This window comes from Hemiscyllium ocellatum, chromosome 6 (genome assembly GCF_020745735.1).
Source record: "Hemiscyllium ocellatum isolate sHemOce1 chromosome 6, sHemOce1.pat.X.cur, whole genome shotgun sequence".
Taxonomy (NCBI): Eukaryota; Metazoa; Chordata; class Chondrichthyes; order Orectolobiformes; family Hemiscylliidae; genus Hemiscyllium; species Hemiscyllium ocellatum.
Window position 1 is genome coordinate 44,154,565 of NC_083406.1, and position 72,089 is coordinate 44,226,653.

Below are 72,089 nucleotides of genomic sequence, written 5' to 3' on the forward strand. Positions count from 1 at the left end.
AGGTGACTTAAAGGTCAGGGTCATGTTTATGCATAGACTGAAGGTGTTCCACAAAGCATGTTAAAATGAGGACTCCAGATGCTGGAAACCAGAGTCTAGATTCTAATGGTACTGGAAAAGCACAACAAGTCAGGCAGCATTCGAGGAGCAGGAAAATCAACGTTTCATTCCTGAGGGCTTTTGCCCAAAACGTCGATTTTCCTGCTCCTCAGACACTTCTTGACCTGCTGTGCTTTTCCAGCATTACTCTAATCTGTTCCACAAAACAGTCCACCTAGTCTTCCCTTGATCTCACTTTTAATGAGGAGCAGCAAATAAACTAGATTGCATTTTTCTGATGAGCGTTTGCAGGCTGAGAACAGTGAGGAGTGTGGAAATGAAAAGAGAAACTGTTATACCAACTGCATGGCATGGTCTGCTGGGAGGCAGCTCAAGTTTTGGGATGACAGAGGAGTGGGACGAGGCTATCAGAGAAAGAATAGCCCCTTGCAAATGCTTATAAGTGAGGGAAAGATATATTTGGTAGTGGAATTATACTGGAGGGACCTGTAGGCTGGAAGATAATGCTGGAAATGGTTGAAATGACAAAGAATGTCAGAAACGTCGTGAAGTATTTGAAAACAGACTAGACAAGGGAAGGAAAATAAAGACAAGAAAGGATGAAATAAATTCAATAGGGCAGAACAGCTGAAGTGTGCTGTTGGGGGGATTCTGAGGTAGGAAACTGCAGAGGTGAGATCCACAGATAAGATGAGGTCAGTTTCAGTTTTGGACCCAAAGGCTTTACTAGGTAGAGTTATGGCTTTACAGAAGATAAGGGGATGTGCCAGAAAGTCGCACGTGCAAACAATTTTGACTCTCGCAGGAGAATACATTGAACTTTGAGACAAGAAATTGTAAATTTTTGAGACGTTTGCTGGACTCCAAGGATTAAAACATGGAGAGGCAATACACAAACGAGATCTTCTTTCCCTGGAACTTTACAAAAATGTTAATATTTAAAATCTGATGAAATATTCAAATATAAACAAGGGAGCACATATGTCAGCTGTAAACAATCAATTTCTGCTGGATGAAAAGTCTGGGGCTAGGAGACAGAGTCAATGAAAACTGAAGTCAGACTTTCTGGAGTAAAATTAGGAACTACTTCCAGGAACAAAGGGCAGTTAACATTTGAAGCTGTCCTCTGCAAATGATGTTTAACCACTTGTCAATTTTAATTCTGAGATTCATGGAGTTTGTTCACCAAGGTAATATGATGTAATATGATCTTCCCTCAATCATAAGTTTTAAAATGAGGATGTTCACTGATGATTGCACAATATTCAACAACATTTACTACTCCTCAGATACTGAAGTAACCCATGTTCAAATGCAACACAATCTGGACAAGAAACAGGCTTGGGCAGACAACTGGCATTTAATTGCACCACACAAATGCCAGGTAATGACCATCACTCTTGACATTCATTGGTGTTACCATCACTGAATCTCTCACTACTATTGATTAGAAACTCAACTGGACTTGCCACATAAACACAATGTCTACAAGAGCAGGTCAGAGGCAAGGAATACTATGGTGAGTAATTCATTTGTCTCCCCAAAGGCTATCCACCGTTGATGAGGCACAAGTCATGGATGTAATGGAATACTTCCCACTTGCCTGTATGGGTGCAATTCCACCAACACTCAGGATTCTTGACACCATCCAAGACAAAGCAGTCCTCTTGATTGGCACCATATCTACAAGCATCCCCTCCTTCCACCACCAATGCACAATAGCAGCAGTGTGATCTATGTACAAGATGCACTGCAGAAATCCTCAGACAGCACCTTCCCAATTCACAATCACTTACAAGGGCAGCAGATGCATAGCAACACTACTACCAGGAAATTACCTTCCAAGCCACTCACCATCCTGAGTTGGTAATATATTGTCATTTCTTATTGTCACTGGGTCAATATACTGGAATTCCCTCTCGATGGACATTGTTGGTCAGCCTGCAATCTGTGGACTGCAGTGGTTCAAGAAAGCTGTTCACAACTCCTTTGGCAACTATGGATGGATAATAAATGTTGGTCAACCAGCAGTGCCCAAATCCCAAGCTTCAATAATAATTTCAAAAATTGATAGCATATAGTAAAGCGCAATGGTTGGTGTGTGCTTCTGAGAAAGTTAATGTTGACTTGTTATTATTATCCCTATCCAATTTGATGATATTGCACTGTTATTTTGGACAGAGTGAATTGAGTTCAGCACAAGTATCCAAAAGGAGCAGGTGTATTCTGTATTGTTCCTGATACTCCTTAATGATGATACCTAGCAAGTTATTGTAAACAGTTTATTTGGTATCATGCAATAAACCGTTTTGCTAATGAGGCCATTTAGCCCATTGACTCTGTAGGGACCCTCCAAAAAGCATCCCTTCCCCCGACCCACCTCATCTTTGCACCCCACATTTCCCATGGCTAACTCATCTATCCTACACATCCCTGGACACAATGGACAATTCAGAATGGTCAATCCAACTAACCTGCTTATCTTTGAATTGTTGGAGGAGATCAGAGCACCACAGAGGAAACCCACACAGATTTGGGTAGAATGTGCAAACTCCACACAGACAGTTGCCTGAGGGTTGAATCAAACACAGATCCCTGGCACTGTGAGGTAGTAGTACTAATCATTGAGCCACTGTGCTGCCCCATCATTAGCAAAATTCCCCAACCATGGGTCAAGATTGAGATGCCAGTCCAACATAGCTTCCCTCAATTCTAGTAGCCTCACTGCCTCCGTTTCTGTCTCCCAGATGCCAGTAACTTTCAGACCACTATATTTTTTAATCTCTCCACCGATCTTCCCAGACCTATTAAATATTTTTGACTCTTTTTGTTTGTTTGAGGTTTTCAATGTCCATCATATTTTGCTTTATGATAAAAAAAGCTGAATTATCCAAAATCAACTGCAGTGATTGTTCAGATATTTGCTGTTCTTGTGCATCAGACCCGTCTGAATTCCTGAGCCATGTACATGCACAGACATTGCCATGAAGTTTAAGCTTCCAATAGGTAGATCTGCATTGTCCAGATGTCTCCCAAAATGTACCCAAGTCTGACATCTATGTTTGATATTTGGAGCGTTCATGCAATTGTTATCTTAGCTAACCAAGCAAAATTTAAAACTTAAACAACACCTGACTCCTTTTGATAAAGCATATATTATTTTCATATGCCCTTCATGGAAATAAAAGCCTGCCATCTTCACCCAGCCCTGCATGATGTGATTCCAGGCATGCAGCGATATATTTGATACTTAACTGCCCTTTGAAATGGCCCAGCTTGTCACTTAGTTCAGGGGAAATTGAGGAAAATAAACAGACAAATGTACAAAATAGAAGCTGAAGTGGACATTCAGCCTCTTGAGCCTGGTCTGTCATTCAATACAATCATAGCTGGTCTTTTTGTGCTTCTAATTCGACATTTCCTTCTACTGTCAAGACTTTTGATATCATTGTCTAACTAGAATATATTTAAAAGGAAAATCAAATGCCTTAAAAAAATGTTCAATGATTCTTATTTCCTCAGTCCTAAAAGGACAACCTTTTAACAGTGCCCCCTAATTCTGGATCCACCCTCAAGCTGAAACATTCTTTCCATATCTGCCTTGTCGAGACCATTCAGGATCTCACGCAATCAACTTTTGTAAACTCCACTCATAACATGTTCAACCTTTCCTCATTAGACAAACCATTTGATCTCGGTATCTATTCAAACCTACTTTGAAACATCTCCAGTGAATTTTACATTTTTCCTTCACTAAGGAGACCAAAACTGCATAATGAATTTCATTTATGGTCTCATCAGTGTTTTATGACATATCTCACTGGGAACTCAGCTGAAAATCAAACCTCTATCTATTCCTGGAATGGTTACAGAAGTTAGATATGTTATAAAAATATGCAAAGTCCCCAGTTTATCAGTTGGATATACTCAGGTTAACAGAAAGCAGACCAGGTTTTTGTAAGAAAAGCTTTGCTGGAAAAGCTCAGCAGGTCTGGCAGCATCTGTGAAGAGAAACTAGAGTTAACATTTCAGGTCTGATGACCATTCCTCAGAACTTCTGTACTCAACAAGAATTACTATTCTATAGATAGTGTCTAACTACTGGTAATTAACTAGGAACTGTTAACTTATGTCTCTAGCAGGAGAAAGTGAGGACTGCAGATGCTGGAGATTTGAGTCGAGTGTGTGCTGCGGGAAAAACACAGCAGGTCAGGCAGCATCTGATGACCAGGCGAATTGACATTTCGGGCATAACCCCTTCATCACCGTCAATTCTCCTGTTCCTCGGATGCTGCCTGACCTATTGTGCTTTTCTAGCACCACATATATCTCTAGTAGTTAAAGTGCGAGCCCCCTTCTAAACCTATACCCTCTATACAGTCAGATAACAAAACATTGGTGTTATCGGTGAAGGTGAAAACTACTGGGGCAATATTTCAATGGCCTTAATCCATAAAGCTTGCTGAGATGATTATTTTGCTTGTCATGACTTTCTGTTCTTTAAGCTTTATTTCATTTTTCACTCTATTGCAGGTGATTCTTCAGCACCTGTTAAAGTTCATAGTGTGAAAGAAGTGAAAGCGAGTGGAAGAAAACAAGCTGATGTCCTTCAAGATTGGAAACTTTACTGGAGGGAGAGACCTACTATCTGTCCTTTCAGCATTTGGAAGGCTTCTGCTAGTATTGTTCACACCCACAAGCTATTCAGCTGCCTAGGAGCTAATCAGGTAGTTATTGTCCTTTGTCAACCGCAGCTAGTCACAATTCAATAAACCAATCAGCAACTTGTTGCTGGCCAAATCGCATATTGTAGACAAACTTTGGAGATGGGTTGTCTCCTCTTAAAGCTTTCCCTTCTACTTGCAAAACAACAGTGTAAACAAAGTTTGCAAGGAATTTCAGTAACTTCCTTTTTAAAAGTCCTGCAATGCCTCAGTCTTATAATATAAAAAAGATAATTTTCCCAATGCAGTTCACAATAAAGAATAAAGTAAATCAAAAAGATATGGTCCTTGCACCGATAACTGAAACATAACATCGTTACTTTTCTCTTCAATGCCTTTATTAATAAAGGCTACTATTGGATTAGCCTTCTAGCTGTCTGCTATACATGCACTCTTGTAGTTGAATACCTGTAGCTCAGTTTTACTCAGAAAGCTTTCATTAAGAGAATATGTTTCTTTATTTCTCTCAACAAAGTGTACAAATTCACACTTTCTCACATAGTTGTTCATCTGCTCGATTTTTGCCCATTCACTCAACCTGTCTGCATGTAACTCCTGAATCTTTGTAATAGAGGAAAATGTAATAGTGGAAAATGTTAATAATAGAAGAATTATGCTGAATTCAAAATGTTAACCCTTTTTCTTTCTCCACAGAAGCTGCCAAATTTGTTGAATTTCTTTAGCATTGGCTGTGTTTCCAACATACTTATATCTTTTTCATATCATACTTCCATTTGTTAATTTAACAACACACCTTTGGCTCCTGTCAGCTATGTCATTGCAAGTTATGTCAAACTGTTGAGACCCGAGCGAAGACCCTTATGGAATACCATCCTTCCCATCAGCTAAATACCTGTTTATGGTAGAAATGGCTGTATTGCAGCATTGCTATTTACAAGAATAGGAGAGGGTGGCATAGTGGCTCAGTAGTTAGCACTATTGCCTCACAGCACCAGGGGCACAGGTTCAATTTCCAATCTCAGGTGACTCTGTGTGGAGTTTGCAAATTCTCCCTGCGTCTATGTGGGTTTCCTTTGGGTGCTCTAGTTTCCTTCCATAGTCTAAAGATGTGCAGGTTAGGTGGATCGACCATTTTAAAATAACCCATAGTGTCCAGGGATGTGAAGGCTAGATGGATTAGCCATGGGAAATATGAGGTTGCAAGGATGGCTGCGTCTGGATAGAATGCTCTTCAAAGGGTTGGTGTAGACTTGATGACCTGCTTTCAGACTGTAGGAATTCTATGAAGGCGGGCTAGTGGGCAGGAAATGGAAAAGTTCAAATTTCCCCAACATCCAACAACTTTTAAAATGGATTACTAAGTTTACCACTAAGGATTGATCAGAAGGTGGCCTTAATCAGACTATTAATAATTTAATTGAAAGGGAAATAGACTTAAAGAGCTGAATGGCCCATTCTTGTTTCTAAGATACAAGTTCATATTCAAGTCTAGTGCTATTTAACAATATAATTATTTCTGGCAGATAAGTAGTTTACCATCTGTCAGTGTGGAAAAGTCAGCAAGCAGAAATATGTTTCCATGCTAGATCTGGCCACTTGGGATTTGGTCATGCATGATCTTATATTAATTTTAATTAGCCAGGGAACACAAACTGTCATGCAACCAAAAGCTCTGTAGTACATAGAAGTTAATTCTCTCAGCCGGGCTGTTGATTTTCCTCAGAGAATTCAACTTATAAGACAAATACTTTTAAGAGAGGAGGATATTAAGTTGCAAATATATTTGAATGGAACATATGGTGACAAAAATCCTTTATAATATGGTAAACTGCTTTTATTTGAGTTGCTATAAATGACAGTTCAATTTCAATTTTTAGATTCTCCTTTCTTGCTATTAACTGAAGACACTCATATCAAAGCTAAAACATGTTGAACTGTGGAATCAGAGTCTTCAAACTGTGGGCAGAAAGATAGGGTCGAGATAGCATTTTGCAAACTGTGAGTTTTATTATCTACTTTCCACTTTTCGCCATATTTCTGATGTACCACCATAATATGGTCTCTTGTCTCCAGCAGGGTACATCTATTTGATGTGTCAATACTTATTTTAACTCCTTTAACATAATAACCAGACATGAATAACATGCTACAAAATAGGTATCTATTCCAGCTTTTGGTATCTTATTGATCTATGAATATACAAATGTTAGTGCATTTATGTTAACATGTCATCCTTCATGTGGCCCCCATTAAGAAAGAGTCGAAAGCCTTTCCACCATCGCATTACATGCTATGATTAAATGATAATATTATGACTATAGTCCTTGATGTGTACAGCACTACGAGGCAGAACACAACAGTTTGGCCCAGTGAAACTAAGCACAAATATATGTAGGCTTTCTTAACATGAGTATCCAGAATTTCAAATTGTGGAATTGTCTTAAGTAAACTCTGCTGAACCATTTGACAGTTTGATTGGTGTGTACCAGGCAGTTTCTGAGTAAATTGCATACTCTCCATTTTGAAAACCGTTTCAAGCATGCTTATTAGTTTCTGTACACATAGGAAATGAGTTCAATTTGGAGAGAATTCCTTAATCAGCATAATCAATCATAATGTTAGTCTGGGCTGATTTTGTGGATGGTGCCTGACTTCACAAAATTTAAAAATTGAACCAGAAAAAAATGGTTACGGGGAAGCAGGCATGCAAGTAGCTTTGAGTGTTCCTCTGACCTGCAACTCCCCTGTTTCTGTGCCGATTCAATGAACTGAACTAACAGAAGCAGGATGAAATGCTGTCACACTGCATGAGCTGTGCAGATCTAGCAATGCGAATTCCCATTGTTTTTGGGATAAGTTGGGAGAGAGTTACTCTGGGAATTGTCAACATTAACTCCAGACTGTAATAGGTCTCATGACATCAGATTAAAGATGGGCAAAGAAACCTCCTGCTGGTTATTGCATACAAATCAGTAGTGATCCATGTTGAACAACACTTGGAGGAAGCGCTGACAGTAGTAACGATGGAAAATGCACTCTGGGGGATTTCAATGCCCACCATCTGGAGTGGCTTGGCAGCAGCACTACTGATCTGGCTGGTAAGTGCTGAATGTCATTGCTTTTAAACTGGGTCTGATGCTGGTGGTGAGGGAACCAACAAGATGGAAAAATATTAATCTTATCCTTACCAATCTGCTGCCTGAAATTGCATCAGTCCATGACAATATTGGTAAGAGTGACCAACTCACAGTTCTTGTGGAGACAAAGCCATGCCTTAATGTGTTCAAGAATATCCAAGGTTTTGTATGGCACTATCACTGTGCTGAATGGTACAGAATTTCAACAGATCAGGCAACTCAAAACTGACCATAAAGGAGGCACTATGGGCCGATAACAGCAGCAGAATTGCATATCAACACAATCTGCAATCTCTTGGCCTATTTTATTCCTGACTAAACTGCCATCAAGCCAGGGGATAAACTCTGGTTCAAACGAGAGCATGGGGTGGGGATTGGGGTGGGGGGAAGGTGGGGGTTGGGGGGGAGACGGGAGCATGCCTGGAGCAGCACCAGATGTTCAATGGTCCCCAGCATTACAGATACCAGTCTTCAGCCAATTCAATTCACTTCATGTGATATCAAGACCCAGCTGGAGGCACTGGATAATGCAAAGGATATGGGCCCTGACAGCATTCCAGCAATAACGCTGATGATCTGGGGACCTGAAATTGCTGATCTCCTCGCCAAGCTCTGTCAGTACAGTTAATACTGGTGTCTATCCAATAGTGTGGAAAATTGCCCATGTATTTCCTGTATTCAAAAAGCTAGGCAACTCCAGCATGACCAATTACTGCCCCATCAATCTACTCTCAACCATCAATAAAGTATTGGAAGATATTATCAACAGCTACTCTGCAATAACCTGCTCAGTTCAGATTCCCTTGAGCCACTCAACTCCTGACCTCATTACAGCATTGGTTCGAACACGGATAAAAGAACTGAATTCTATAGATGAGTTGACAGAAACAACTAATCTTTGAGACATTACTTGATCAAATGTGGCATCAAGGAACCCTGGCAATACCAAAATCAATGGGTATCAGAGACAAACTCTTTGGAGTCATCACTGGTACATAGGAAAATGATTAATGCTATTAGAGGCCAATCATTTCAGCTCCAGAACATCTCTGTAGGAGTTCCTCAGAGTAGTGTCCTTAGCTCAACCATCTTCAGTTGCTTCATCAATAACCTTCAGATCGTCCTAAAAATACAGAAGTGAAGATATTTGCCGATGATTGCATAATGTTCACAACTCCTCAGATACTGAAGCAGCCCATCTGCAAATGCAACAAAATCTGGACAATACCCAGGCTGGGGCTGATAAGTGGTAAGTAATAATTGCACCACACAAATGTCAGACAATTGCCATCTCCTGGTTAGGGACAAACTGACCACCACCCGATTACAGTTCATATTGTTACCATGACCAAATCCCCCACTATCAACATCCTTGAGGTTACTTTTGACCAGAAACTTAACTGGACTTGCCACATAAACACAGTGGCTAGAGGAGCAGGTCAGAGTCTAGAAATATTTTTGGCAAATAATTCACCTCCTAACTTCTCACAACCTGTCTACCATCTACAAGACATAAGTCAGGAGTGTGATGGAAGACTCCCCATTTGCATGGATGGGTACAGCTCCAAAAATACTCAAGAAACTTACCTCAATGGCATCACATCAAGAGCATCCACTCCCTCCACCACTGATGCTCAATTGCAGCTGTGTATTCCATCTCCAAGATGCAGTGTAGAAAGTCACCAAAGATTCTTAGACAGTACCTTTCAAACCCACAACTTCCATCTTGAAGAACAAGTAGATGCATGGCAATATCACCATCTGCAAGATCACCTCCAATCTACTCATCATCCTGATTTGGAAATATATCAACATTCTTCCACTGTTGTTAAGTAAAAATCCTGGAATTCCTTCCCTCGGGCCATTGTGGTCAACCCTACAGTGAATGGACTGCAGTGGTTAAAAAAGACATGTTATTACCACTTTCTCACGTGCAGGACAGGCAATGAATGCTGGCTGACCAGTGATGCCCCAATGGCCCATGGTGAATTTTTTAAAATCCCCTGAATATTAGGAAATATTAGGCACTGAGTTGTTATTCCTGTGTTATTTTCTGCTGGTTAAGTTATACACTGTATTTTAGAGACAATGCTTCCCCCAAATGTGGAAAGTCTGTGGGAAGTAAGTCAGGGTCAAAGTCTCAGGTCAGAGCAACAGACTTGAACCACTTTCTTTCCTAAATTGCAACAAACTAATACTGAAGGAAATCCCTGCACTATAATTTACCTTCTCAATCATCATGTTATAGCAAGTAAAGAAGTTGAAAACAATGCTTAAAATGAGGAGCATTTTGTATCTATCGGGAGCACAATCACACTTATAACCACCTTAACAGGAAGTCACTACTCTGCAAGGCTCACCTTTATCACTTCCTGAGAAGACTTTGAAGTTAATAGTTATCATTCTTGCCAAAAATTGGTGAGACCCACATGTGAGGTGCTAAATGATAATCTTTTGGTGCTTCAGTGGTCCCATTATGTGCACTGTAGAAAAACATCACAGAGTGTATGTGTCACAAAAAGAGGGCATTTGACCCATAGTGTCTGCACTTGTTTAACAGGACCAAGACTTTCTAGCCCCTGAAGTGACCATCATAGGACACACCAAGATGCCTGCTGAAAAAGCTGCACTGCTGATCTTTGTGAAGACATTTAGACTCCCAATTCCATTTTCTGAGTACAGCCCACTCTCCTGCTGCCAGAAATGGCTGAATCTCTGTCTTCTAAATTTGTATGACTGCTTTGAGTCCACAAAGAAAACCACATTCCCCATGCCACATGACTTGCATCTCAAACTCGTGTTGAGGCCCAACCTCAAAGTAATCACTCTGCTTATTGTGTGCCCAGTACATAGATAAAGTGTCAAGTGACCTTGCATTTTTGAAATGCAAAAGATGTGCCAATTTTCAAACAGAAAGTAGCCAAATGCATTGATCTTTCTTGCTGCCATTTTACTCGATATCTTTTGTCAAAGGAGAGGTAATGCGATTATAAATGGAGTGTGCTCAATAATGTGAAAGAAAAATGATGGTTACAGACAACCTATTACTTTTCCACTGAACTATTATAACAGAGTGGGAGGGTTGTGTAAGTATTTCTCAGACAAACCCATTACTTTTATCTGCTGCTGACAGGGTAGTCATTACCATTAATGACTACAGCTATTTCGGGCTAACCGCAATATTCAGTGTTTTGACAGGGAAAGTAAGTCAAGTTGATGGCATTGCCATATAGGCATACACATCTAATATTGTACACATAAAAATATTTGTCATTATTTACATTATTTAAAATGCTCACCATCCTCCTTCAAAAATAAACTTTTTTTTGTTGAAGAAATTAAAATGAAGCAGGATGAGCATTGTTGTGAAGTGCAGTACTCTGCATATTTAATTTGAGTGGCTGTAAAACTGCACTATGAATCAATATTTATTTTTTCAAGATTGTCAGTGGACTGTTAGTTGGCTATAGATAGTTGTTTGCTTAATTAATCATTTATTCATCTTCCACTGTGATAAGAAGGGAGTGAAAGTTTTTTTTTGTGGGATTATGACAAGATTATGACAGGCTTCAGGCACAAAGTAGGCAGAATAAAAGAAATAAGATTATGATGTTCCCATCTATGGCAAGCATGTACCCCAACTTCAGAACAATGGTGAGCAGATAAAATGATAGAAGCACTATTGATGCAGCAATGAAACAATTCCCAATGGGCAGAGTTGGTAAAATTCCCCCTGCAATTTAGATAAAAAGCCCATATTATTAATGCTACTATATTTTGTTTAAGGAGCTAAGAGTGTAATTAAGAGGCACAGGGGTGGCACAGTGGCTCAGTGGTTAGCACTGCTGCCTCACAGCTTCCAGGTTCGATTCCAGCCTTGGGCAACCGTCTGTTTGGAGTTTGCACATTCTCCCCGTCTATGCGTGGGTTTCCTCTGGGTGCTCCAGTTTCCTCCCACAGTCACAAAGATGTGCAGGTCAGGTGAATTGGCCATGCTAAATCGCTCAAAGTGTTAGGTGCATTAGTCAGAGGGAAGTGGGTCTGGGTGGGTTACTCTTCAGAGAGTTGGTGTGGACTGGTTGGGCTGAAGGGCCTGTTTCCACACTGTAGGGAATCTAATCAGGAATAGATCAATCAGCCCCTTAAGCCTAGTCTATCATTCAATACAATCATGGCTGATCTTCAATCTTAACTCCACTCTCCTGCCCATTCCCATTCTAACTCCACACATTTGCATCCCCCCCCCCCACCACATTGAACTTCAGTCCAACTGTCCTCTCTGCCCCTAAGCCACAACACCACATTTCGAGGATAATCACTCTGCTCCTTTTTGCTCCATCTGTGGAAGTCAAGATGGTGGTTATTGTCAATGACCTCTCCTTTCTGGAGTCTACATTGCCTTGCAATGCTTTTGTGCATAGTCCCCACATACTCTGAATTTCCCTTGTCACTATCCTTACTTCCCACTGCCTGGTAATTTCTACATTTTACTTCACACCCCAGTTTCTTATTTGTTCTGTCAACTTGAGTTTGTCTCCAATTCATAGTATATTTAAAATTCGCCCAGGTTTACATCCTCCACTCTTAGGGCTTCACAAAGAGCTCTTAATGTTGAACGATGGTTGACCCTTAATTTGGCACTGTGGCATGACCTAACTCTGCTCCAGTTGGTGTGGTCACGTGACAAGATTGCGCAAGTTTAGATAATCTGGAGTTCTCAGTTTGGTACTTCACATTACCGACAATATCTGGCTCTTGAATTTTCTGTTCTTCCAGAGGGAATGAGTAACAGATTCAACATGACAAGAATTTTGTGTTATCCAATTTTGACTCATCACCATTTTAGTGTATTCAGTTAGTGAGATGTTTGAATGATTAAAAAGATACAGGAAATTGGGAAGAAAATGAGCTTGCTTTAGTTGTTCTTTGATTGCGGGCATTATTGGCAAGGCTAACACATCTTACCAATTCATAATTGCTCTCGGAGGAAGGGCTGGTGAGCTGCCTTTTTGAATTTCTGAAATTGATCTACCATAGTGGTGAAAGGAGTTGCAGAATATTTATTGTAAAATAATGAAGGAGCAGCAACATATTTATAAATCTGGATGGTATATGACTTGGAGGAAACTTATATTTCCACACAATGTTTCTTGTAAATAATACATACTCCTGCCACGAGCACAAACAGTAATGGGAATGTGGTGGATGGGGTGCCATTCAAGAGGGCTGCTTTATCATAGAATCATGAATAATAGAATCATTCATTACAGAGGGCCTTTGGACAATCCACTCTGTACTTCCAAAATTATACTAAATCTTCTCTCCAGCACTAAGCCTACATCTTTGAATACTATGACACTTCAAGTGCTCATCCAAGAGTTTCTAAGAAATATAAGGTTACCTGCCTCAGTTACGAAAGTTGTGATTGGAACAGAACACCAGACATACATCACTTCTGAAATACCACCATAGTTTATGATCCTCCACATGTTTCTCAGCATTTTAGATTGCTCACAGTCCACTCTTACCAGGAGCAATTGGAAAGTGATCTTCATAGATCTCCATGGATGTTTTTTCTTACACCCCAAAAACATTGGGGTGACAATTTTGCTGGAATCCTTGAACATTTAGAATTCATAGTTCTGATGGACGACAAGGTTGAATTACTTTGCCGAGAACTCAAGGAGCTCAACAATAGACCAGACGTTTTGACTTTGAAACTGATGTAAATAAAAACAAACGAACAGATTCTATAGAGTCCTGAGTAGAACTGGCATTTTTAATAAATGCCAAATTTTTGCATAAAATAAATCCTGGATTGCTACCTTGGTTGTACATTCATCACATTGCTGGAAAACAAATAGCTTCTTTCAATTTGTTCCTGTAATACTGCAACCTACTCTCATTAGAAATGCAAGAAAATGTGGAATATCATATTGATAGTGAGATTGTTGAACAAAACTGTAACATTTACAACATATATCATTGATTTCCCTGCTGCAGGAAAATCTGGGCTTCATACTTGCTCCCTTTTTTAATATTATTGGATACCAATAATTCTCACAGAATCACTCAAATTTCCAACTATAAGAGACATGCTATCACTAAGCATAGGTCTTGATGTTGGGAATGCATCAGGTTTAACTTCTCTGATCTCAAAAAACCGCAGTGGGCTTCAGAAGCAAAACCGAACTTTATTCTGTTATTTGTCCTCTCTGGATTTACCAAAGTAGAACATTCTGTACAACTGAACTCTGAATGAAATCTTGGCCGACCGTTCGGTGAAGATAAACTCAGTGGATTTTCATTTAATTACCTGTTAATAAATCAAGGGCTCCACTCTGTTATAACCATTGTAATGCTTTTGCCATATTTCATAAGTTCATTAAGCAGCCACTGATGGGTGAGGAACAGATTAACTGGAATCCCTTTGGTTTATAGTAATGTTATCTACAGCATCGAAACATCAGAGAAGGTTTGCAAACTATGTTTGACAGAAGTGATGTGTTGGCTTAACCTTCAAGTCATGAGAATGTTACTTTATTTTTAAGAAGGAAAAACATTCTTCATCACGTGGCTCTGCTGAGGGTATTTGTGCCTGAACCTGCTAAAGCTACAAATTTTCTTGCAAAGAGATAAATTTTTAAAATTGTGAATTTATATTTGAGTTTAAATCTGTCAATTATTAACATTGAAAAAATTTCATAAATTACACACTGACCAAGCAAGTAATTTTGACCCTGATTTTTACTCCAAGTGGGTTTTCGATCAGTGAGTAAGGGTGTAAGTTAAGATTGAAATTACCAAATCAAGAATGAAAACTAGGACAGTTTAAACATTTGGATACATTTAAAATCTATTGGCCTGCTCCCCTTCTGTTCCAGCACGCAATGGTAGAAAATCACCTCTTGACATCTGGCAGTGTCTGTGAAACACTGGTGACATTCTGCAGGGACTCCATCGACATTAGGTAAGGAGAAGGATACACGAGTTTGCCTTCATCATAGCATTCTATTCATAAAATGAAAGCAAAAACAAAAGCTGTCCTCTTAACCTCTTCACAAAGTGGGAAAGGCAGCTTCAGCTTCCTATTCAGTCAGCTGAGTGAGCCCTCTGGGACCTGACATGCATCTGAAAAACAGGACCCCACAGATTTTGGCTCTATGTCTCTCCCATCTGCTTTAATTCAGCATCTTAATACTGATAACATTCAACTCATGGCAATCCAAGTAAACTTGATGGTTATAATTATTTTGATTCTACTGGCCAATCTTTCAGGTTTTTAACTCCTTTGCATCAAATTTAGCAGTTATGCACATTGTTATGTCCAAGCACAGGTGGGATTGCAATGTAAGTGTTACCAAGCAAAAATAAAATCGCTTTCTGATAATCAAAAGTAGACCACTGATGAAGTAATTAGCTGAATGAATCTGTCCTTTTTTTAAATTAGAAAACATGCCTGGGCAATTTTCCACATTATTTAGTAAATGCCAATGTTGTGACTGTATTAGAAAAGCTTAGGTATGTTGGGGATAATCTGCTATCGGGGTACCTACATTGGGGCTAGGGAGGGGTACCAGCTAAAACACAGCCATGTAAAGTAAACCCAGCCACTGCAGGCCACATTCCTTGGGGATTAGAACATGTCCGTCAGTTTCAGATCATCCTGTTACAATCTCATTGTTAATAAAGGAAACCGGTAACTATCGGATAGTGTAAATCGCACCGATACTACACTTGATTGATAAAGTACTTGCTAATGCCTCCGCTGACGTCAAACTCATTCGGGTCCTGTGTTAAATGATAATACCTGTATATTCAACTATGGAGAACTATTGTGAACGCCCAGACAGCCAGGCGCATAGCAATGAGGAAACGCTTCCAAACAATAAACTTTTAAATTACAAGATCGGAAACTGCTGAACCCAGGATGTCTACCCATTGTTCAGCACAGCAGGAGCTGGACAGGTATCTCGGGGCAGCCAATAGAGACACTAATCCCTTCACAGACAGGTGAACCGACCAATGAGAGAACCGAACGAGGGGAACCTGACCGGGAACTCGAGGAAGCGCGAAGTATAACTGCTCCAGGTCGTAGAGGAAGACAGAACGCCTTCTCCAACGAATTGCATGCTCTTGAATTCGTTGCATAGCTTGCCAGTCTTGATTCTGTAATAAACGGTGTTTTTGCTCCAAACTCTAGCCGGTTTGATCTCTCCTTCCAAAGAACACGTGGAGACGAGACCCTACAGGTCCGTCCCAACAGGTAGTAATCTTCTGTTGTAAGTTCACCAGGTTGACACCTCACCTAGTGCTGTTACTGCATGGCCTCCTTAAATCTTCATTGAACTAAGATTGGTCCCCTGGCTTGATGAGCTTAAAAATGTGTTGCTGGAAAAGTGCAGCAGGCCAGGCAGCATCAAAGGAACAGGAGAATCGACGTTTCAGAGATGCTGCCTGACCTTCTGCACTTTTCCAGCAACACATTTTTAAGCTTTGATCTCCAGCATCTGTGGACCTCACTTTCCCCTGGCTTGATGATAATGATAAAGTGGCCATGACCAGGAGGTCATAGTTGAATACAAATCAGCTGATGGTTTGCAGTACCTCATGGATGCCCAGTTTTGAGTTGCTAGATCTGTTCAAAATCTATTTTTTTTATATTGCAGTAATGTCACATCACATAAGGAGGATATCCTCAATGCCAAGATGGGACTTTGCCTCCACAATGACTTTGCAGTGATTAGGCTTACCAATTCTCATGTGCATTTATAAAAGGTAGTTTAATGGGAATGAGGTCAAGTAGATTTTTCCCCTTGTAGGTGCTCTTACCACTTGCCACAAATCGAGTGTAGAAGCTATGTCCTTTTAGTCGGAGGCAGCTTGGGGAGAGATAGCAATTAAAGTCACCCCCAGTCCCCAAACTTTCAAGATTACACTCTGTGCCCTTGACACCTTCAGTGTTTCTTCCATTGGTGGTTAATAAGGAGGAGCACTGATTCACCTGTTCAGGGTATCTGTTGCACTCATTGGAGAATGGGATGGGAGGGGGCAGTTAATCAGCAACAGTTTTTCTTGTCCATGTCTAAGTTAATGTCATGAGACTTCAAGTCAATGTTGAGGACTCCCAAGGTGGATCCCTCCTGTCTATGTACTCACTGTGTTACACCCTCTGGTGAGACTATCTTGCCAATGGGACAGATCATACCCAGGTTTACTGATGATGGTGTCTGGGATATTGTCGGCAAGGCACGTTCTCTTACAGTGACTCTGTCTGCTTGCTGTTCAACTGAGCTGTAGCACAGCTCTTCCAATTTTTGTAAGAGATGGATCTATTAGATAAGTGCATTTACAGCACTGTAGGTTGAAAAAACATAATGTGCGAACATCACTACTGCCTCAGTGATCACTCTCACTGAAACTCTGTCCCACAAACTATTGACATCTGTAACAATTAATGATCATCGATTCCAACTATGGATACCTCTGCCTCATCCATATCCCTCCAATCTCTCTCCTATCTGCTTCCATCATTTACCTAATCTCCTATCATGGATCCCATTATAATCATTCCCAACACACTTGTGCCCTTTCCCATCTGAAAAATGTGTTGCTGGAAAAGCGCAGCAGGTCAGGCAGTATCCAAGGAGCAAGAGAATCGACGTTTTGGGCATAAGCCCTTCTTCAGGAATGAGGAGGGTGCGCCAAGCAGGCTAAGATAAAAGGTAGAGAGGAGGGACTTGAGGGAGGGGCATTGGGAATGCAATAGGTAGAAGGAGGTTAAGGTGAGGGTGATAAGACAGCGAGGGGGTGGGGGCGGAGTGGTCGGGAAGAAGATTGCAGGTCAAGAAGGCGGTGCTGAGTTCGAGGGTTGGGACTGAGATAAGGTGGGAGGAGGAGAAATGAGGAAGTTGGAGAAATGTTGTGTTTGGAGGGTTCTTAGGCAGAAGATGAGGCACTCTTCCTCCGGGCATTGTGTTGCCATGGTCTGGCGATGGAGGAGGCCAAGGACCTACATGTCCTTGGCAGAGTGGGAGGGGGAGTTAAAGTATTCAGCCACAGGGCAGTTGGGTTAGTTGGTGCGGGTGTCCCAGAGGTGTTCTCTGAAACGTTGCGCAAGTAGGTGGCCTGACTCCCCAATGTAGAGGAGGCTACATCGGGTGCAGCGGATGCAATAAATGATGTGTGTGGAGGTGCAGGTGAATTTGTGACAGATATGGAAGGATTCCTTGGAGCCTTGGAGGGAAGTGAGAGGGGAGATGTGGGCGCAAGTTTTGCATTTCTTGCAGTTGCAGGGGAAGGTGCCGGGAGTGGAGGTTGGGTTGGTGGGGTGTGTGGACCTGACGAGGGAGTTGTGGAGGGAGTGGTCTTTCCGGAATGCTGATAGGGGAGAGGAGGGAAATGTATCCTTGGTGATGGGGTCTGTTTGTAGGTGGCGGAAGTGACGAAGGATGATATGATGGATCTGGAGGTTGGTACGTGAGGACCAGTGGGGTTCTGTCCTGGTGGCGATTGGAGGGATGGGGCTCAAGGGCGGAGGAACAGGAAGTGGAGGAGATGCAGTGAAGAGCATTGTCACCCACGTCTGAGGGGAAATTGCGGTCTTTGAAGAAGGAGGCCATCTGTATTGTTCGGTATTGGAACTGGTCCTCCTGGGAGCAGATGCGGCGGAGGCGAAGGAATTGGGAATATGGGATGGCATTTTTACAGGGGGTAGGGTGGGAGGAGATGTTATCTAGGTAGCTGTGGGAGTCGGTCGGTTTATAATAAATGTCCGTGTTGAGTCGGTCTCCCGAGATAGAAATGGAGAAGTCTAGGAAGGGGAGGGAGGAGTCTGAGACAGTCCAGGTAAATTTGAGGTCGGGGTGGAAGATGTTAGTAAAGTGGATGAACTGTTCAACCTCCTTGTGGGAGCACGAGGTAGCGCCGAAAAGGTGGGGGGTGGTGCCAGTGTAGCTGCAGAAGATGGATTGTTCCACATATCCAATGAAGAGGCAGGCATAGCTGGGGCTCATGCGGGTGCCCATGGCTACTCGTTTGGTTTGGAGGAAGTGGGAGGATTGGAAAGAGAAGTTGTTCAGAGTGAGGACCAGTTCAGTCAGTCGAAGGAGGGTGTCAGTGGAAGGGTACTGGTTGGATCGGCGGGAAAGGAAGAATCCCATCACCAGCCTCTGGATTGTGCATTCAACTTGACCATCATGATTCAATTATTCTGAATTTCTGTAATCAATGCATTGCCATACCCTGTTAATTGCATAAATATAGGTTGAAGGGAACGTACTCCATAATAACTTGGGTACATGTAAGAAGGGTGTGGTGTTGTTGCTGTAATTGATGGTGGTTGTAGTTATTGGTGTTTAATATTCATGAGCACACCATCTCGAGGCCTTGGCTAATGTTCTGGGAACTTGAGTTCAAATCCCACCACAGGCGTGAAATTATAGTTTGTTTAATTTTTGTAAGTTTCTTTAAATATTTTGAATTTTCTACAGTGCCTCTTTAAGGGGCTGTCTATTAGGCAATTTGTTAACTGATCATTCCAAAGAGTACGAGGGAACAGTTCATGATCTCTGGTATTCTTGACGCTTACTGGTGGATGCCACACAGGTTGAAATGTATCATTTGAACTCTCTTCTAAAAAGACATTTTGATATAAATTGAATGCTTCCTTTGATTTTTTTTTTGTAATAGTGTTCCTTTAAAAGCTGATGCATTACTTAATTTCTTAATTTGGTTATTAGATTTCTACTAGTTTTCAAAATAGCATAAAGGGGCATTTGAAACTGGAGAATGTCATCACTCCACCACCTTTCGTCAATCAAATGATATTTTAATTTGATATTATAAGTTTCATATCAAGTTTTACTTTTAAGTTAGTGTTCCTTTAAGGAGTGATTAATTAGTTAATGCGTTTATTTATTGATCTGATACTCAAAAGCTTATGAGTTATCGTGCTATAGTTCGGCGATATGGCACTTGCTTGGACAAAATTATTGAATAATTAGGCAAGAGTTCCTTAGTTCAACTGTTCAGTGTCACTACCTCTGGGCTAAAGGGTCCCAGATTCAAGATCCACCTGTTCCAGAGGTGTCCAATAGTGTCTCTGACAAAACTGAGATTAAAAATATCAAGTTAAAACCTCTGATCTGTACCTGTGTATTATCTCCTTCAATCCAAATAATTCATTGGGCTTATTTTATGGTTTTCTGATAAAATGTGAATTGAAATATGTTTTATCACCAAATCTTATGAAACTCACACTTTAAATTCCCATTTCTGTCCCTCTGGCATGTATCATGTCTAATTTTCACCCCATCTTGCCACATGCCTTTGCTGTCCAGCTAGCCAGTCATGGATCCTGGAATTAGCCAGCGTCTCTGGCACAGGTGTCATCTTTAAAACTGTTGTGTGATAGGAGTGATGAACAGGTGGGAGTTCTTCTTCCCCCAAGACCAACAATGGATGCCAGGCACCAGAACATGCCTGCCTGATCTGAGCTTGCCACTAGGTTAAAGCATTCTCAGCCTCTGGAGGAATGAACAGCATTGTTGAAAGAAGGTCCATGTCCTGTATTCTGCTCTCAGAAGTGTCACATCTTCTCACTGATATCTCACAATCATTTTATCTCTGCTACCAAACCCACCTTCCCACTAACTCTCATTTGCATCAACCTTTGACACCACTAATTCAGCTCTGCTGATGCATTCACTTGAGACACCTCTCCAAATGCACAAACAGTAATAGCTGTGTACTCACTTTTGTCTTCCCAAATACTTGCCTGTCTCTCTTTCCAGGGGGAGAACAGACCAGTATAGGATTCAAGACATACAATCCTTCCCCCATATTAGCAGAGAATCCTGATTCTGGCCACTCTGAGCAGACCGTGGATTATATGAGAAGCTGTCTTTTCCTTACTGTGTCAGGATCTCCTTGGCAAAGGCTAACCCCTTTGACTTGACCGACTGCTTCTGATAGCTTTTTGGTTTTCTCTGCCCAACATAATAGTAATATGAATTTGGCAATGCAATGCCTGGCAGGGATTCTGTGATTATCCAGGTAGCTTCAGAATCAGTGAGTTGAGGGAAGAACCCTGAGATGCTAAATGTTTTGGTTCCGGGGATAGGTGCAAGTCCCTGAGTGCACAGATTCTCTGCTGCAGTATTACAATGATAGTTACTTGTGAGCCAGAAGTGCAACACTGAAGTGAAATAGTGGACATAAATGTACCATGAAGGCTCTTAAGGGCTGGTACATGTTAGATGCCAGTGTCCATGCAATTGAGGTGCATGTAGCTGTTACCTTGAAATGTTGCTGCCTAATGTCCAATATGAAGGTTGTTTGGAGCAAGTGGCAAGCTCAACCTGCCAAGCACTTACTCTGGATTCCCTGCCAGGTTTGCCCAATGTTTGTTAGTGGTGTTGGTAATATTACAACTGAAATATTTATGAGGCTGTCATCAAGGACCTTAATGAACATTAGTCATTGCCACTACCCTGTAATAATCCTACCCCACCATTTAGGAAAAGCATGAAAGATGGTGAATATAATCTCAATAATCAATACTAGTTTAAATATAAGTAGCAGACCACCAGTGCTACACAAGGAGTCATAGCAAGTTAAAGGTGGAGTTAATACTCGGTGTTGATTCATTTTGTAGCTGTGATGGTGTGGAACAGGATGCAGTATTAAGCTAATCCTAAACTCACAATGAACCCATTAAAACCAATAGAGTTTTGAAGCAGTCTGACAGTCCCTTTAACAATCTCTGGTTGAACTGGACAGCTCCAAATATCATTGATTAGATAATCCTCGGTACATGCTGTCATTTCTCCATCAAAATTACAGTACAGTCTGATTGACACCGTTAACCCTCAATATCTATAAGGTGTTTGCCTCTTTGGAGCTGCCTGATCTTTTTACTTAAAATCACAAGATAGGGCTGGAAAAACAACCAGATTTTAAACTGATAACAATTTACTTTAAAATTAATTCTGGCACAGATTTCCTGGTGGCATGTTTTCCCTGCTTGATTGTTATTGTAATTTCATCCTCTCTTTCTTTCTAAATTTGCATATTTTCTTTCTTTTCAAAGACTTGAAAGTTTGGTTTGAAATTTGTTTTAAATGAGATTTTTTTGCTCCTACATCATTAACAGTGAAAACTCCATGCATTAACTGTTAATTATCACACTGTATTTCACCCATGCATAATGATCCAGGCATCTTTGATGATTGCTCACAGTACATGCCATTTCTTTAGATCTTCTGAAAGATGCTGAAGCTTCTCTAGTTAGACTGAGTTGCTAATTGATGATGAAGACCCAATTTCATTTTTCCTGCATCTTTTTGATTGTGGAAGGTTAACTGGTTCAGACAAAATGTCTGATATTCCTGTAATAAAGGAAATACTGCAGATGCTGGAAAATCTGAAATAGAGAATTCTGGGAAAACTCGGCAGATCTCATAGTAACTGTGGAGATGGAAAATGATTTAACATTCAAATCTGGTATAACTTTTCAGTTCTGAATATAGGACTCAAAGTGTAAATTCTGTTTATTTCTGACATTCCTAGTCCAATTTGAATAATGTCAGAAGGTGATCTTTGTTATCAAAATGTTCCTGAAAATATTAACTGGCTTCCTCATGCCCCTTTTTTTTGAGGAATGTCAATGTGGGAATTGAATAAAGACCCTACTAAAAATAATTTTAATTATCATACTACAAAATTAATAATATAACAAATCAACCAACACAGCAAGCCGGAGGCAATCAGATCTTCACAGACTTTTTCACAGGTTCAAGAACCTCAACAGAATAACATATAATGTAGATGATTCTTTGTGTTCTTGTTGGGTCTCCACCATTATCAAGTCAATCTCATGTTTTCAATTGAATGCCCCTCAAGATAAGTAATGTATCCTTCAAGCAATGATGAAGGAGGCTACAACTTGACCTTCACCAGGCTGCATTTTTCCTGGACCTGTCAGCTGAATTATTCGATAATATGAGAAAAAGAAATTGACAGTATGAAACTCGAGCTTAAAAGCATTCATGTTCCCTATCGGCTGCTGCACCCTGCCCGCCTAAAGATAAATTGAAAGCAAAGAAGAACGTGCTTTGCAGCCTGTGGGCTGTAGCTGGAAATTGTTGCAGTAAACATTTTCTAACACATTCAGAAATAGACAGATTTCCAATTCGATCTTCCACTTAACATTTCTTTTATGTCAACAAGTTCATATAATAACTAGTGATCCCAAAACTTCCCCATGACTGCACCATCATCATAAACAATGAGCCGAAGCAATATTATAAATAGCTGCACTTTTGATCCCATAGAATATTACAAAACGTGTATTTATTTTCTTTCTCTGGAATTTTCTGAGGAACGAAATCCTGCTTGAAATGTGCATTAAAAATGCATGTTATAATCAGAAAACTGATGCAAGACTGCTCCTATTTGAATGTCCTAATTATTTCTTCATTATAGTTGCAGCTTGTTCAGTCCAGGATTTCCTTGATCTGGCTTGCAACAACATTATGCTGAAAGTAATCTTAGTTCCATTTGCCAAGCCCATGTTATAGATTCCTGAGATTCTCACAGGCAGAATCCAGAATGTAACAATCAATGTTTAATATGCACAAATCAAGTTAAATGGTCAGAACCCAAGGAATATGCGTTCTCCCTGCTGGGTGGATGGATGGTAAATGAGGTTCAATGCAGAGAAATGCGAGGTGATAACTTTGGATGGAAGAACATTTTAATACAATATAAATTGGAGCCACAATTCTAAACAAGTTGCAGGAGCAGAGGGACCTGGAAATATGTATCTATGGATCATTGAAAGTTGAGGTCAGGAAGAGAGCGCAGTAAATAAAGTACATTATCCTGGCTTTATTACTAGGGGCATTGAGAACAAGAGCAAGGAGGTGCTATTGACAAGACACTTGTCAGACATCATTTAGAGTATTATCTACAGTTATGGGTGTCGCTTTACAGAAAAGAGGTGAATGCATTATAGAGAGTGCAGAAGCAATTTACAAGAATGGTTCAAGGTATGACAATTTTTAGTTATGAAGAAAGATTGAAGAAGTTTCAACTGGGAGAGAAGGCGGCTAAGAGAAGATATGATGAGATTTTCGAAATCATGAGCAGGTTGGGTGGCGCAGATAGGGGGAAGCTGTTTCCTCTCATAAAAGAAAATTGAACGAGAGGACATAGATCTAACATGAGGTACAAGGGCAACAAGGTCATGTGAGAAAAAATTGTGTACAGGGAGATGGGGAAAAGACAGAAAACTGACTCCAGATAATAAAACTAGTTCAAGCATGATGACCCCTTTCTCCGCCATAACAATTTTGTGATCTTATGGATGGTATACTGGTTACTTTCATGGACTAGTGATTCCAAGATTTGGTGGAATAGTTCAGAAACAGGATTTCAAATCCCACCTTGGCAGTTGGGGAATTTAAATTCAATTGATAGAAAAATTCTGGAACAAAAATCCAGCATCAGTAATGTCAATGTGAAAATACTAGTTAGTCATAAAAACCAAATGATTTACTAATGTTGAAGGAAATATTCTATCCTTACTAGGTCTAGTTTAGATGTGACTTCAGACCTGAAACAAAGTGATTGATCCTTAATTGCCCTCTGAACTGACTAAGTTGTACGATCAGTTCTGCTATAATGTGTGTTTCCTCAAAGCAAATTGGTTTTAATGCGATTGAAGAATTCAATTATTTGCAGAACATGAACTTTCCTTACTTGTATTGGTTATAGCATGATTCTGGCCCCATTGGTTTATATAGTATGGTCAGTGCGCGATTTTCTTATAACGCGAGATCACACAAGAATGGAACTATCGCTCTATATCAGAACCGACCGTGTCATTTATAGCAAATCTACCAAACAGTACTACAAGTGCAACTCAACAACAAGGGAGCATTAAATCAAAAAGCAGTTTAGAACCATCTGCTGGAGGGCAATTGGAGCTGGGCATTAACATTTTTCCTATGCAATCACATCTGATGATTAAAGAATATCTTCCTTGCTAGTATCCCTGAGTAACTTAATGAAAACAAAAGTCATGAAAAGTAACGATCAAAACCACTAAACCTCCATTTTCACATATAATATTAAACATAGCATTTTTAATTAATTGTGAAAGTGTTTCACTTTTAAAAGCCACAGATTCGAGAGCAACAAAGGACATCAATGTGTCTGCAGAATGTCATTCTAGTCTCAGGAAGGTTTTTAGTTTGACACGACTATAAAACACTCCAAATGAGGATTTCAAGTGCTGTTGCATCTCAGCATACTTTGGGTCCAATTTATGCCAAATCAGATCTGACCTGAATTTAGAAATTTTCTGATTGAGGGTGAAATTATGCTCATCAGCTAATTTGGATTCAACATGTGTAATTCAGGAGCTGTACAAAGATCAAAGGAATTTGTGTCCATCAATGTTCTGGTGTCCAACCAGCGTAAATTATTTATGTCCAAATTTAATTGAAAAAAAACTCCACTCTAATTGAAGCTATGCTGAAACATTCCAGATTTCTTATTTTATTGTTTATGCTTTAATGGGATGTGTGTTGTCACTATTTACCATCACTAACTGTCCTTGACAATCTAGTTGCAAGCAGCCATCTTGAATTGCTGTAGTGTTATAGTACTAAGTCAATGACTATCAATAACGTAGCAGCATAGTAACTGCTATGCCTTTTTGCTTCATTTGTCACTGTTCTGTGTAAAATAAGTATTGTTTAAGGATGGGTATTTTTACTCAAATCGGTCCTTAAAATAATAAGGTTCACAGCTTTTCAAATAAATGATCGAATTTATTCAGCAAATAACAATTGCTAATATTGCATACCACTTACACTTAAACATCAGTGTCATCAGCGACGCTTTGTGAGTTGCTCAAAGGTAACAATCATACATTGCTCAGACCAAGAAGAAATTGTATTTCTCTGAACATGCACTCTTTCATAACTCTTGTTCAATCTTTTAATTCATGTCTTGCAAAATTACATTGTTCTCTTTTCAAGTCATTTATCAACAACCTTCACAAACAATTTAGTAGCTCTCGTAAAGTTTTCGCCTTGATTGATTTGTCAATGAAACATGAGTCTGAGGCCAGATACAACGTGAAGGGTATGTGGAATGGAATTACTGATCTAATAAAAGCAGTGCAACAAATTGTGAGGATGCTACTTTGTTACCAATTTAGACCACATTGCTATGACAAAAGGTTGTTTATTCATGCAACAATTTGTACTACCAAACTATGCTCCCTGTTGTATATTATGCATCACTGAATAATTGGAATAATAATAAGTTTGCACCAAAATATTTTTGTCTTACAAGTATTTTTCTGCCACATTCCGTTTACAGGCATGTAGCAATCAAAGAAATGACTCCCTGTACATTTGAAGTGATAGGTCGTGTAAACAATTCCCTTGCTGTCAACATGCCCATTGAAGCTGTTAAACTCACAATGTATAAAGTGAGCTGCCGGATCTGTGCATTAAAGGAATAATTAGACCACAGTACTTAGTAAGTTGAGATTAGCTACAACTGAAAAGCGAACTAGCACAGATAGTATGGATAAATAGTTATTTTGAGAAATTAAAAACAATATTATCCGATTAACACTTTTCTGATTATAAGTGATTGTAAGAATGCTGTTTTGTTTCATTTTTATTGTATTCAAATAACTGGGGCTCTTGTTAACATTGCAGTGATGATCACAATGCACAACTAAATATCCTGTGTGATTGTTTTTAGAAAATAGAAATTTTATATTTCAAATAGCTAACTGATTTGGAGGAGACCACAACAGAGGAGTTTGCAGAAAGGATGAATTTCAGTTCTGGCTGCTGAGTGGATTTTATTCTTATGTAAAGTCAAATTAACTTAAATGCAACACTCCAGTGTAAAATGTGTCAATGTCTGACTTCCTGTAAAATAGTCCAACATCTTGTCTTTGGGTTACACTGTGTTGTGTTCATTTTCTAATATTTCAGAAAGAGTCTATTAACATTATTGATTATCCTTATCATTTTAAAACAAGAGACCGGATGTTGAGTCTAGAATAGAAAGGCACAGCAGGTCAGGCAGCATCCAAGGAGCAGGAAAATAGATGTTTCGGGCAAAATTTCTTCATCAGGAATAGAGGCAGGGTGCCTGCAGCGTGGAGAGATAAATGAGAGGGGGGTGGGGTTGGGGAGAAAGAAGCATAGAGTACAATAGGTGAATGGGGATGGGGATGGAGGTGATAGGTCAGAGAGGAGGGTGGGGGAAGGTAGCAAAGAGTATAGTGGGTGAATGGGGGTGGGTTGAAGGTAATAGGTCAGAGAGGAGGGTGGGGGAAGGTAACAAAGAGTACAATAGGTGAATGGGGGTGGGGATGAAGGTGATAGGTCAGAGAGGAGGATGGAGTGGATAGGTGGAAAGGAAGATAGGCGGATAGGACAGGTCATGGGGATGGTGCTGAGCTGGAAGGTTGGAGCTGGGATGAGGTGGGGGCAGGGGAAATGAGGAAACTGGTCAAATCTACATTGATGACATGGGGTTGAAGTGTTCCGAGGTGGAAGATGAGGCGTTCTTCCTCCAGGTGTCGGGTGGTGACGGAGCGGCGGAGGAGGAAGCCCAGGACCTGCATGTCCTCGGCAGAGGGGGAGGGGGAGTTGAAATGTTGGGCCAGGGGGCGGTGGGGTTGATTGGTGCTGGTGGCCCGAAGATGTTCCCTAAAGCACTCTGCTAGAAGGTGTCCAGTCTCCCCAGTGTAGAGGAGACTGCATCAGGAGTAACGGATACAATAAATGATTTGTTGGATGTGCAGGTAAAATTTTGATGGAAGAGGAAGGCTCCTTTAGGGCCTTGGATAGATGTGAGGGAGGAGGTGTGGGCACAGGTTTTGCAATTCCTGCGGTGGCAGGGGAGGGTGCCAGGAAGGGAGGGTGGGTTTTGGGGGGGGGGGGGCGTGACCTGACCAGGTAGTCACAGGGGGAACGGTCTTTGCGGAAAGTGGAAATGGTGGGGAGGGAAATATATCCCTGGTGGTGGGGTCCAGCATCACTCTAATCTAGTCTCTAGTTTCCAGCATCTGCAGTCCTTGCTTTTACCTAAGAGACAGGATGTGTAGAGCACATTTAGGAGTTAGTTTGCAGCCTGCATTAAGTGGTCATTTGAAATGTCACAGAAACTGAAGATTTATTTCAAGGTAGAACATCCTCCTTAACCAGTACGCGAAGAAGAAATTGTTCATGATCAGTTTCTGTCACAATCAGGGCAGTTGGAAAGTTGGTCATTTCCATCTTGTAGCAACAAGAGAGGCTGAATCTCAATAAATATGTGTGCATAGAGCATTACACTTTTGCAAAAACAGATAGTTCTCCTATTACATCGTAGTTGTGTTCCTGTGTGATACCTTGTTAGAGGAAATTGTGCAATAGAAGTAATGGGCCCTATGGGAAAAAACAGGATTGGATCGAACCACCAAAAATACCTGAAAAATTGAAAGAAAAGTAGTAGTTAGCCTAACATAAACAATTGCACAGACCAAATTTTGACCTGTTGTATGATATCTTCAACTGATTACTCTTGATTGGCATTTATATCTGCTGGCTGCACTACATTATAGCCAGTCTTCTGATCTCATCCAAAGGTAACACAGCACAGGTCAGATCCCAGAATGAAAACTGCCTTGATAGATCAAGGGCTGAATCTTAATTTATTTTGCTAAGTGTCAGTTTCGTCAAGTTTTCCGGAGGGTTTCACATTGTGATACTTGGAGACATCTATCACTTTATTTTACAAAACCCACCTGATTTATTATCTATCTCATCCTTTGATGTCCCTCTCACACATCTAGCACCATCATACTATGTGGCTTTTCTAGAACAATTCACGAGTTTCTGGATATCCCAGAACTGACCAAAATCCGTGGTGCAGCATCATCTTTAAAAAGATATTGTGCACCCAGCCAAGAGCTGTCAGTCTGGAGCTGCTCTGTATGGTTCCTGACATTGGCCCTGGGTGTGGCAAACAATGGAAAATTGGTGCGTCTTTCTATGGGCAGGGACATGGAGATGCTGCTAATTGGGATGGAGTGTTGCAGAGAGAGGACATCATTTTCTCTGGCCAACAGAGGATGCCACTCTACTGGAACTACACCAATCTTGACCAGGGGTACCATCCAGACCAGTGCAGACTCAACTGTCTGAAAGAATGCACAAAATGTAGGAAGAAGATCAACTCTACTAGTGGAAGTGCCACCGTCTTCTTAGGGATACCTCACATCTCTCTATCTCTGCTATTGTTCCCATCATTTCCGGCAACATCCTCCCCACTCACTCTCATCCTTGCTAATATCTGATCCTGATTAATCCTGAATCTCTTCTAGGCAGTCTACTCACCCCCTCAGAACATCTTCATACATGAAGTAAAAGTAAGAGTGCCAACAAACTTTCTCTCCCTCACCTAGCATGAGCAGTTTCCTGACCCTGACCACCCTGAGCAGCTGACTCCTCATGTCCAAGCCCCTATATTGTTTTTTTTTGCAATTGATTACCATAGTGATTAGTCACTGAAACAGATTCACATAAGTCTGCAGGTATTCTTTAACACCTAAACATATTTTTTAAACAAAAATAGAGAAAAAAACTCTTCATACAAACAACAAAGCCAATCTGGATAGGTTTGCTCACTGAAGATTCATTTTCAAACGTTTCATCGCCATACTAGGTAATATCTTCAATGAGCCTCCAGACGAAGCATTGCTGATATCTCCTGCTTTCTATTTAGATGTTTGGGTTTCTTTGGGTTAGTGATGTCATTACCTTCGGTGATATCATTTCATATGTTGATGTCATTTCCGGTTCTTTTTCTCAGGGGATATAAATGGGGTCGAAGTCGATGTGTTTCTTGATAGAGTTCTGGTTGGAATGCCATGCTTTTGGGAATTCTCGTGCATGTCTCTGATTGGCTTGTCCTAGGATGGATGTGTTGTTCCAGTCGAAGTGGTGTCCTTCCTTATCTGTATGTAAGGATACTAGTGAGAGAGGGTCATGTTGTTTTGTGGCGATTTGATGTTCATGTATCCTGGTGGCTAATTCTCGTGCCCTAGCCCAAAACCCTAGCCACTCTCCCCGACATCAAAGACATCTTGGAAATGAATGCCAGAGTTACTCAGACCCCTTTTGCATCATGGTAGCCCACAAACCAACCAACACACTAAAACAGCAGCTAATGAACCTGAAAAAACCTATACAGCCAATAAGCAAAACTAATGTCATTTACAAAATACTGTGCAAGAACTGTAACAAACACTACATTGGACCACAGGCAGAAAGCTAGTCAGCAGGACACATGAACATAAACTAGCCATAAAGCGACATGACCCTCTCTCACTCGTATTGTTACATACAGATAAGTAGGGATACCATTTTGACTGGGACAACACATCTGTCCTAGGACAAGCCCACACGAGAATTCCTAGAAGCATGGCATTCCAACCAGAACTCTATCAAGAAACACATTGATTTGGACCCCATTTATATCCCCTGAGAAAAAGAACCGGAAATGGCATCATCATAGGAAATGACATCACCACCGGAAATGATATCACCAATTCAAAGAAACTCATATAATTTGAAAGCAGGAAATATCAGCAGTGCTTCATTTGGAGGCTCACTGAAGAAATTACCTAGTACGGTGATGAAACATCTGAAAAGGAACCTTCCAGCTCAGTGAGCAAACCTACAGCCAGAAGCTCAGCCTAAACTAAAATCTTCTCAAAACTTGCAAACAAAACCAACATTGAAACTGCTCCTCATCACTATGCTTTTATCGTTAGTCAATTCCAGAGTCAAATTTTACTCTTATCTCAACTCATAGAGTCATAGAGATATACAGCACTCTTCGGTCCAACTTGCCCATGCCAACCAGATATAGAACATAGAACATAAGAAAGCACAGCACAGAACAGGCCCTTTGGCCCATGAAGTTGTGCCAAAGTTTAATCCTAATGTAAAATATAATAACTTAACCTACGCACCCCTCAACTCACTGTTATTCATGTGCATGTCCAGCAGTCACTTAAATGTCCCCAATGACTCTGCTATCCCAACCCAATCTAGTCCCACCTGCCAGCACCCAGCCCATATCCCTCCAAATCCTTCCTATTCATATACCCATCCAAATGCCTCTTAAATGTTGCAATTGTACCAGCTTCCACCATATCCTCTGGCAGCTCATTCCACACAAGTACCACACTCTGTGTGAAAAGGTTGCTCCTTAGGTCTCTTTTATATCTTTCCCCTCTCTCCCTAAACCTATGCCCTCTAGTTCTGGACTCCCCAACCTCAGGGAAAAGACTTTGCCTATTTACCCTATCCATGTCCCTCATAATTTTGTAAACCTCTATAATGTCACCCCTCAGCCTCTGACGCTCCAGGGAAAGTAGCCCTAGCCTGTTCAGCCTCTTCCTATAGCTCAAATTCTCCAATCCTGGCAACATCTTTGTAAATCTTTTTTGAACCCTTTCAAGTTTCACAACATCTTTCTAATAGGAAGGAGACCAGAATTGCACACTATATTCCATCAGTGGCCTAACCAATGTCCTGTACAGCTGCAACATGACCTCCCAACTCCTGTACTCAATACTCTGACCAATAAAAGAAAGCAAACCAAGCGCCTTCTTCACTACCCTATCTACCTGCGACTCCACTTTCAAGGAATTATGAACCTGCACTCCAAGGTCTCTTTGTTCAGCAACTTTTTCAGTTTTTAAATTATCAGATTGCTCCCTGCTTCTTATCCTCAGGCTGTAGAGACATTTTCATGATGTTTTTCCAAATCCACTAGCACAAACATTTCACAATAACTTTCATGAAGCTCTTCATGAGAAAGCTTATGAGCCGACTAATCACATGATGCTAATGTGGAATTCAGTCTAGTGCTGGGGATGAGAATCTCCTATCAGCTAATGAGAGTTCACTTTATAAAATAAGTCAGCAATTCACAAGTCACATTACATGAGAACTACCTGCACAGTGAGTATATCAGTTTCCTCCTCCCTGAAGGAGGAAAGCAAGTTAGATCCCAATTGTATTGTTTCTTTATTTGGATGACTGTGACTCCTTTTTCTGTTCAGACCTCTTTGACGAGAAATATGAAAGACCGTCTTCAGAAAAAAATCTTTTCATGCTGGTGTCTAGAGTGAAGAAATGTATGCCTTACCAGCATCATCAACAGTTCTATGCAAGGACTTGCTGAGTAAGAGATATTCTCATCTTCTGAATAAACCTGGAGAAAACTTCAAATCTGTGAGTTGCAAAGATGTTTTCGATTTTAAGCTGCCATTCTGTCTTTGAGCAAGAATGGGAAAACAGCTTAAATTGGAAACTAGTATTAAGCTACAGAACATAACTGATAATGGAATTGAGAAAATGGAACATTCTTTCAATATGTGGAGGTCAAACTTATTTCTCTTCTTGAATGGCTTCTTTGTCAAGAAAATTATCCAAAGAAAAGAACAGCAACAGTAAGACAGGAAGAGTTTCAGCTTTTTTTCTTCTCTTTGGATGAATTTGGGTTCCTATATTTTTTTTTCAAAATTCCACCTCTCAGTATACAGACTACATTTATCATCTCTTTAGGTCAAAAGCCAAGATGACCTCTATGTGAAGGCCTGATTCTAACTGGAGGTCCATCCAAACTAAGGTTTGGTACAGAAGATTTTTCCACTAATCCATAGCTCTCATAGATTCAGCTTGGTCCACAGGAAAAACACATTCTGAGAAGATTCATCAAAAATTATCTTTTATTTCAAAGACCATTAGCAATAGGGATATTTTGCTCTTGTTTTTTTTTAATATCTCTGCAGAGTTTGATGTCTGTTTGTGTTGTGTGCATGTGTTTGGCTGGAATTTGGTGAATGTAGCTACAATTCTAAATTATAGTTTAGCTGTTAAGCAGATTTGACAATTGATTAGGAATGAATTTTGTTTATAGAGAACAGAGTATTTTTGAGTTAATTAAAATGTGGGGGTATTTGTTTTCTATTCTGAATAGTAGTGTACAGTGGCTTGAATTGTCCATTTTAGTTATTGAATTGAAAATTTATACAAAAGACATAACAGGTGCATTCCTCCTGTTATGGTCATCATAGAGTTTTAATTTATTTTGTTAATTAATTTCAGAAGTTAATTCTACTTTAATCATTTTACAATGTAACCCTAATTCATTGCGCAGATGAAATCTCGATCGTAAAAAAAGGCACAGCAGTAAATGTCAATGTTAACCATTAAGAATATTTTGAAAAGATAAACTTTATAATGTAGCTACAAACTCCATTTCAACTTAAGAATAACTTTCTATGGGAATCACTGACTTGGGAGACCTGTAATGTAATGTTTAATTTTGTTCCAATTGAGTTTTATTCTTGTGAAGTTTTATTAACACTAAAAGGGTAATCATTCAACAAATGCCTTAGTGGAGATAATGTAAGTGGGTATATTGATTTGAAAAAGATCGATGAAGGCTAAACCAGTTGTAGTATTCAGGAAGGAATTTAAGTAAAATTTGATTCAGCACAGAATTGTTGTATATTAGATTCAGATAGGAAGAAAATGTTTATTGTGGATGCTGAATTAATACTTCAATTGGAGAGTGATCTGAATAAGCTGTTTGTCTCTGATTTCACAACAATTGTTAATTCGTCAAATGATAGGAAAGAATGTCGCTTTAGATGTTCTACAAAAAAGCAAATGTTGACTTTGTACTGTAACAGGTGAGGTATTTCAATAAAATGTGTTTAAAGACAAGGCCATGAAAATCAATTCTTCTTTTCATCCAAAATTAAAAATGTAGTGAGAAAATCACAGGAGATTCCATTTACTGAGTCTAATACCAGATTTCAGGGAATGTCATCAGAAGAATGGAGAATTAACAAATTATGTTATCAATCAACATGTAATGCTGTTGTCTTATTTATTCAGTCACAGGATGTAAGCATCACTGGCTGAGCCAACATTTATTACCGATCTCCTAACTGCTCTGGAGAGGGTTGTGGTGAACTGCCACAGTCCATTTGGTGTAGGCACTCTGACAATGACGTTAGAGAGGTAATGCCATTGAGTCTGTGTCATTGAGTCTGACCATTGAATCTGTGACATTTGAAAATGAGCACCCAACAATTCTAATCTCATTTTCCAGCATTATCACCATGCATATCCTGGCATTGCAGTGCAGATCTGAATACTTGAACATTTTGAGGGTTTCTTCCTCCAACACTCTTCAAGGCAGAGAGTTCCAAAGTCACGCCACCCTCTAGGTAAAAGAACATTTACTTGCATCACCTCAAAAGTGAAGTTGCCATGGTCTTACCAGACCATGACTGCTCCATTATTAGAGAGACGCAACTGTTGGGGGTTTAATAATGCAGAAAGTGGTTGAGATTAGAATATTTCATGGTAACCTCAGGAATTGAAACATGCTGTTGATATCATTCTACATCATAAACCAGCTGTCCAGACGACTGAACTAAATTGATTTCCTATCTGCTCTAAACCTCATGCCTCTTTCCTTAAATCTATGCTACTTCATTATTGATTCCTTCACCAATTAGAAATGCTCCTTTCTATCTCTCTTACCTATGGCCTTAAATTTTATATGTATTGTTCATGTCACATTCCCCTCAATCTCCTTTGTTTCAAGGAAGACAACTCCAATCTATCCAGACTCTCTTTACAACTAAAATTTTCCAGACCAAAGAGTAACCTGATACAGTTCTTCTGCACCATGTTCAGTGCAGTCACACCCCTCCTAAAATATAGATTCTAGAACTAAACACAGTGCTCTAACTGTGGTCTAACCAATGCTCTATACAGTTCCATCATAACCAACCTGCTCTTAAACTGTATGCCTGTTAATTTCCAATATGCTTTCTTACACAATTTATCTATCTGTACTGCTACCTTAAGGGATCAGTGAAGTGAGTCTATTGTTTCTAATGAGAATCACAGGCTTGTCCCTGGTGTATGACGCATTTGATAACATGAGTCTGAAACCTGTGTTAAAAATTCACAAGTTCACAAAAGGAAATCTAATGTATAGGAAAAGGAGAAGAAGTGTAATAGTTCCATTAATGGACAGGCTGTCTTTATGAGCTCATGGTTAGCTGGAACATTTCATGTTGAACATACAATGTGCCAGTAGTGTAGGTGAATCTCACTGCATATTCTAATCAGCTAATGGAGGTGACAGCACCATGTTTGTCTGATGTCTCCCTCAACTGGGTTTAGATGGATTGTAAGTTGTCACCTCATAGCTAGAAACAAGCACAGACTCACTTTCAGCCCAATGAACGTGTTGGATCTACCAGCAATCTGAGTATTAAAACTAATCATACAAACGGGATAGTTCACATGCATTACATTCATCTTTGTGAAGTTGCCCTTTTAATATTGATTTCAAAGTTTCACACCCAGTAGGATTGATAAATGTCTGTTACCACATGCTAAATTCCTAGCTTGAACACAGTATTGTTCATAGCTATGATTCAAACAAATTTCAGGGCTGTCATTAAAATGAGGGACAGCCCTGAAATTTAATATAATTATTGTTCTCTTATCTCTATGGATATGCTTTGAAATATTCTCTGCATGATTTTAAACACTGCAAATCAGAATCTTAATTGCAGAGAAAGAACATTGAATTCCTTAATATCATTTGCTCCTGCTGGACTGCTCATGGTAATGTTATTTCAGGATAATTTTACATGAATGCGATATAGTCTACTGACTGAGATCTCATTTGTTCTATACAGTATATTGTGGATCGGTTTTGTTCGTAAGGGAAGGTTTGATCTGCCCATATATATCTGTTAACAACATCTTGTAGCATTTTGCAATCATAAGACTATTTCACTGTATTGTGTGGATCAAGCAAGTCAAAACTTCCAATCATCACCCAGAAAAGGGAGCAGGATGCAAATAAAAAGTAAATTTTGCCAAAAACATGAATATTTTGTTCTTGTTAATGTTATGCCATCATCCTTTTTCATAATGGAGTAATAAAATCTTGTAGAATGCAAATATAAAAAATCCTATTTTCTTCTTGAATGCACTATTAAGCTTTATTAATAATGAACTTGTGCCATATTTGGCAGTTGTAGAAACATATCCAGAAGTGAACACTTTGCTACCATATTAATGAGTTTAACAAGGACACTGATTTTGAAATACCACTAAAGTACTAGTAAAGTTCAAAGGGATTTATCTCAAGTCATGCTTGTAACAGGGATTAATGGACCTATTATAGTGGAATAAGGTTTTAAAAAAAGCTTTATCACTGAATGCAGATTACCTATAAGAGTATGAATCACAACAGGTAAATCTGGGAAGTGAGCAGGTACTATAATGCAGTTTGAACAGAAGAGCAGAGAAGATCAAATTGCCCTGAAGACAAACATTACAATAACTGTTAGATGTGTAACTGATTGATTTTTTAAATAACTGATAAATATTTATGAGGAGGTGAACAGGAAGCAGCAGTCAAGGCTTTTGCTGTTCCCACTTTAACAATTGGCCTTTATTCCCATTTGCAAAATCTTTTTCCTGTATGCAACCAGCTAGGATTTCAAGGAATTCTGGCTGTCGTGCTGGTGGAACACCAACACTAGGCTACAGTGAGAGGCTATGGGGGAGAGATAGGGTTGGCGGAACAAGATGACATATGGCCAGACAGCAGGTGCCATTGAACCTTAGTGGGGTCTGAAGGGGGAGGTATAATATACCAAAGTAGTTAACAGGTTTCATTGGACATTTGGAATAGAAACACTTGTCCTATTATTCCTGGCCAAAAGCAGTGAAGGAAAAAACACTTACATCTTCCATGCAGGAGTCCCAGCATTTTATTAGCTGTTGATTTTCCCATGACTCAGGAAACCTGGCCAGTCATGTTATACTGAAACTGAGGAAACCAAACCTGAGGCTTGCAAAATTCAAGAAAGGTCTTTTGAGAATGGGCTGAATGCTCAACTTCCATCTGAACTTGCTTTGACCAAAAGGAGGTGCAAAATATATTTGAGATTTCTTTTCCAGCTTACTTCTCACCCACCCAAGAATGGGAGTTACAATATCCCATTCAATGAAGAACGATGTGCCACATAAGAGGTAATTGGGTTAATATTCATTAAAAATATGTAAGGTCACAGAAGAGATCCTTGCTTATATTATCAGCTTATATTTTTCTTTTCATGAGTAACATGATAAATTTCTACTGTCCTCCAAAATTAAACTATCATTAATAAAATCACAGAAAAAATTCTGGAATATGTAATTTAGGAAAATTACACTGTCCTTATTTTATTGGGACAGAATACGACATGTACTAAAGCATCGGACAGGTGAAGGCAGTATTAAGAACATATGCCAAAACATCATTTCTGCAGAATAGACAGTCTCAGAATCAATTGCATTTTTGCAGTGAACAGAGAAAAGTCATGTCACATGACTTGAAGATAGTTAAGTGAGGTTGCTATGGATACAGAAATATCCAGTAGAAGTATATTGATAAAAACATGAAGAAGTTCTCTTGAATACATAATGGGTAATGGGAATAATGTACTAATATCTGACACTCATAGCTGTCCTTTATTATTGAAATTTCTCCATCTTAATTGTGGATATGTTCAGCTGACTGCTTTTTTAGTTTAAATACTTATGTATTAGTGCATCACAATCATTGAACGACAGATAAGACTTAAGGTTGATTTCTTGTATCAATGACTAAAACTGCAACAAGACCTCAGCTGCTATGGTTGATGTAAACGATCTTGCTTTGCACCATTGATGAAATTACCAGTGCTGTCATGGCCCTTGCGTTTAATCAGATTTTATACTGTTGGCATCAGACACTTTCACCAAAGTTGCACCCACCATAGTGACATAAACAAATGTAATGCTGTTTGCCCCACAAGTGACTCAATAGCCTCATGACAACTGTTAAAAGATTATTATTGCAGTTGTTTAAAGAATGTCTTTTCCATTTTAACTGTCCCAATTTAACAGGGCCAGTGTAATGTTCCTAAATTACATATTCCAGACTTTTTTCTGTGATTTTATTAATAATAGTTTAATTTTAGAGAACAGTAGAAATTTCTCATGTTATTCATGAAAAGAAAAATAAAAGCTGGTAATATAAGCAGGGGTCTCTTCTGTGACCTCTGCTCTTTGTGATTTTTATAAATGATTTGGATGAGGAAGTGGAAGTGTGGGTTGATATGTTTGCTGGTGACACGAAGCTTGGTGGAATGGTGGACAGTGTGGGCAGCCTGTTGTTGTTTGCAATGGGACATTAACTAGGCTGATAAGTAGAAATGGGGTTCATCCTGGAAAAATGTGAAGTGATTCATTTTGGAAGGTCAAATTTGAATAAAGTATACAGGGTTAAAGGCAGGATTCTCAGGTGACATGGTGGTTCAGTGGTTAGCACTGATGCCTCACAGTGCCAGAGACATGGGTTCAATTCCAGCCTTACACGACTGTGTGTATGGGGTTTGCACATTCTCTCTGTATCTGCATGCATTTCTTCTGGGTGCTTTGGTTTCCTCCCACAATCCAAAGATATGCAGGTCAGCTGAATGGGTGATGTTAAATTGCCCATAGTGTCGAGGGGAATGGGTCTGGGTTTTGAGCATCGGTGTGGATTTGTTGGGCCGAAGGGCCTGTTTCCATACTGTAGGGAATCTAATCTAAAAAGATCTTGGCAGTGTGGAGAAACAGAGGGATCTTGAGGTCTACATCCATAGACCCCTCAAAGTTGCCAACCAAGTTGATAGGTTTGTTAAGAGGGTGTATGGTGTGTTTGCTTTCTTTAGCAGGAGGATTGAGTTTCGGAGGTCTACAAAGTCCTGGTTAGACCACACTTGGACTATCATGTTCAGTCTGATCACCTCATTATAGGAAGGGTGTGGAAGTTTTAGAGAGGGTGCAAAGGAGATTTACTAGGATGCTGCCTGGACTAGAGGGCACGACTTATGAAGAAAGGGTGAGGGAACTAGGGCTTTTCTCTGGAGCGAAGAAGGATGAGAGATGACTTGATAGCGGTGTACACGACGATGAGAGGCATAGATGCATTAAATAGAGATATTTTCCAAGGGCAAATATTGCTGTCATGAGGGGCATTATTTTAATGTGATTGGAAGAAGGTTAGGAGAGATATCAGAGGTAGGTTCTTAACGCAGAGTGGTGGTTGCATGGAATGTACTGCCTATGGTGGTAGTAGAATCAGACACATTAGGGACATTTAAGTGACTCTTGGATAGGCACATTTTTGATAGTGAAATGTAGGGCAATGTACGTTAGTTTGATCTTAGAGTAGGATAAAAAATTGGCACAATATCAAGGGCTGAAGGGCCTGTACTGTGCTGTACTGTTCTATGTTCTATAACAATATGAATATATAAATAACATAAAATATGCTGAAATAGTATTAATAGTGCTTAAAAGATTCTGTTCTTTGCAGACCAAAGTAATATGTACACATATTGCAACAACTCAACAAGATGGAAGACAGTTATTCACTGGTTTATTTTTCAGGTAATACCCTGTCTAAATTGAGATAGTCTGCCCTGTTTAAAATTTAAATTAAGCTTGGCAATTAACTGTCAATCAGCGCCAATGGGTGCATTCTCTGTGGCAATTCCTCTCTGAACCAATCAGCACCTATTTGTCATAGAATGCAAATTTTCATTTCTTCATTGAATTGTTATTCCTGTAAAATGGCTTGATGAGTATCAAACAGAAATCTTTGAGGGCACAAGTCTTTCACCCAACTTCTGTACCTCTGAACAACTATCTGTAAACATGAAATACTTTCTAAAAGTTTTAAAGGGTATGGGCTCGGTGTAGGCAGGAGGGACTAATTTAATTTGGAATTATTTTTGGCATGGACTGGTTGGACCAAAGGGTCTGTTTCCGTGTTCTATAACTCTGACTCTGTGACTCCAGTAGAAAACTACAGTTCCTAATAAAATGGTAAAGTTAAAGTCACCATCATCCTTGAACCCACCCTGTTAGCATCACTTTGTACCACAAACCAGCTGTCCAGCAAACTGTCCAATATATCCCCCAGTTCCCATAAACATGAAGCATATTTTTACTTATGGCACAAATGCACCAAATGCAACTTGTGTAAGCATAATATTGCAATTTTAAAAAAAATTATATTTATAATATAGTATTTTCATATTAATTTTTTAATGCAAAGTTACAAAAATGAGAGATAGCAAAAGACCAGGTGGTCCATGAATCCTACTTTGTATATTCACAGTGCAGTAAAGTATCATTATCTCAAACCCTAACTTCAACATTGACAGTCATTTTACCTCCACCATTTAGCAGGTAAACTCAAAAAGAAGAAACCAAACCATAACTCTCAGCTGGCTGTTTTGCTACCTTTTATAGATGTAAGCAACCGCACTGAATTCAAGATTGTCACAAACAGTCCTCAATCAAAGCAATAAGTGTCTACAGTAATGCATGTCAAAGAAAACAAACTTAAATAGCTTGCAGCTGAGATTTGGAACAAAAAAGCCAAGAGGAGCTCAGGCAATTTGATGTAAAATAGAAAGGTCATGAGCTGCAGGATGCAAGTGCAAATAGTCAGCTGGTGTCAAATCAAAAGCTTAGAAAGCACAAATATAGTGTTTGACATTTTACAAACTCAAATCATGACTTTTTCAGCAAATACCAGTATTTCTTATGAGATCACAGACATAGCAGCAGCAGCAGTCCATTCAACCCATCGAGTCTGTGCAACGCTCAATTAGATCATGCTGACCTGATTATCCTCAACTCCACTTTTCTGACTTTCTCCAGAATACTCGATTCCTTTACTGACCTGTCCATCTCAGCTAGAAATATACTTAATAACCCAGTCTCTGGAGTCTTCTATGGTAAGTAATTTCACAGATTCAAGACTCTGAGATAAGAATTTCCATCTTACCTCTGTCATAGAGTCATAGAGATGTACAGCATGGAAGCAGACCCTTTGATCCAACCTGTCCATGTCCACCAGATATCCCAACCCAATCTAGTCCCACCTGCCAGCACCCGGCCCATATCCCTCTAAGCCCTTCCTATTCATATACCCATCCAAATGCCTCTTAAATGTTGCAATTGTAACAGCCTCCACGACATCCTCTGGCAGCTCATTCCATACACATACCACCCCCTAAAGGCGAAAAAGTTGCCCCTTAGGTCTCTTTTATATCTTTCCCCTCTCACCCTAAACCTATGCCCTCTAGTTCTGGACTCCCCAACCCCAGGGAAAAGACTTTGTTGATTTATTCTATCCATGCTCCTCATAATTTTGTAAACCTCTATAAGGTCACCCCTTAGCCTCCGACACTCCAGGGAAAACAGCCCCAGCCTGTTCAGCCTCTCCCTGTAGCTCAAATCCTCCAACACTGGCTACACTCTTGTAAATCTTTTCTGAACCCTTTCAAGTTTCACAACAACTTTACAATAGGAAGGAGACCAGAATTGCACACAATATTCCAACAATGGCCTAACCAATGTCCTGTACAGCTGCAACATGACCTCCCAACTCCTGTACTCAATACTCTGACCAATAGAAGAAAGCATACCAAACGCCTTCTTCACTATCCTATCTACCTGTGACTCCACTTTCAAGGAGCTATGAATCAGCACTCCAAGGTCTCTTTGTTCAGGATCACTCCCTAGGACCTTACCAGTAAGTCCTGCTAAGATTTGCTTTCCGAAAATGCAGCACCTCGCATTTATCCGAATTAAACTCCATCTGCCACTTCTCAGCCCATTGGCCCATCTGGTCCAGATCCTGTTGTAATCTGAGGTAACCTTCTTCGCCATCCACTATACCTCCAATTTTGGTGTCATCTTCAAACCTGTCCTAACTGGACAGCCCCTTTCTCTGAGATTATGTCCTCTGGTCTTAGAATCTCCCACAAGGACAAACAACCTTTTGTCTCTACTCTGTGAAGTCTTCTAACAGTCTTATATATTTCAATAAGATACTCTGTCATTACTTAAATGCCACTGAGCACAAGCCAAGCCTACTCAGCTTCTTCTCACATACCTGGGATCAACCTAATGAACCTTCTCTGGACTGTCTACAGTGCCAGTATATTGTTCCTTACGTAAGTGAATTAAAATCTGGTCACAGTATTCCAGACATAATCTGATTAGTGCTTTGTATGCTTTTAGCAAGTCTTTCATACTTTTATACTCCCTTCCCTTTGTCAAAAAAAGGCCAACAATTGTCATTATCTACAGGCTTAGTAGCAGAGGACTGGAGGATTGCAAATGTTGTACCCTGTTCAAGAAGAGCAGTAGAGATGACCCAGGTAATTATAGACCACTGAGCCTGACATCTGTTCTTTGGAAAGGATTATGAGAGATAGGATTTATAATCATCTAGCAAGCAACAATTTGATTGCAGATAGTCAACATGTTTCGTCAAGGCAGCTCATGTCTCACAAACCTCATTGAGTTTTTTGAGAAGGTGACCAAGCATGTGGATGAGAGTAGAGCAGTTGAAGTGGCATACATGGACTTCAGTAAGGCCTTTGATAAGGTTCCACATGATAGGCTGTTGGAGAAAATGCAGAGGCATGGGATTGACGGTGATTCAGCAGTTTGGATTAGAAACTGGCTTTCTGTAAGAAGGAAGCAAGCGGTGGTTGATGGAAAATATTCAGTCTGGAGTCCGATTAATTACTAGTGGTGTGCCACAAGAAACTGTTTGGGACCACTGCTGTTTGTCATTTTTATAAATGACTTAGACGCAAGCATAGGTGAATAGGTTAGTAAGTTTGCAGATGACACTAAAGTCTGTGGAGTGGTGGAGAGTCTGGAAGAATGTTGCAGGTTGCAAGGGGACTTGGATAAACTGCAGAATTGGGCTGAGAGGTGGTATATGAAGCCACACTGACTCCTCAGCTACCTCTTTAAGAACTATGGGATGTAGTCCGTGACTTAGAGTACAACGGAATCTTGATCAGATAGGCAAAAGGACTGAGGAGTGGCAGATGGAGTTTAATTTAGATAAATGTGAGGTGCTGAATTTTGGAAAAGCAAATCAGAGCAGGATCAGTACACCTAGTGATAAAGACCTGGGGAGCATCGCTGAATAAAAAGGCCATGGAGTGTAGGTTCATAGTTCCTTGAAAGTGGAGTAGCAGGTAGATAGGATAGTGTAGAAGGCCTTTGTTAATCAGAGCATTCAGTATAGGAGTTGGGAGGTCATGTTGTACCTGTACAGGGTATTGGTTAGACCTCACTTGGAATATTGTTTACAATTCCAGTGTCGCTGCTATAGGAAGGATCTTGTGAAACTTGAAAGGTTCAGAAAAGATCTACAAGGATGTTGACAGGTTTGGAAGGTTTGAGCTATAGAGAGATGCTGAATAGGCTATTTTCCCTGTAACATCAGAGGCTGAGGGGTGACCTTATAGAGGTTTATAAAATCATGAAGGGCACAGATAAGGTAAATAGACAAGGTATTTTCCCTGGGGTGTGAGAGTCCAGAATTAGAGGGCATGGGTTTAGAATGAGAGGGGAAAGACTTAAAATGAACCTAAGGGACAACTTTTTCATGCAGAGGGTGATGCACATTGGAATGAGCTGCCAGAGGAAGTGGTGGAGGCTGGTACAATTACAACATTTAAAAGGTACTTGGATAGGTATATGAATAGGAAGGGTTTGGAGGTAGATGGGCCAAGTGCTGGCAAATGGGACTAGATTAGTTTAAGATATCTGGTCGCCTTGGACAAGTTGGACCGAAGGGTTTGTTTACTTGCTGTACATCTCTGTGACTCTATGACTCTATGGTCCAGTTGTTTAATCAATTTTCAAACTTTTCAGCTTCCCTAGAACCTTCTCCTTAGCGACAGTCACTACACATTTCTGCCCCTGACTCTTTTGAAGTACTGATATGTTGCTGATGTCTTCCACAATGAAACTGATACAAAGTGCCTATTCAATCCCTGTTCCATTTCTTTGTTCCTTACAACTATGTCTCTAGCCCTATTTTTCAGCGATCCAGTGTCTATTCTTGCCTCTCTCTTTCATTTTAGAGATGTAAAAAATGACTAGTTGACTTTGTTTTGTATTTCATCTTTCCACCCCAATTGTTTTTTTAAAGTTATCCTCTGCTGCTTTTTAAAAGCTTCCCAATCCTCAGGCTTTTGAGTAATCTTCATTACATTGTAAGTTTTTTTCTTTTGCTTTTATGTTGATGCTGACTTCCCTTGTCAGCCATGGCTATATCATATGCCTTAAAATATTTCTTCTTCCCAGAGATGAATTTCTTCTGTGCCCCATGAATTACCATTAGAAACTCCATTGTTTTCCCTGCTAAGCTCCCTTTCCAGTCATCTCTGGTGATTTCCTCCCTCATGTCTTTGTAGTTACCTTTACTCAATGGTAATAACATTACATCTGAGTCCATTTTCTCCCTGTCAAATAGCATAGTGAATTCTACTATATTATGGTCACTGCCCCCTAGGGATTCTTTCAACTTCAGCTCCCCAATCAAGTCTGACCCATCCCACATTACTAAACCCAGAACTGTCTGTTCCCTAGTGGGGTCAACCATAAGCTGTTCCAAAACAAAATGTTATAGACATTCCATAGAGTTAGTTTCTTGAGATCCTGTATCAACCTAATTTTCCGAGCCTACCTACATGCTGAAGGCCCCCACGATATTGAAATAGTATTTTTTTACATGTCTCTTCTACCTCCACATTTATCCAACAGCCCTCCACCTCATCCTGACTATCATAGTCTTTTTTTTAATCTTTGCAGTTCCTCAACCCTACCCACACAGTTCCAAGGCATAGTAGTCTGCTTGATTGGCACCACATCCACAAACATCTGCTCCCTCCACTATTTATGCTCAGTGGCAACAGTTTGTACCATCTAAAAGATGAACTGCAGAAATTCACCAAGGCTCCGCAGATAGTACTTCCAAATACATGACCACTTCCATTGAAAAGGAGAAAGGCAGCAAATATATGGAAACAACACCAACTGCAAGTTCCTCTTTCAGCCACTCACCATGATAACTTGGAAATATATCACTGTTCTTTCACTGTCACTGGGTCAAAGTCCTTGAGCTGCCTCTGTAATGGCATTGTGGGTCTACCCGCACCAAATGGAAAGCCCCAGTTCAAAATGGCAGTTCATTACCAGTAAAGTAAGAAAACAGGCATTGCATGTTTGAGGATGAAAATTGTAAATTGTGCATTTGAGTAGAAAAGCTTTTAGTCATAATTTAATTGTTCTTTGCCTAGCTATAAACTACATAATGCCAAATTGTGACATCCTCCATCACCTGGCAATTGCATCACTCAGACAGATCAACATCATATTTAAGAAATAAAATACTATAAATCAAGAAACAAGGAATTTCATTTTGGGACCAATTTGGAAGCAAAACAAAGTTCAGTGTCAGCAATTTCAGCAAATTAATAGTTTATAGGCAATCATTTAGGATTTCATATTTAGACTGAGGTCATTATTTTATATTGGATTTTGTTTAGACATGCTTCAGCTGTGTCCCTTAGGACAGTTGACAAATAAATCATTACGTTTGTAAAAGGGAAATTCCTGATAAAAGTAAGTGGAAATAAAAACTATTAATTAGATCACCCCACTTGAATAATGCATTCCAAACACCTTGCAATGGGAAATAGTAGACATTGAACAGGGAATTTGGAAGGAGTTGTGGAAGTGATCATATCAAATGGAAAGCTTTGGAAGATACATTTTAAGCAGGGAAGAGAGTGGATAAGGTAAAGAGGCTCACATGTACAATCTAGAATTCAGAAATGGTGGTTGAATGTTCTGTTAACTGTGGTAGTGCAGAATTCCATGGAGAAAATGTTAAGATTACCATTCGTTCTAGCTAATGGGCTGATTTTTATTGTAGAAATAAGCACTCACCTTAATTAAAGTGTAAATTACCATCAACTTTCAATGACCTCACATATATATATGAACTTTGATGTCAGAAAGTTGATGTCCAAATAAGTCTTCTAAAAGCTTGGCTAAACTTGTATATTGCTAAGATTCTTGCCATTGATTAAGAATGAGGAATATGATGTTGCAGCACTTATCTACTTAATAACAAATAAACTTACCAGGTGATGTTAAGGTTTGTCAATGCCACATTAAGTCAATTTTCAATGACACTGTAAGCCTTAGGTATGGTCAAATAAGCCTTCTGGCACTGATCATTAACTGTTATAAATTTGTCCTCTCATTCCTTCAGATTTCATTATTATTGGACATATAAAGTGAAAATTATTTTTATTTCTTTAATCCCTCTCTTAATCTTGCTCCTTTATCATGCTTTTTTATTTGCTCTGTATAGGATTGTCAATAAATTAGCTATTCTAACTAGTGCTTGCTGGTTCAGATCTCATACCTTTTTATGAATGGTTTGCACAAGACTGACTGCCACTCTTTCACAGTTACATCCACACTCGGGTGCGTGTGGAGGGGGAGCCTGCTGTGCTCACTGGCAAGTTCAAGGCCTTTTGAGACCAGTGGGCAACACAGGGTCTGGAGTACATTATCAACCTGGATACTAATATCATGATTTAGTTCATTTCTCCTGTAGTATAATTTTCAGTTTTGCCTTTTGAGTTTTTATTTCTTGTTGGCTTAGCGTCCCAGGAAGATTTTTTTTTTCCCCTTTGTTCCGATTTTGGACCCTTTGGAAGAGCCATTGCAGCTTCTATTTTATCTCTATACTGTCCTTGTCCCAGATGTGCTTGATGGGCATCCATGAGGGGTAAGTTTTATTTTTAGTTGAAATCAGCATTGGAACTTCCTCTGGATTTTAAACCATTGTTGTACCTGCCTTGGGAATGTTCAATGGAGGTGGAGCAGAGGGGATTGTTAGTTGTTTATTTATTTGTTCTCTTTGATTTTTCTTGAGTTAATTTTTATTTTGTTGCCTTGTAATCCGTGCCCAAGAAAATTGATGGTGATGGAATCAAGAGAGATCCACTTTTTTGCTTGTTTGTTTTTGTTTCTTCCCAGAGTACTAGGGTCTACTTTTGTTAAACAAATTCAAGGCAGCTTTATCTTCTTTTAAAGAGCAGAGTGGGCTTTGCTCTATGTTTCACCCAGTTCTGTCCAGGGACTGTCTTACTGGGGCAATGTTGGGGTGTCTTGGTTTTTTTCTGTTTACACTTTTCGTTAAAAAGAGTGAAGGGCTGTTTCTTGGACTGGAGACTTGTGATTAGTATTGTGCCACAGGGATTGGTACTGGGTCCGCTGTTGTCTGTCATTTATATAAACAATGTGGATGAGAATACAGAAAGCATTGTTAGTACGTTTACAGACGTCATCAAAATATATGACATAGTAGTCATGATTTGGAGATGTCAGTGTTGGACTGGGGTGTACAAAGTTAAAAATCACACAACACCAGGTTATAGTCCAACAGGTTTAATTGGAAGCACACTAGCTTTTGGAGCAACGTTCCTTCATCAGGAGATAGTGGAGGGCTTGATTGTAACACAGAATTTATAGCAAAAATTTGCAGTGTGATGTAACTGAAATTATACATTGAAAAATTGATTGTCTGTTAAGCCTTTCATCTGTTAGAATACAGTGATAGTTTCACTTCTTTCATGTGTAAATCACAAAACCTTTTTTTAAAAGTTGCATTCTTGGGTTAGCTGTTAACAATGGTGAGCGTTAGACAATATGTTAAAGGTGTTAGCCCCCTGTGTTCTCTGTCTATGACCTGATGTTTAAGAAAAGTGAGATAACAGAGTTTTACATAAATTCATGCAGTTTTTGAGCTCAGATTTCGATATGAATGTATGCAGTTTTTGAGCAAAGTGCAATGTAACTCTGCAAGTACAAATTCACCCCACAAAATATATGTGTGCGTGTGTGTGTGTGTGTGTGTGTGTGTGTGTGTGTGTGTGGTGTGAGCAGAGTGTCTTAAGTCTGTGTGAACCCAAGGTCCACTGACCACTTCAGTGGTCCAGGACATTCAGCCTCGGACCTTCGGGTGACCATCCTCCAAGGTGGACTTCGGGACAGGCAGCAGAGGAAAGTGGCCGAGCAGAGGCTGATAGCTAGGTTCTGTACCCATAGGGAGGGCCTCAACCGGGACCTTGGGTTCATGTCACATTACAGGTGATCACCATTGCACTACACACACACACAGATGTTCCTACACACACACACAGTCTCATATACACACAGACACAGGTACACACAGACGCGCACACAGACACCCACACACATCCTTACAGACAAACACACTCCCACACTCACACATACACCCCCTCACAGACTTAAGACAGAGTTTAATTTAGATAAATGTGAGGTGTTGCATTTTAGTAAGATGAACAAAGGCAAGACTTACACAGTTAATGGTAGGGCCAAAGGGAGTGTTGTTGAACAAGGGGTTCAGGTACATAGTTTCTTGAAATTTGCATTGACAGGGTGGCAAAGAATACATTTAGCACCCTTGCCTTCATTTCTCAGACCTTTGAGTATAGGAGTTATGATGTCATGTTGCAGGTTGTACAGGACTTTGGTGATTTCACTTTTGGAGCACTGTGTGACTGTTCTAGTTGCTCTACTTTGGGAAAGATATTATTACAATGGAAAGGATGCTGAAATGATTTATAAAGACGTTACCAAGACTGGAGGGTGTGAGGAGAGTTTGGAAAAGGTGAGACAATTTTCACGGGAGTCTCTGAGGTTGAGAGGCGACCTTATAGAGGTTCTTACAATCATGAGGGACAGTGATAAGATGCACTGAAAATGTCTTTTCCATTAGGTTAGGCGTTCTCAAAAATAAGGAGAACAATTTCAAAACAAGAGGAGAAAGATTTAAAAGGGATCTTAGAGGCAACTTTTAATCATGGGGGGGTGGTTTATATGTGGAATGAACTGCCAAAGGAGGTGGTAAATGCTGGTATAGTTGCTATATTTAAATGACATTTGGACAGGTGCATGAATAGGAAAGGTTTAGAGGAGTATTAACCAAATGTAGGCAAATTGGATGAGTTTATTTGGGAACCTGTTCAGCATGGACAAGTTGGACCGAAGGGTCTGTTCTGTGCTATATGGATCTCTAATTTTATCTTTCTCTGACTCTAACTGACTGGTTAAAGAGATACACTACAGCTGACCATATTCACACAGGTCCTGCATTATTTTGCAGGATTACCACGATTATCAACTCTTGTTACATGCAAACTGTCAGTTCAGAGTATGCATTGTTTGAGGTCATTTGAGGCCATTAATTCTTCTTTGTTTAGACTGCGTCTAGATTCTATCTAACTACCCTCCTGATGGTGGAAGATAGACCACTTGTGAGTCTGAAAAACAACCTTTTTTACAAGATTGTTATTTGCAACAATAAATACATCTACATTACAAATCAGGCACAATTATCAAGGTCTCTTGGACATTGTACCTGATGCCTTCAGGTGGAATTCTACTTAAGGCGATTCCCTGTGTCCAGTCCAAGACTGTGTGTGATATCAAAAATCTAAATTTAATTATTTCAGCAGCATTACCTTCTACAATGGCTCCTACTTTCACTGCAGGGAGTACCATAAAAATATTTCTCCAGTCATAGTGAAGCACAACATCCTATAGAACATACATGGAAATTAAACTGGGATCAAATTCTGGTCCATTTTCTACAGTGCATCAATATTACTTACATCCATGAATGGTAAAAGCATGTTAGACCTCAAGATACACCCATAATCCAATGAAGACGAGTGGATTGACAGTGTTGTCCAAACTAGTCCATAATTCAATAGCCCCAAAAATGGGAATGACCATGTTCAAATACTTCTAACAGACTCATTATTCTCACACACTAATCAATTCACTATTAACCCCTCACTCCCCTAAAATCTCTATCCTTCACAACACCTACCTCACTGTCATAGCTTCATCATCCCTTCACATAAAAAGCACCACTACAAGCCTCTTATTCTAATTTGAATACTCCCAACTATTCAACCATGACAGCCACATCATGAAAATCAATTGCACCACAATCGTTAACATACACCCCTCTCTTCCAGGACACAATAATATCTGGCTAACTGCAGCAGTAACCAACAATTAGTAGAGAGTCTGAGTTACATGCCTTCATTTCCATGGAAGAGACCATAGACAGAATTATTTCAGAAGACTTGAATGAGGCTGTGGTCAGGGGGGTCTGATAGAATTGAAGACAATGATATGTTGAGAATAGAATGTTCCCTGGCTAAACATATTAAAACATGTACAGTTCTCTTTAAGGGCAGAGTCCCAGAGCTCTCTTGGAAAACACTGGTTAACAATCTCAGAGATGTTGCAATTATTGCCTTCTTCAACCTATAAGGAACAAAACACTGAAAAATTAATGAAACAATCACATTCACAGCTATTGTCAATGCTGCTTTCTACCTGCATTGGGGTTGTAGTTCTGGCTGCAAGAGCTGACAGATTTTATTGTGTATGCCTTAATTGAAGTGGGAACATCGAACAGACTGGACCTCACCGAGCCTGAGATAGAAGCATTGCTTCCTAAAGTTCCTAGGTAGACATAGTCTCCTGCTGGGAGTGTGTATTTCACTCTACTTCCTTTATCTTTGAGAAATTGCCTTCCTCTGTATTGTCTCTTGGTCATTCTGTCAGCCACACTGCAAGCTAAGTGGGATGAAAGTATTTGCATCCATGTCCAGGATCATGTTTGTCTGTGTGAAATCCTGAAGGCACAACCATCTCAGGAGACAGGTCAAGGGTAGACTGGAAGATGATATGGAGGAATTTCTTGTATGCAGTTGAACAGATGTTTAATTTCACTAGGTTAAAAAAAGGCAACACTGAAAATGATTGAGCTAGTGTTAAATCAGCACTGTGTCTGGAGTGGCACCATTATTGACATTCTCTTCATGTTTTGAAACACATTGCTTGTTCCAAGGAAAAAAAACTCTTCACCAAACTAGCATCCAGTTTGACCAGGATCAGAGGTGGGTGCACAAGTCTTATGTAGAACTTTGAAACTGAGATGAGGCCAGAGAGTTGTAAGTACAGACACAATATGAGACAGTTTTTGTGATATTTGTCGTTTACAGTTTGTATACATATTTAATCTTTTTGAAGGACAAATGAGAAGGACTCAGTAAAGCCTGGCCATCTAAAAATAATGACACTTGTTTAATTTACAAATGGCAACCAAATGGCACATTAACCAAAAAGATTCTATCTGGTCAGTTTTGTCTTGTTTATTGCCTTAAAACAATGTTACAGTGTATGCTTTATTCAACCTTTGAAAGGATTATAGAAACTGCGAGATTATGTATGAAAGAGCAAAAATTCAGTCTGATAATTTCCTCAAGTCATTCTCTTTTATAATTAGATACTCAACATACCTTTCATCAGCTAATTTACATGGATTCGACATTAATGTAGAAAAGGGTTAAATGTACTGTTTTGAAGGTTGCTAATATTGTAGCATCCTTGCTTATATTATAGTTATTGTGAGCAATACATCTAGCATTTTAAGTAGGGAAGTATAAGTCAAATTAAATGCAATAATCAGTGAACTGTTAAATTAATCTGACTTTAAAGGACTGGTCACTCATTCAGCAAACTTTAAAAGAAGATTCCAAAGCAGATGCATGGATCTTTTAATTCATTTTTTTTTATTAGTCCGTAGCATGTCTACATGAATGGCAAGGCCAGTATTTCTTGCCAATCCCTAATTGCTTTTCAAATTTTGTAGTGAGCCCTCTGTTTGAACTGTTGCCATCCATGTAATTGATGAGGGGGAAGGTCTGGAATGTCGACCCAGTGACAGAGAAAGAATAGAGATAAATTTGTAAGCCAGGATGAGACTTTGACATGAGCTTTTGCAGACTATTTGCAACAATACCCTACCTTTAATAAAAAACAGGGATTGGTATGGAATCATAATGATTGCCAACAATATGGGTCGAATCTTACAGGTGTCTGAGCAATGTGGGCTATGGCAAGATTTGAAACAGAACTGAGCAGGAAATGTGGTGCAGCCAATCTCAGTGGCAAAATCATTCTACTCCACCTTTTATGTTTTTCACAAACAGCATGGCAAGATTCTGACTAATCAGCAGTAAGATGGCAATTGACTGGGATTATATACTTAATAAGCACCTTACTAACAGCACAAATTGCCTTATGAATATTCACCCTCCCACCTTACCAAGACATCAGGAATACTCAGCAAGGAAACCAAAGCCAGTATCTGGCAGATTCAGCTCATCCCTTGCTCAAAACAACTTCCATGTTGGACACCAATCAACAACATCTCACAATCTATGGACACCAGTTGAATGCACTCCTCCTCCATGAATATTTTCATTTAGAACCAGGCAATGTATTATAATCATCCTGGAACTTATACTATGCTCTGTGGAGCACGGTCTTGTATTGCAGTGTCCACCAGCAACTAGCACTGAAGGGCTGCAGTAGGCACATTTTGCACTCAGAGACTGGTGGTAGCTTCTTTGACTCAATCAGAATGCATCTTAGGACTACTTGCTCTCTTAGCATTCATTCATTTCGCATCTATCCTCATGCTCACAGCATCTCTGCCTTGTCATGCAATCACACAACCAGAATCAATTGGGAATAGGCAGGGGTAACAGGGGAAGGCTGATGCCATGGGAAAGATACTCCATAATCTATTCTTTGGGATCAGAGGTTGCTGTTTGGGGATAAGGAAAATGATAACTGTGAAGGAGGGGCATGTGCATTTGTAAGGGTGCGATACAATAAAGCATGGATTGGAATGTGGTCTTACCAGAAGGGGATTTTTCCACAATCAGAAGCATGTTGGCTTCAAGGGGGTCAGTGTATGACTGCAGCTAGCATCATCTCATCATATGCCAAAGGCTAGAGGGAGTGAAAGTTGGATAGGGGCATGGTCATTGATTAATGAGGTGAGGTTGATAAGATGCTGTGAAAATATTCACAAGCCCTTCTGGCAGAAATGCCTTCTTAAAACTAGATGCAACTTAGACTTACCCAAATACATGAGAATTTTCACTTGATCGAACAGTAACAAAAGCGAATCTATCAATGCACTGCTGCAGAGCAACAGCGTTCTTAAATACTAATGTCGACGGAGAATTAAATTAGTACAGCAGCCATGAGAAACTTCAATGAGACCTGGCTCAGCACAGATGCAAGTAAAAAAGCACCCTATGTTCTTTCATTTGAAAAGCAGCTTTTCTTTTCGATGTAATATTCTCGGTTATTTGTTTATCACCTAACAACAATTTATACTATGATTTATCGTCACTGCTGAGCAATGAGATTGGCCCCAAGTCCAACTCAGCCAGTATGGGATTGTGCTACATCTAACCAAAACAGACACACAATCCAAGTCCCCTAAAAGAGTCATTTGAAACAAACAACTACCTGCAGAAGAATCATAGTCTATCAATTGGGAAGATAGTAAGTGTCACTAAATAAAGAGAGCTTTGGATTTGTGGTTTCAAAAATAGGACATTACAAAATCAGTATTGAATAATACAAAATCTAAAATGTAAACAATCATGGAACAAGGTAGGTTATAAAAGTTAAGTGCTAGATATTTCAATTTGAAATGTTTCAAATTTGATTTTGGTCTGGTTATCCTTTATATTGAGTTTGGAGCTGTAAATGATCTGAATTCTCTCATGAGAACAATTTGGATTTTATCATAAGCATTGATATTTATTTAGCGGTTCATGTTTTTATGTTAATGAATAAATTGTCAGTAAGAGCAGATGCAATTACTTCATTACTAACAATTATCTTCCTTTTAAACTACTTCTGAGCACAAACAAAAGTTTCTGTATTAATAGTTGTTCATTCAAAACCCTCTGATATGATGAATGTTGGTGTATTGATGGCAGGTCATTGACCTGAAATGTTGCTTCAATCGCTTGATGTCTAGTATAACAAAATCAGGGTCCTAAAGAAAGTGTTGTCCATAAAGATACACTGTTTTTCCCAACCTGAAAGGTTCTATTGTAGATTTCAACATCAGAAACTTGAGCTACATGTGCAGGACTTATCCAATACTTACCTGGAGACAATTACATAATTGAATCTCAGGTGTAACTCAGTAACTCACCAGCTCAACTAAACTGAACACTATGACTATCTCTACAAACACAATTTTGGAAACCCAACCTGATTCTCTCAACATTAACTCCTAATTTCATTACCCAGTTCAACAGGACCCACCTGACCTTTCTACCTTACTCCAAGGGACTAAATTAGCCCCAGATTCAACTAGACTATCTGCCTCTCCTGACATTTACTCTTGAAATAACTACCTCCTCCAACTAACCCCAACTCTATTACTCCTCTGCCTTGATCCAAGTACTCAATTGACCTAACCATCCTGACTTGAATATCCCTCTAGTTGACTTTTCCATAACTCGAATGACTACCGTTGACTTAGCTATCTCTCAGCTTGATAACTGTCCCCACCCAGCTACCTACCTAAATCACAACCCAACATGGCTGCTAGACTGACACAACTATATTCCCCACTTACCCAATAATCATCTACTCATTCAAACAGCCACTCTTCACTCACCCATTCATTTCACCCACTGACTCTTCCACCCACCCAATCACTCACTCATTCACTCCCTCAGCCAGTCATTCATCATTCATTGAAAGTCCTGAGGTCTTAAAGATCGTTACTGAAGGTGACAATACATAGATATGTATTTTTGTTAATATATTTATCAGTTGCTTTACGTATGATTTTTGCTCCATTGTGAACATTTCGACATGCGGTCAATTTCTTATCTGGAAATCCTTGGGGTGATAATTATATTAAATCCTTGCTTTCTCATCTTGAGTATGTGCAAATTAGTCTAATGAGGACACAAAAACCTTTACGATGGATGTGGACATAAAACTGTTTGAAATGCTCAACATCCCTTTACTTGTACCATTTCTTCCAAAAATTAGGAATACAATTGATGAAGTTTTATAATGACAAGCACAATAATGCCTTCATCTAATTCTCAGAACTAAATGCCTTTGGAAGTGAATGACATCGGGATCAATCTATCCTGTACTTTCTAAAGAACTAATTATTAACATGGCTTCTGTATTAGATTTGCAATGATGAAAAGTGAATATGAAACTGAGTGACTGAGTTTCCAAATTTGTTTTTGTGTAGGAATAGAAGTGACATTTTCTTGTTAAAGTTTGAGAAAATTAAGAGACATCTCTGTGCTTGGTTATTTGTATGCAGACGAGATTCTTTTGGTTAAGGATGTGATGGAAAAATAATAGTATGCAAATAGTACACTATAGTGTGGGGAATGTTATATAGTAACTTGGATAATTTAGAAGTTGGCATAGTTTGTGGATGGTTAAGACTCATACGAACGCAACTCAGGTGCAATGCTCTGTAATTTCTATTTGACCAACTTTATTTGTGATCAACTAACCATGGAACATATAAAGCTCATACTAAACAATAAATACTTTTCCATTGCTGAATGATTTGCATTTTGAATCTAGATGACTTCATCAGAGCTGAAGTGAAGTGTGGAGGAGGCTGCATTTATGCTATAGTTGGTGTCGAGGGAGGGGGAAATGTTGGGGTGGTGGGGTATAGAGTGCTGGTGGATAAAAGATGTAAATAGTCCAGATTAAGTGACCCGAATGAGAGAATGGCAGAACACTGGTGTGTCTAATTGCTGGATTTAAAAGAGCAGGTAGTTCCATTGGGGTTGGGGGAGGGGAGAGAGGACATGGTGACAGAGAATGTAACAAATAAAGCTAGAAGAAAAGGAAGACATGGGGAATGTAACAATTAGAGCAACAAGAAAGGAAGAAATAAAATTGGCTCACAATTTGAAGGTGTTGAACTCAATATTAAATCCAGAAGGCTGTAGTGCCTAGTCTGAAGATGAGATGTTGTTTCTCTAGTGTGTGCTGTGGTTCACTACAGCATGCCAAGGACAGACAAGTGAGTATGCCAGCAGGACACTATCTTAAATGACTGGCGACAGGAAGGTCGGGCCATGTTTGCACCCAGACCAGAGGTGTTCTGCAAAGAGATCAGCCAGTCTGCATTTGGTTTCTCCAATGTAAAGTAGGCCACATTGGGTGCAGTGAATGCATTACACAAGACTGGAGGAGGTACAGGTGAAATACTGCTTCACCTGGAAAGACTGTTTAGGCCCTTGGGTAGTGAGCAGGGAAGCGATGAAGGGGCAGGTGTTGCACATTCTACAGTTATATAGGAAAGTGCCATGAGAAGGGGTGTTGGCGTCAGTGTTCATGGAATGTACAGACTGTTCCATCTCTCTTCTCAGACTATTTCACAAATGTTTGATATCACTGTTACAAAGTTCACATCATCCTTTTATTATTGTCTACAGTAATCAGTTATTACACAAAATGTGCAGCAAAAGTCTATTCTTTTGGTGCTGTGCACCAGCAAAATTTCAACCATTGTATTGCTTTCAAGCATTAGTATCTATTCCACAGTCATCATGTCTAACTCTGATTTAAAATTATGTTCATAAGGGGAATTGTGGTAGCATTAGGATAATTGTAACTGTGGAGAATTATGTAAAATGGATAATATTTATTCAACAGCTTATTTTGCATATTTCCTGAGAATTGACGTCACTTCTTTTCACTATGCCCTAGCTGAACATTACTCCCATAAAACAGTAAATCAATTGCACAAGTCAGAGTTCTAGCATCAACTGAGCTTCCGATTTCAATCTGTTTTAATTCAGCAGCCACAGCTAAAATGAGGAGATAGTGAGGACTGCAGACGCTGCGAAGTCAGAGGCAATAAAGGATGGATAAGCACAATAGGTTCAGCAGCATCAGAAGGAGCAGGAGAGTTGACGTTTCAGGTCACGACCTTTAATTAGAACTGGGGAGGAGGAAGGGGGCTGAGAAATAAATAGGAAGGGGTTGGTGCTGGGGAAATTTAGCCAATGCTTCAGAAGGGAAAAAAAGTCTTTCATAGTTTCTTAGATCTGCCTTGGACAGGAAATGCAGTTAGAAGCCATGAGTAGCGAGAAACAAGCATAAATTAAAAAGAAGTTATAGAGAAGAGAGGACAGACAGGATGGTTGGCAAAGGGAAGAGTGCACCTTTAAAAGGGAAAACAGAGTATATGTATAATGTTGCATGAATCACACCAATAACTGCAGAGCTTTTTTTTCCCCTTTTGAAAGTCTTAGCAACTAATCTTGCTAACAGCAAATTTCTATTTTCACAAAGCTCATTATTGGCATGCACTGTCAAAGTAAATCTACTGCCAATTTAAATTTCCATGTTAGCAGCTTTATTTCTAATAACGTTCTCAAGTCTCAACTCTTTATGTTGAGTAAACTGTTTGGGCTTTATTGCTAGCCAAGCACAAGCAGTGGTCTAAATTAATGATGCATTGTTCTACCTTGATTGCTAATTGCTAATTAATCATGAAAAGTTACATGGAAGACCTGTTAATGTTTCTTCAACATCATTGAGCAGCCGAATCAAATACTATAAATCAAAAAGATCACACGGTCACAAATCATTGTCAAAGAAGGAGAGGTGCAATGTTCAAGAGAAAAAACACAAGACATTTGTGGATGAAAGTCAATTCTCCCAAGATTGACAGATAGCATTAAACACCATGTTCTTTGAATGACACCAGAAATCATTCTCTAAATATTGAATGGTGTCCCTACCCTCTGAGACAGAAGTCTTAAATTCTAGACATATTTGCTCCAGAGGTGTGTGCAATTACATCTCTAATTTAAAAATCTCTATGTTCTACATCTCTGGACTAGGATCTCAGGTTGAAGTCCCATCTACTCCAGAGGAATGTAGTCACAGCACTGATTGGACTGTTTGGAAAATATCTACAAACTGAATAATCTCAGGGTTCTGGTACAATGATGGTGTATTTGAGTTAAGTTTGTTTCATTGCATCAATGAATAATGTTTGATTTGTATTTGAGTCCCACTGGGTTCAGAAATATAGAATGACATCTGCACGTTCTCCCCGTGTCTGCGTGGGTTTCCTCCGGGTGCTCCGGTTTCCTCCCACAGTCCAAAGATGTGCGGGTCAGGTGAATTGGCCATGCTAAATTGCCCGTAGTGTTAGGTAAGGGGTAAATGTAGGGGTATGGGTGGGTTTCGCTTCGGCGGGTCGGTGTGGACTTGTTGGGCCGAAGGGCCTGTTTCCACACTGTAAGTCTAATCTAATCTAATCTCTGAGTACATTAATTAAAACAATTAAAAATACAGACTTAGCATGGACTAGTCTTCCAAAATCAGTCTTGTGCTTGGACAAATGCATCTCCATTACGGACAAACACCTCAGTACTTCAATTTACCACAAATCCACTGATAACCTCACAATGCTTCACGTCTCCGGCTTTCAGTCTAAACATGTTAAAGAAGCCATCCCCTATGGACAAGCCTTGCATACACACAGGACCTTCTCAGACAAGGAGGAATTTGATGAACTCCTAAAGATTCTTCAAGATACTCTTATTAGAACAGGATACGATGCTCAACTCATCGATTGCCAGAGTTGAAAATGTGTTGCTGGTTAAAGCACAGCAGGTCAGGCAGCATCCAGGGAATAGGAAATTCGACGTTTCGGGCACAAGCCCTTCATCAGGAATGAGGAGAGGGTGCCAGGCAGACTAAGATAAAAGGTAGGGAGGAGGGACTTGGGGGAGGGGCGATGGAGATGTGATAGGTGGAAGGAGGTCAAGGTGAGGGTGATAGGCTGGAGTGGGGTGGGGGCGGAGAGGTTAGGAAGAAGATTGCAGGTTAGGAGGGCGGTGCTGAGTTGAGGGAACCGACTGAGACCAGGTGGGGGGAGAGGAAATGAGGAAACTGGAGAAATCTGAGTTCATCCCTTGTGGTTGGAGGGTTCCCAGGCGGAAAATGAGGCGCTCTTCCTCCAACCGTCGTGTTGTTATGTTTTGCCGGTGGAGGAGTCCAAGGACCTGCATGTCCTCGGTGGAGTGGGAGGGAGAGTTAAAGTGTTGAGCCACGGGGTGGTTGGGTTGGTTGGTCCGGGCGTGGCTCAAACGCCCGGACCAACCAACCCAACCACCCCGTGGCTCAAACGCCCGGACCAACCAACCCAACCACCCCGTGGCTCAATCCTCAGGGACGCCCGGACCTGCTGTGCTTTAACCAGCAACACATTTTCAACTGTGATCTCCAGCATCTGCAGACCTCATTTTTTTACCCTCATCGATTGCCAGATCCAACATGCCACAGTGAAAAACTGCAATGACCTCCTCAGAAGACAAACATAGGACACAAATAATAAAGTGTCCTTTGTTGTCAAGTACTTCCCCAGAGTAGAGAAATTATGCCATGTTCTTCACAGATTTAACATGTCATTGATGACGGCGAATATCTTGCCAAGGCCATCCCTATGCCTCCAGTTCTCACCTTCAAGCAGCTGCTTAACCTTAAAGAGGCCATTGTTCACAGCAAACTACCCAGCCTTCAGGGCAACATTGACCACAACACTACACAGCACTGACATGGCAACCATAGTAAGACATGCCAGATCATCGAGATGGATACTATCATCACACAAAAGAACACCACCCAACATGTACATGGTGTGTACTCAGCTATTTTCCCTAGAGTGTTGGAGGCTGAGAGGTGACCTTATAAAAGGTTATAAAATCATGAGGGCTATAAGATAAGGTGAATATCCAAGGTCTTTTCCCCAGGGTAGAAAACTCCAGAACTATAGATCACAGGTGACAGGGCAGAAATTTAAAAGGATCGTAAGGGGCAACTTTTTCACACAGAGGGTAGTGCATGCATGGAATGATTTCAAAAGTAAGTGGTGGAAGCTGGTACGATTACAACATTTAAAAGGCATCTGGAAGAGTAAATGAATAAGAAGGGCTTAGAGGGATATGGGCCTCATGGATTACTTTAGGATATCTGGTCAACATGGACGAGGTGGACCGAAGTGTCTGTTCCATGCTGTACATCTCTATGACTCTGTGACTCTATGTGACTCAGCCAATGTTGTCTACCTCACAAGCTACAGGAATGGATGCTTTGAGGCAAGACTAAGCAAATGCTACAACAATGGATTATGGACACTGCGTGATAATTGCTAATAGGAGTGATAGAACATAGAAAAGTACAGCACAGAACAGGCCCTTGGTCCACGATGTTGTGCCGAGGATTATTCTTAATCTAAAATAAAATAACCTAACCTACGCACCCCTCAATTTCACTGCCTCTATGTGCATGTCCAGCAGTTGCTTAAATGTCCCTAATGACTCTGCTTCCACCACCACCGCTGGCAATGCATTCCATGCATTCACAACTCTCTGCGTAAAGAACCTACCTCTGACTTCCCCTCTATACCTTCCTCCTACTATCTTAAAACTATGACCCCTCGTGCCAGTCAATCCTGCCTGAGGGAAAAGTCTCTGTCTATTGACTCTATCCAGGCCTCTCATTATCTTGCATACCTCGATTCGGTCACCTCTCTTCCTTCTTCTCTCCAGAGAGAAAAGTCCGAGCTTAGTCAACTTCTCTTCATAAGACTAACCCCCCCACTCCAGGCAGCATCCTGGTAAACCTTTAATGCACCCTCTCCAAAGTCTCCATATTTTTCCGATAATAGGGCGACCAGAACTGGACACAATATTACAAGTATGGTCCCACCAGGGTCTTGCAGAGCTGCAGCAAAACCTCGCAGCTTTAAACTCGATCCCCCGTTAATGAAAGCCAAAATACACATGATTTCTTAACAACCGTATCCACTTAGATGGTAACTTTGAGGGATCTATGCACTTGAACACCATGATCTTTCTGTTCCTCCACACTGCCAAGAATCCTGTCTATAATCCTCTATTCAGCATTCAAGTTTGACCTTCCAAAATACGTAACTTCGCATTTATCCAGGTTGAACTCCATCCGCCATTTCTCAGTTCAGCTCTGCATCCTGTCTATGTCGCTCTGCTGCCTGCAATAGCTCTTGATACTATCAACGGCACCTTCAACCTTTGTGTCATTGACAAATTTACTAACCCACCTCTCAACCTTCACATCCAAGTCATTTATAAGAACTATAAAGAGCAGAGGCCAAAGAACACAGCCCTGCGGGACACCACTCACCCCTGACATCCAGGCAGAATACTTTCCATCTACAACCACTCCCTGCCTTCTGTCAGTCAATCAATTCTGAATCCTGATAGACAAATCTCCCTGTATCCCATACCTCCTGACTTTATGAATGAGCCTACCACAAGGAACCTTATCAAATGCCTTGCTGAAGTCCATATACGCTACATCTACCGCTCGACCTTCATCAACCTATCTTGTCACCTCCTCAAAGAACTAAGATTTATGAGGCTTGACCTGTCCCTCGCAAAGCCATGTTGACTGCCTTTAATCACTCTAATAATCATAAATCCTATCCATCAGAATTCTTTCCAAAACCTTGCTGACCACAGACGTAAGACTGACTGGTCTGTAATTGCCAGGGATTTCCCTATTCCCCTTCCTGAAAAGAGGGACAGCATTCATCTCTCTCCAATCCTCCGGTACGACTCCCATGGAGAGTGAGGAAGCAAAGATCTTCGCCAGCAGCTTCGCAACCTCCTTTCTCACTTCCCGAAGCAACCTAGGATAAATCTGGACTGGCCCTGGGGACTTATCAATCTTAATGCTTGCCAAAATTTCCAGCACATCAATGAATGGAATACAATTTGAGCAGCCTTTGTCAATTAAGTGTTAATTGGATTATTATCTAAAGAATGTACAGGGTTGCAGACAGAAAGTTGGCGGATGACACAAAGTGAATTGCTTATTCAGAGGACCAGTGTGGATGTGATAACCCAACTTACCTTCTTCTGTGCTGTAACAATTCTGATTGTCTGGTGTAAAAAGATTAAAACATTGTCTTTTACCTCTAAAACATTGAAGCTATCCAGATACAAATTGTTCCTCTCTCATTGACTTCAACTGACCAGTTCTTCCTGTCCTTTTGCAACAATATAAAGTAGCTACTTGTGTGCAGTCGTGTCTTTTAAGTTTTGAATTTCCACTTGACTTTCCAGAATTTCCAATTATATTATGAAAATGTATGCCAAGAAGCTGACTGCTTTACTCAAGTATCACTAATGAGTCTTTGCATCATTTTAAAATAAAATTTTCATCAATTATAATTAGTTTGTTCATAGGCGGTAGATTGACACTGCAATTATTAGTTTTTTTGTGATAAATCCATTTTCAACTGCACTCATCAAACTGCACCTGGAAAGCTTTCTTAAATAGATCAACGAATATGTTTTGTAGTGAATTTTGAAAATTGCATTTTAAATTGCTACCCAATTGCGTTGATTCATAGCAGATTTTATTTTTTCTTTGCCTTGAACACAAATAAATCTAAGCAGAAGCTCAAGAAAAACAAAAAAAAACACTTATACTATGATTTGACAACCCTTGAGACAAGTACCAGAGTGCAACTGTACAGACACAAATTTGAGAGAACTTTCAGTAGAATAGAGTGTAACTGATACCGAGAAAACCAACTCACTCCCGCAGAAATATAATGGAAGAATCATGTCTGAATTAAGTTAATCAGTGACTAACCATTTCACGTCATGTCATGACTTTTATTATTTACTTAGTTACATGTTTTAGAAGGCTCTGAAAAAGTGTTATTCTAACTGAGGAAACGGAAACCCACTAAATTGAGAGCATATGACAACATAATTGGACAATTTTCTTCATATCTGTAACCAAAGGGCAATGATGGTGGATGTTTTTCAGTCCAGGAGGTGGTTTTCAGAGGTATTCTCAAGGTCAGTTTTTGGTTCATTATTCTTTTTACTTTGTATAAGGAAGTTGGACTTAGCTAAGGAAACACAGAATTCAAGAGTTGCTGATCAAGCTCTGACACTTTCACTAATGCCAGCCAAATATTCCTACACCAATCTGTGACACCACTAACCCCACATGCCCTCTGCTTTGCCTACTTACTCACTCTGGAGCGTACCCCACCTACACCAAAACTAACAGTTGTGCCACCTAATTGCATCTTCTCTAATACTTCTTTTTCAGACATTCCATGAGGTAAGCAGCCATAATAGGCCATAAAGAATCAAGACAAATGCTGCCCATTATTTGGTCTCTCAACACTTACGAGGAGAGGATCCTGACCCTGAGCGGTCCTAAACTGGCATCAGAAGCTGCAGTTGGCTTACTGTGCCAGGGTCCCCTGAGTGTGGTAATTGTCCTTGACTTGATTGATGTCTGCTGACAATCATGATAAACTTTTTGTCTGAGCTAAGCATCATGGCAAGACAGAATTAATATAAGCCTGATAACTATGGCATAGAGGGGAATGCACAAAATGGCAAGGCAAGCAGGGATACTGTGAGCATCTAGGAAAGCTCAGGATGTATGCTATGATAATGGGTAAAGAGCCTGAAGATGCAACCTGGTCCAGTCCATGAGCCGGAGACATGTTCCTAAAGACATAACGTCCTTGCTGCAGCAATACAATGATGGAAACTGGTGCAGTTTTGAAGTGCAGAAGCAATCTGCATGTAGATTAGTGATGTGCAATGGGGTTGTCAGAGGCTGGAACATGTTAAATGCCAATACGGATGTTGGTCGTATGTTGCTAGTGCCCACGGAGTGTGCCCAAAATGTTGGTGCCTAAAGTCTGACACTGAGACCTTTTGAAGCAAACAACAAATTGATCACACTGAAAATCCATTCTGGTTTCCATGTTGAGCTTTTTAAATGGCCGGTTGTATGGCGAGTTTGTGATAGTTACAACTCATGATGGATTGGGCTGTGAACAAAGTATTACAATGAAATAATGAGCATCAATTGGGAACTTGCCACTGCTTAGCGAGAATATTACCACACCGCTTGAGCAAAGCATTAAAAATGCAGCAAGATGATCTTAACAAGTTGGATTTGTTGAACATCTCATACAATTCTGCCCCTCATCTTGTCATAATCCATACGTTCAGAGCCTGTTACGATTCTGCTCAAAAATCTTCTTTGTTTGACACCAGTGGATAATAAATTGGCTGATGCTTAAAATTAGATTTTGGAACCTATAATTTAAAGCATGTTATCTGTGGGAAATACTTTAGGTGTGTACTAGGGTTATTAATTCAAAAAAAAAGGCTTTTGTTCAAAAGCTCTGAACAACTGTCACAATATCGATTTTACACTTAAAAAATGAATGCATGAACTTAGAAGATAAACCAGCTTTCAAGCTGGATGTGAGATGGGGTGTCCCAGTGCCAGGCAAGGTTCATGTCACAATTTCTATGCTTGTTGAGTCTTCTCTAGTTGTAAATTCCCAATCTGTTTGATCATTACCTGCAGGTGTCACACCAGTTTCAACATTCAGCAGGTAATAGATCTTTGTGTTTGACCTTTTTCTAGGTCCGTATGTTCATGCAGTAGCAATGCAGAATGGACATAACAAATTTCAAAATACAAATAGATGGCACGATGGCTCAGTGGTTAGCACTGATGCCTCACAGCGCCAGGAGCTTAGGATCGATTCTCGCCTTAGGCAACTGTCTGTGTGGAATTTACACATTCTCCTCGTGTCTGTGTGTGTTTCCTCTAGGTGCTCAGGTTTCCTCCCACAATCCAAAGATGTGCAGATCAGGTAAATTGGCCATGCTAAATTGCCCATAGTGATAGGTGCATTAGTCAGGGGTAAATATAGGCTAGGGGAATGGGTTTGGGAGAGTTACTCTTCGGAGGGTCGGTGTGGACTTGATGGGCCGAAGGCCTGTTTCCATAGGGAATCTAATCTAATCAAAAACAAAGAAACATGGTATGGAGGGGGGTGGGGGGAATGAGGCAACCACAGCTGACTAGGGAAGCCAGGGATTTCATAAAAGCAAAAGGGAAAGCATATAATGTGCTGAAGGCGGAACCAGAGGATTGGGAAGTTCACAAAGTCCAACAGAGGGCAACAAAAAATAAATAAGGAGGGAAAGGTTAAATATGAGGTTAAGATAGCCAGTGATATAAAAAAAAGACTGTAAAGTAGATCTACAAAATGGATGCAGAACTGCCAGAGCACTGGTTCTTTTTCTGAAATTCTGAACAAGAGTCATGCCAAATTCAAAACATTAACTCTGCTTTGTTTTCCACAGATGCTGAGTTTCTCCAGTTTTCTCTGTGTTGGTTGATGTTCTTCTTAACTGATGACTCAACTGTATGAAGTTCTGAGTATGCTGTAAGGCAACATCATGAAATGGCACAAAGCCACACACCTCTATTGGGAGAAAGTGAGGACTGCAGATGCTGGAGGTCAGAGTCGAAGAGCATGGTGCTGGAAAAGCACAGCAAGTCAGGCAACATCTGAGAAGCAGGAGGTTCAACATTTTGGGCATAAGCTCTTCGTCAAGGGCTTGTGCCTGAAACGTCAACTCTCCTGCTCCTTGGATGCTGCCTGACTGGCTGTGCTTTTCCAACGCCACACTCTTCAACACACACCTCCACTGCCTTTTGCAACCTGTTTATTTCTTTCATATGTTTTCCTCTTATCTCTGGGGAAATTAAATCACACCCAAATGTTTTACCATGCTGTTCTCTGTAGGGCATCTTTCATCATCAAAACAATTGCTGAATGTGAACTTCCAAAACTACTTTCAAGTACCTATTCTTGCTGTACTACTTTTAGCTTTCACTCAGAGAGCAGCTTTAATAGATATTATTGATAGATGGATAACCCACCCAGTCCAAGGTATACTTAGGTAGAGGGATTGCATCATCTGTAATCTTGTCTGATAATCAAATAGTGGGATTTCTTTGAACTAAATCTGCTGTGATGGGTTTGAAGACATGGGATGATGCCACATGGGGAAGCCTCTCTGCCCTAGTTAGGTCGAGGCTGGAAAGCTCATGGATGGTCACCTCGCAACAGAGGTAATCCAATGTGGTATTTGCACAGTATGCCTCACCACTTGGAACATCTCTCTAGACTCAAACTCATGCTTCAACAAGTCATCACAGGAACAACAGTCAAATTGATATAAATCATTAAAAAAGGGAATCTGCCAATTGCTCTGGATGTAAGGAGCATTGGTTGCTATGAGCAAGTATAATAATCACATTTTTCCAGGGTTGAATTAAATATTTCCAGGAGTGACTGAGAAAAACTGCAGATGTTCCATCTGTAATGTAGTGCTATATATGTAAAATAATACTGACCTGGAGTTTGCTGCTTTGAATGGAGACTCAAATCTGTTCTGTACCAATAAGGGCAATTTTCCATAACTCCAATTCATACTTGTACTTGTCTGGTATCAAAGGATCACTGAAAGAGGAAGGACTTTTCCATTCCTATAGATAATTTTCCACATCAGAGTTCATCTCAATTTAGGTAAATTTTAAACTTATTCTATTCAGAAAGTCAGTGCAAGACTTTTGCCTCATGATTCATTGATCTTGCCTCATGGCTTTTCAGGTAGTTCTGAGCTACTTTATGTTGTTATCTCTACCACTGCTGCCATGTTTAAATTGGTTCTGCTTTGTTGTCAATATAAGACAGGCCAGAGCTCAAGATGTTTCTTTAAATAATGTCTGTTAACAAAACTATTTTCCCTTGACTTGGCTGACTTTGGCTAACAACTATAACACAATTCCTGGCTTCAAATTGGTACAGAAAAAAAAATACAAACCTGGTATCTCTGGTTGAGATAGCAATGTGTAAAAAGACACAATAAAGCAAGGCAGTGATGCTGCGCTAAAAGCATCTTGATAGGCTAAGAGTGAATGAGTACTATGACAGCAAGAGAAGAGCCCGGAGATGCTTCTTAGTTCAGTCCATGAATCAGGTGTGTATTCCTAAGTGTAGTGTATTTGCCTCAATATTACAATGATGATTGCTTGTGCAGCATAAATGTACAACATTAAAGTTCAGAAGAATCCTGTGCGTAATTCAGAAATGTGTAATGAGGATTTTTCGAAGTTGGCACATGTCAGATTCTAATGTTTGAAGATGTGGGGTGCATATGGTTGTGCTCATGGAGCATGCCTTGAGATAGTAGAGATCCTTTAGAACAAGCAATGAGCTGAATCCACAAGGCATCCACTTCAGTTTCCATATAAGGTTTGCTCGATGCCGAGCTGGTTGGAAAGTTTTTTTTAAGATAGGAACTTGAATATTAATGAAATCAACCAGGAGATGCCACCCCACTAACAAGGTTCTGTTGTCCTTGATTTTTTCCAAGAGGGTTTGTAATGACAGAAGTGCTGAATTGTCTGAAAATTATTACTTTGAACAATGGCAGGGAGTGGCTAGTTCTCACAGTTCAGGTCTTTACTCATTTGGTTTTTTGCCGAGAGTCAGAAAATTGCTGGTAGCAGAGAAGCAGCTACAGTGAAAAGAGCTTCTGTGCTTCAACAAAGATCTGACATAAATTTTCTCACTGAAAACTTTCCTTCCTGTAAGAAAGTGTGTTTGAATTTACTTTTTTGTCAAGGAGTGTGTTTATGGGATGTTGCAGGGATTAGAACTGTTTCATTAAATTGTGATATTGTGTTGGTTGGGTTATTAAAGAAGTTGTTATTCAAAAGTTGGTCTTCTTTTGTTCACATTTCATCAGTAATGTTTAAACAAACTCTGTCTTGTTTAAAGCTGAGTGGTTTGACCAGCTGCATCACTCCTGGAATATCCATTTCTCATCCGCCTGAAAAGAAATAAAAAGTTAGGGTCTGGGCTACTTTCTTAAAACATTTTGAGTGAGTCTGGCCTGGCCCATAACAGGCTGTTAAATGGAATTTAAAAAGCAACATTCCCCCTTAATTGAAAACTCTTCATTGCACTGCTTGTATAAAGTTTAAAAGATAGAGTGAGATAATCTCAGTGTTGAGATCTGCCTCCTTAGAATTCTCATCTAATTCTGGCATACATCTTGAATAGTCCATGTCACTCGGACCCCAATACAATTATGCCCACTGTGTTAGACACTCTGTTAAAAAGTTGGAACATGTACAGCTTAAAGCTGAGAGCTCTGCTATATTCTTGTTCGCATATCATTCACAGATACTAGTCAAAGTAACACATTGATGTTTGGCCTGCAGTTGTATTAAAAGCAACCTGACTGGCATGGATTGCTGATAGGACAATGATGGAGACATGGTGAAAATTATTCTTTATATGTTTGAATTTTTAAAAATATGTTTGCTAAGATGCTTGTAAATAAGGGCATGCTGTTCCAGATCTGGGTGGGTGGGTGGGTGTAAGCATTGCAACTATACAGGATTTGTAACTATATTAGTGACAGGTTGAAACAATGTTAAGTACGTAGGGGCTGAGTGATAAATTGGACATTACAAGTGATAGTGCAGAGTAATGAGTGAGAGAGCACAGGATAGTGAGTTGGTAGTAGAATAATTTTTGACTGAGCTGAAAAGAGTTAGTAAAGAGAGAAATGCTTTGGTACAAAAAAAAGTGCAACTGATTATTAGTTAAAAAAATGCCCAAGGAAAATTCCCACATCTTTTTCACAGGTGAGCTTGCCACACAGAAATTGTCAGTTGCTGCATTAACTTTCAAACATTTTGGCATTTGTTTCATGTTTATATGGCAGAGATAGAACATAAAATATTACAGAGCAGCCCTTGATGTTACGCCGACCTGTGGAACTGATCTGAAGTCCATCTAATCTACACTATTCCATGTTCATCCATAGGTTTATCCAATGACCATTTAGATGCTATGGAGTCATAGAGATGTACACCATGGAAACAGACCCTTTGGTCCAACCCGTCCATGCCAACCAGATATCCCAACACAATCTAGTCCTACTTGCCAGCATCTGGCCCCTATCCCTCCTAGCCCTTCCTACTCATATACCCATCCAAATGCAATTGTACCAGCCTTCACCACTTCCTCTGGCAGCTCATTCCATACCCATACTACCATCTGTGTGAAAAGATTACTCCTTAGATCTCTTTTATATCTTTCCCCTCTCACCCTAAACCTATGCCCTCTAGTTCTGGACTCCCCGACCCCAGGGAAAGGACTTTGCCTACTTACCCTATCCATGCCCCTCATAATTTTGTAAACCTCTATAAGGCCATCCCTCAGCCACCAACACTCCAGGAAAAACAGTCCCAGCCTGTTCAGCCTCTCCCCATAGCCAAATTCTCCAACCCTGGCAACATCCTTGTAAATTTTTTCTGAACCCTTTCAAGTTTCACAACATCTTTCTGATGGGAAGGAGACCAAAATTGCACGCAATAGCCAATGTCCTATACAGCCGCAAAATGACCTCCCAACTCCTGTACTCAATACTCTGACCAATAAAAAAAAGCATACCAAACGCCTTCTTCAATATTCTCCCTGCCTGCGACTCCATTTTCAAGGAGCAATGAACCTGCACTCCAAGGTCTCTTTGTTCAGCAACACTCCCTAGGACCTTACCATTAAGTGTATAAGTCCTGCTAAAATTTGCTTTCCCAAAATGCAACACCTCAGATTTATCTGAATTAAACTCCACCTGCCATTTCTCAGCCCATTGGCCCATCTGGTCAAGATCCTGTTGTAATCAGAGGTAACCCTCTTCGCTGTCCATTACACCTCCAATTTTGGTGTCATTTGCAAACTGTACCTCTTATGCTCGCATCCAAATTATTTATATAAATTACTAAAAGTAGTGGACCCAGCACCAATCCTTGTGGCACTCCCCTGGTCACAGGCCTCCCGTCTGAAAAACAACTCTCTACCACCACCCTCTGTCTTCTACCTTTGAACCAGTTCTGTATGCAAATGGCTAGTTCTCCCTGTATTCCATGAGATCTAACCTTGCCAATCTGTCTCCCATGGGGAACCTTGTCGAACGCCTTACTGAAGTCCATATCGATCACATCTACATCTCTGCCCTCATCAATCCTTTGTGTTATTTCTTCAAAAATCTCAATCAAGTGTGTGAGATATGATTTTCCATGCACAAAACCATGTTGACTATCCCTAATCAGTCCTTGCCTTTCCAAATACATGTACATCCTGTCCCTCAGGATTCCCTCCAACAACTTGCCCACCACCGACGTCACACTCACTAGTCTATAGTTCTCTGGCTTGTCCTTACCACCCTTCTTAAACAGTGGCACCACATTTGCCAGACTCCAGTCTTCTGGCACCTCATCTGTGACTATCGATGACACAAATATCTCAGCAAGAGGCCCAGCAATCACTTCTCGGACTTCCCACAGAGTTCTCGGGTACACCTGATCAGGTCCTGAGGAATTATCCACCTTTACCAACTTCAAGACATCCAGCACTTTCTCCTCTGTAATCTGGACATTTTGCAAGATGTCACCATCCATTTCCCTACTGTCTATATCTTCCATATCCTTTTCCACAGTAAATACTGATGCAAAATACTCATTTAGTATCTACCCCATTTTCTGCAGCTGCACCAAAGGCCACCTTGCTGATCTTTGAGGGGCCCTATTCTCTCTCTAGTTACCCTTTTATCCTTAATGTGTTTGTAAAACCCTTTGGATTTTCCTTAATTCTATTTGCCAAATATAGCTCATGTCCCCTTTTTGCCCTCCTGATTTCCCTCTTAAGTATACTCCTATTTCCTTTATACTCTTCTAAGGATTCACTCAATCTATCCTGTCTATACCTTAGATATGCTTCCTTCTTTTTCTTGACCAAACCCTCAATTTCTTTAGTCAACCAGCATTCCTTATACCTACCAGTCTTTCATTTCACCCTAACAGGAATATATTTTCTCTGGATCCTTGTTATCTCATATCTGAAGGCTTCCCATTTTCCAGCTGTCCCTTTACCTGCAAGCATCTGCCCCCAATCAGCTTTCAAAAGTTCTTGCCTAATACTGTCAAAATTGGCCTTTCTCCAATTTAGAACTTAAGCTTTTATATCTGGTCTATTGTTTTCCATCACTATTTTAAATCTATTAGAATTATTGTTGCTGGCCCCAAAGTGCTCCCCCACTGACATCTCAGTCACCTGCCCTGCCTTATTTCCCAAGACTAGGTCAAGTTTTGCACCTTTTCTAGTAGGTACATCCACATACTGAATCAGAAAATTGTCTTTTGTGCACTTAACAAATTTATCTCCATCTAAACCCTAACACTAGGGCAGTCCCAGTCTATGTTTGGGAAGTTAAAATTCTCTACCATAACCCCCCTATTATTGTTCAGATAGCTGAGATCTCCTTACAAGTTTGTTCCTCAATTTCCCTCTGACTATTAGGAGGTCTATAATACAATCCCAATGAGTTGATCATTCCTTTCTTATTTCTCAGTTCCACCCAAGTAACTTCTCTGGATGTATTTCTGTGAATATCCTCCCTCAGTACAGATATAATGCTATCCTCTTATCAAAAACACCACTCCCTGCCCTCTCTTGTCTCCTTTTCTATCCTTCCTTTGTATCCTGGAACATTAAGTTGCCAGTCCTGCCCATCCCTGAGCCATGTATCTGTACTTGCTATGATATCCCAGTCCCATGTTCCTAACCATGAGCTGAGTTCATTTGCCTTCCCTGTTAGGCCCCTTGCATTGAAATAAATGTAATTTAATTTATTAGACCTACCTTGTCCCTGCCTGCCCTAGCTGTTTTACTCGCTTCTGTTCTCAACTGTAGCAGTCTCAGATTGATCTCTTTCCTCACTATCTCCTGAGTCCCATTCCCCCACTTTACTAGTTTAAATCCTCCAAAGTAGCTCTAGCAAATTTCCCTGCCAGTATATTAGACCCCTTCCAATTTATGTGCAATCCGTCCTTCTTGTACAGATCACTTCTACCCCAAAAGAGATTTGAATGATCCAAAAATGTGAATCCTTCTCCCATACACCAGCTCCTCAGCCATGCATTCCTCTGCTCGATCCTCCTATTCCTGACCTCACTAGCTCATAGCACCAGGAGTAATCCAGATATTACTATTTTCAAGGACCTCCTTTTTAAATTCTTGCCAAACTCTCTGTAATCTCCCTTCAGAATCTCAACCTTCTTCTCTCCTATGTCATTGGTTTCAATGTGGACAACAATCTCTTGCTGGTCCCTCTCCCCCGTGAGAACGTTCTGCACCCTCTCTGAGACATCCTTGACCCTGGCACCAGGGAAGC